A 51315-nucleotide genomic window follows, 5' to 3' on the forward strand; every position below is an offset into this window, starting at 1 on the left:
AGAGAGAGAGAGAGAGAGAGAGAGAGAGAGAGAGAGAGAGAGAGGAAAATGAATTATTTCTAAATTCAGCATCGTGATTGAATTTTTTTAACACAAGACACAATGGATGATTATATTTCTACAACTATTTTGCTGAAAGCAGCTTAAGTGAATCTGTGGCATTAAGTTCAAGGTTATATTGACCCTTGAGCAGGATAATAGAGATAATGGCTAAGAGGAGCACCGAGCACCTTCAGGGATGCTCTTTCCATCCTTTTCTTGACCTCATCAGCACCAACACGGATATGTTCCCTTACTCAGAATACACAACGCTTCATCTGTAGTTTTGGACCTTTTAATATGGGGGTTAACTTTCAACAATAGTTATTTAAGACTTATATCTGAATTGGTGCCAATTACCACATACAAAAGAGACCTGAAGTTTTGTATGCAGATTACCTTAGAGAGGGTACAAGGATGCATCAACTACCCAGGGGACTTAAACTTGAGGAACTTACCAAAAGTGAGTGCCCGGAACCAATAGCAGATGGGAGCTAGAAAAGACAGCCAAACCTAAGAGCAAGGAGAGACAGATGATGTCAGATCTCTGCACAGTAATTCTATAGCTGAGCTACATTTTGAAGGGAGATGTGGACCACAGGTGCTCAGACCAAGAGTATTGCAGAGCGATGTTCCGAAATCGTGGCTTTATATGATCATCTCCCCCCATCACCATAACAAGGCCATTGCAGAGCAATGAGATTCCCCTAAGTCATGGATTTATCTTTCCATCTATTTCCCATCACTTCTCTTGCATGCAGTGTTTCTCGATTCCCAGCTGCATGGGTCACCTTGCCATCTTAGCTGCAAAACCAAAAGTCTAGCTAATAATTCCCAGAGGACCTTAGTGGAGGAGATGGAAAGGGGAGTGTCACTATATTACTAAATATTCTAGACCTCCTTCTCTTTTCTTTTTTTAATAATTTGGTTTTTTTCAGGGCTTGTTGGTGTTTTGCCTGCGTGTATGACTGTGTGAGGGAATCTGAAGCCCTGGAACTGGAGGTACAGGCAGCTGTGAGCTGCTATGTAGGTGCTGGGAATTGAACCCAGGTCCTCTAGAAGCTCTTAACTGCTGAGCCATCTCTCCAGGGCCAGACCTCCTTTTGTTTATCACCCTCTCTCCTTGGTCTCTAAAAAAACAAAATGCAGGGATGTTTATCATACAATAATGAAATAAAAATAAAGTCATTCATCAAGAACCCTGTATTTATTTTCTTTATGTCTGAAGGTTGTTAAATCCTAATTATCCCGAACTATTTTCATACTGCTGAGCAGCCTCCACTTATGAAGTCAGTAATTAATATTCAATTTGCCTACAGCTTTCAGATTTGCATGTTAATTATTGATTTCTTAATCACCAGTATGGGTGTTTGAGGGCTTTGGAGAACACTGACATTTCAGTAAATGTTACAGAGTGATCGTCTCTGCAGATTGGGCTTTTAAAGAAAACATTGTGCAAGTTTTTGTTTTCAGCTCTACTCCACCCTTAGCAGTTCATCTTTTCCTGAGGCATCTGCTTGGGCTTTTAATTCTGAACTCACACCTAGACAGGAGCAGTGTCACTCCTTACGGTGTCTGCCTGGACATCTTTCCCAGTATCCTCCCACGGAAGAATATGAGAGACTGTGAGGAATGTGGACCACAAAGGAAGTCTGTATTCTGCTGGGCATTGACTTGGGGGCCTGCTGCAGTGGCTGTTCTAAGTGAGCTGTCTAGATTAACCAAAGCACAGAGCTCTAAGGGACTTTAGTTGGGAAACTGAGAAAATTGATAGAAGAAATTTCAAGTAGTGGATGATACCTGAAGTCCAGGCAGGCAATAACATCAAAGTTGTCAGTGATAAAATGTTTCACACGATTCCAGCCAACCATGAGAAGATTCAATGAGAGGGATCTAAAGAATTCCCAGAGAAAAGGAAACAATATGTACTAAATATTTCCCTCTTCTTCCTCTTCCTCCTCCTCTTCCTCCTTTTCTTCCTTCTCCTCTTCTTCCTCCTCCTCTCTCCCCACCATTGTGTATGTGCTGTTTGTTTATACAAACAGAGATGTGTGATTCTGTTTGGAGGCCAGAGGTTCTGCTTGGGAAATGTTCCTCAAGATGTTGTTGACTTTTTTGGGGTATTTTAAAATTAGTTTTATTCATTTTATTTTATGTGTGCTTTGACTACACATATAACTGTGCACACTTATGCTAGGTGCCCTTGGGGGTCAAAAGAGATCGGGTTCCCTGAATCTGGAGTTACAAATGGTTGTGAGTCACCATGGGGATGCTGGGAATGGCACCTGGGCTGTGCTCTTAACTCTTCACCGCTGAGTCACATTTCCAGCCCCCAACATAGTTGTTTGGGACAGGGTCTCTCACTGGCCTAGGACTCACCAATTCCATAAAGCTGGCTGGTAAGTGAGCCCCAGAGATCTACCTGTTTCTGCCTCCCCAGCACTGAGATTATAAGCTCTTACCCAGCATTTTTATGTGGGTTCTGAGAATTGAACTCAGGTCCTCATGTTTGAGTAGCAATAACTTTACTAACTGATATATCTTATCTCTCCAACATGTGCCAAGTATCTTATGAAGTTGACTGTCTGGAATGATGCTCAGAGAGGAACCCAAACTAAGTCAGGATCTATCATCAGAAACTAACACATACATCTAGCTTCTTTCCTGACTCATAGACACCATCAAGGACTTAGCCTTGGGGCATTTCACAGAGTACTGCTCAACTGAGAGTCCTGGAAGAAAGGCTTGAGATGCTAAGTCCACCCAAATAATGATCAAGTCAGGGGACCAGCTGAGAGCCAGGAGTGGTATGCATGACCAGACATTGTAATGTACAGAGTTAGAGGATAAGATATTGCCATGGTGTCAAAGGATGAAGAACAGGCAAAGAAAGACCAGCTATGGAGTGGGACAGCTTAAGTGTTAAGACTGGATTTTAAAAATGGGATAGCTACGTCCTTTGCCTTATTATTTGCCCTTTGAAGCTGCTCAGACTGCCAAAAAGGTCTTCAAAGGAATGGCATGGCTAGAGCACTATCACCCTAAAATAGCACAACTGCAGCAATTTGTTAGTGACATCTGGAGTAGGGTCAGTACAGCCACTCTATATATAGAGTATAGCCAAGCATTCTCTGTTTTCATTGTTGGCTGAGGTAGAGAGAGCCTGACCCACTGTCAGGAGGAGCTTGAAGACACAGAGTAATAGCAAAGGGCTTTCTTGGGACTGCTGTGAAATCTCAGGCTCTAGATTTATGATGACCACCACACTGTTACTACTCAGTGAATTGATCCAGAGAGGCCATTTCCCAGCAAGAAACCTAGCCAACAGAGTGCATCTTAATGTCACTAGACTGTGTATCTTTAAGTACCCCCAACGAATCTTATTGTGGCTTTTAATAAACCAGCTAACCATTTTCTGTCATACAAGAGAAATGGAAGTGGGAGACAGTTGCGGCTGGCTGAAGTTACCCACGTGGTAAAAATGGCCCACTGTTGGGGAAACTATAAGTAGCATGTTTAGACTGGGGCCTCATGCCTATACAGCTCTCTCAAGTTCATTAGTGATCCTAGAGGAAGCCAACACTGGCGCCAGATACAGATGCCCTTTCCTTTGAATTCTGCTCATTCTATTTCTGAAACATCTTCATCCACATCTGGTATCAAAGTGGTCTGAAATAGCTTTACTGTGCAGTCCAGTCTAACCTCATCTACAGACTCATTGTGGTCGATGGCGTGCCGTCCAAATCTTCTCCCCTTCGCCACTTTCCCTGACTCTGTAGGCCTTGCAATTCTTCCTTCTAAAATAGAATAAAATACTCCTGCATCAAAGCTCATTCTTACCTAACAGTGTCATCCATATCACGTGCCCAGCAACATGGGTGAGAGCACGAGCAGATGAAGAAGGATACCTTTATTCACTTGTCTGCGAGGCGCCTTCCGGAGCTCTGACGCTCTCAGCTCCATCTTAGGAGCCTACGAAAACTCACGCACTCTTTATGCTTCTTGAGCTAGCGGACAATGGCTGTCTAAAGTCCTCTCTGCTCTGATACCCATGCTGCTGTTTCATTTCCCTGCTGTGTGGTGGTTTACTTGGACTGTCAATTTGGTTAAGAGATGCCTGAGACATTAGTGACAAATATCTCTGGGTGTTTTTGTGAGGATGTTTCCAGAGAGAATTGCCTGAAATGGGCAGATCTATACTAAATGTAGGCGGAAGCATCCTATGGGCTATGGTATCAAGTTGAGTAAAAAGGGAGGGGAGCGAAAAGGCCTGAGTGGCAGCAGATTCCTTACTTCCTGCTTCCTGATCTGTCTCACACATGTGCCATCTCAGCCATGAGCTGTTCCTGCCATGATGAACTGTACCCTTAAACCACAATTGAAAGCCTTCCTCCATTAGGTTGCTTTGTTGGATGAGAAAGGTAACTAACACACACCATAGCAGTATGAAAACTGCAGTAACCATAGACCCCCTATTGTTTATGGAAGAGGCAGGTCCCTAGGAATCATGAATTTGGCTCTATCACTCAGGATGCATCCTCACATTCTTTTTTTTAATTCCTAACTCTTTTGCTTCCTTAAATCCACAGATTTTTTCTTTTTTCCTTCATTGGTTCAGATGAGAAGGATCTGACTAGCCAAACATTCTTCCAAATCAATTTGTTTAATCAAGATAACTTTACTTGTTTGTTTTTCTTTCTAGGTCTGCTATGCCTTCTATTCCCTAGGCCAGGGTCTGGTCTGAATGGTGAGAAGGCACTGGAACAAACAGGAGCACTGAGGCAGCAAGAACAACAGTGGCCAACAGCCATGATGGCCCACCATACACCAAATGCCTGAGTGCCAAGGCACAGACAAGCCAGGGTGGATAAACAGGTTACCCGAAGTATCAAGCCAAGGGCAAGCCATGGAGTTGCAGAGGCTCAGGTCACAAGGATGGCCACTCCAGGCTGGGTCTCACTGCACATGAGACCATAGCTTACTACTTCAACATGCCTATGCCTTGATTATGCTGTGACCAACGCCTGTCATAATGCAGCTACATGCGTGACGATCCTGAGTAGGATGGATGGAGCCTGCTCCCCTCTCTCACTTCCTTTATGAGGCAGCACCAGTGCTTGCCGCTTTGAGGATTCACCACCTTTTTGTAACCCCAAGATGCTTTGGTCATTTAACTAGAGGGAAGCATCCTTTGTCCCACCCACTATCTTCATTGTTCATAACTCCCCTTCTTACAGTGACTCAGTCCTTTACCATGGCCACCCTGATTTTTTGAGGATTCAAGTGATTGAACCTCACCATTTCAGATTACTTCTCAGTTTTAAATCAATGTGCTATAACATGAAAGCATAACCACATCTGATAGAAAGAATAAAATATCATTCTCTCTCCTTGCAAGTCACACGTGCATGTGGTTGTGGCTCTTCCTCTTTACCTATTTCTAAATTTGTGCCTGTGTCCTTGTACTGGATTCCCGGCTTGGTCCTAACCGCCACCTATTCCCATCCCTGGGCTCTAGGATGTACCATGCATTTTTATGTACCATACTGTGCTCCCAACTGTTTTTCAACTTTATTTCTATAAGCCTCCCTGGATGGGGAACTCTGGTAAGGAGGAACTAGATCTTTTAGTCACTTTCTGTCTTGTTTGAATTTGGGCACAGAGCCCAACACAGTTCAGACCTCCAGTAAAGACAGAGCAATGGCCAGAAGACAGGAAAAGTAATTAAAACATCTTTGATCTGGGTTAAAAAATAGAGATCATTCACGTAGGATCTCCCTGCTATAGTGACTGGCATTCTGGTGTTTTCCTACTGTTGACCTTCACCTAAGACTTTAACCAATGGCCAAAGCCCCTGTGTGCCTATGTGAAAGTGTTAATTGTCAACTTTACAGAATGTACAAAAACCTGGGAGATGGTCCTCTGAGCATAGCTGTGGGGGATGGGGAGACCTGTCCACTGTGGGTGGCACCACTCCCTAGCTGTGAGCCTGTACTGCATAAGTGGAGACAGAGCTGAGCAGCAGCAGCATCCATTGCTCTCTACCTCTTGACTGTGGAGCAGTCAAGATGACAGATGAGCAACAGCTCCAAGCCTCTGCTGCCCTGACTTCCCTGCCATAGTGGACTGTGCACTTGAACTGTAATCTGAAATAAATGTTTTCTCCTTTGTGCTGATTTTGTCAGAGTAGTTCATCATAACAACAGAAGAATCTAATACTGATTAATTGGCTCTAACATTAGCCTGGACTTGCCTCTGCTCAACCTGGAGTCTCTGAACCCTAAGTAAATCTCTAGAGAAGAGAAACAGAGATTTTTATTTGAGAAACACCAGTCAGAGGAAGGCTTTGAAGAATAAACTCCCTTCGTCTAACACAGTGGTCTCAACCTTTCTGGTGCCGTGACCCTTTAATACTATTCCCCATGTTGTGGTGACCCCAATCATAAGATTATTTTCAGTGCACTTCACAACTGTAATTTTGCTACTGTTAAGAATCATAATGTAAACATGTGTTTTCCAGTGGTCTTAGGACACCCCTGTGAAAGGGTTCTTCAATCCTCCAACTGGGTCTCAACCCACAGGTTGAGAACCGCTGATCTAAAGGATGAAGTGTAAGCATTCTGTGGCCCCTCAGCAGGTAACGGGTACAGGTATTGCTGGGCCAAGGGAGAACACTGCTTCCACTGTCTGGACTGCTTGAGACAAGACCCTTGACCCCAATACTCCTTCCCCTTCTTTGACATCTACTATGTCATGAATTTTTGATGGCTCACTTTGGGGAAAGGGTAGTATTACAGAAAACTACTTGCATTGTCTCCTGGCCTGTGATAAATGGCCGTTTCTGAGCATGTCTGCAGAAGGAAGAAGCTAGACGGTATTAAAGGAGTGGTGAGCAATTCCTACACACAGCGCTTCTGAAAGGCAGACTAAATCCTTTCAAGATGGAAAGCAGTGGGTTTACCTCCTTCCCACTTTGGCAATTATCCTTCGGCTGTTCCGTTTTGTACAGTGATGGAGTGGTTATTTGGGATTAAAACAGCAATTGAATCTGTATCAAAAGTAAGTTTGAGATCCTTGCCTCCCTGACAAACGTGTTATTACTGCTTTCACAAAAGGGCATTTACCTGTCTGTCAGAAATATACTCTGTTTTCATTTTGTGTGAAATCCTCTTTTACTTCTGAAGACACATCTGTGGGAGGGAATGAATACCTCTGACAGACATTCCCAAGGGGAAGCGTGAGCCCTCACCCCGCCATGACAGGGCTTGGCCTTCAGCGGCAACATTTTGTTGATGAGCTGCAGTCAGGGACCCACATGCCTTGCAAAGGGAACCCTGTAGATTTCCTCCTCCCCAGCTCCCTGCCACTGCTCCCACCCCAACTCCTTCCCTGTTATTTAAGGGATTTGCTTTCCTGAACATTCTCTCCAGGGTTTTTTTTTTCCTGAAAAAAAAATGAAAGCACTTTGCATTTAAAGCAAAGAAAAAGTACTGTGGATCTAACTGAGTTCCCTGTCTAATTAAGTACCTGGGACTCAGGCTCCCTCTGGCTTCTTAAATGTGCCCAGAGATGGCAGTCCATCACCCTGAGGTGACTCAGCTGGTTCTCAGGCTGTGGGAGACATTGTTTGCTTCTGTGTGTGTTTGTGTGTGTATATACGTCTGTTCATATATGTTTGTGTACATATGTGTGTACATGTGGAGGCCGGAGGTCAACCTTGGGTATCATTTCTCAGGAGTCATCTTCTTGTTTTTCTGAGACAGGATCTCTTACTGTCCTGGATCTCAGAGAGGCTGGCCAGCCTACTCCAGAGACCATCCCTGTCTGCCTCCCTAGTTTTGGACTCACCAGCCTGTACCAACACACATGCCTTGGGAAGTGCAGGTTCTAGTGATTGAGTTCAGACCCCCAGCTCCCAGGCTGTCGTTTTCTAACACACCTGAGAAACTGGAAAAATGTGCTGCCAAGAGACGCCTCTGACTGAGTGCTAACGGCTGCCCAGAGCTTTAGATGTGTAGAACTTACGTACTCTGCTCCTCTTTTGAACCGTTTTTAACATCTTAGGAAATGTATTTTTCTTACTTTACAAATAAAAAATGAAGGCTCAGTGAAGGCAAGGATTCTGCCAGGGTCAGAACTTCATGGAAAACCTCAGCTTATTCTCCTGAATAGCTATACTAGGATTCTACTGCCAAGAAAGTCACTACCAATTAAATCAAGTACTCTGGACCTAGGGTTTGGACTGGGGTGTGCTAGACAGACTCTGTCTCCTGGAGGACTCAACTATGCACACACATGGGAGGCAGCTCTTCTTGCCTACCCCCACCATGCATAATCCTCTAGGCTCCAGCCCTAAGCTCAGAAGAAAGTAATGGCTTTCCATATAAGGAGAGCCTCTGAGGTCTTATGTGTAGGTATAAGGGGAGAAGGTATCTAACATTCATATGTATTCCAGGGTCCCACCGTCACTTCCTTAAAGGTCTTGGGCTCACTAGGAGAAAGGGTTTAAGAGTCGTGCAGAAATATGGTCAAGCTATAGTCAAAAATTTTAAACCATATTTTTACAAACTACATTGACTTTCTTCAGAACTTCCAGCCTCTTTGTCACCACCATTTGGGCCTAGATAACTCTTTCTTATGAGCCTAGCCTTTGCACAATAGCATGTTCAACAGGACTTTAGCCTCAACCTTCTGCTTGCCAGTGCAACCCCACACATGTCCTAAGTTGTGACAGCTTGAAATGTCTCCAGACTTTTCCACATGTCTCTGGGGAACAACATTGTCCTTCCCCAGATAAGACGTGCTGTTTGGTTTCATTGTGATGATATGCAGGCTGCCCCTTCTCCACCTCTTAAAGTGAGGCCATAGGGTATTCACCTCTGCAGTTCCAAACCCAGCACCATACTGGAGAGAACTTGACTTTCCCAATGTCCATTTCAACTGATCTGTCCACCCTCCAGTGAAACACTGAAAGTTTAGACTCGGTCCTGGTCTCGTGGCCATAGTGTACAAGACAAAGTGTGGATAACTAATTCAAACTCAGCCAGTTGATTCTCTCTGCTTTTGAAAGAGTGGCTGCTAGACTGTGCAACAGCTGGGGCTGCTCTTCTGAAGAGATGAACTGGGAGCTGGCAGCAGCCTCTTAAACCCATCACTTGAACTGAAAGCAGAAAAAGCCAGTCTTCCAAGAAATGAGAATGAGACAGATGTTCAGCTGAGATGGGGGGCTAGCTGAGCATCTTTGAGATCAGGAGAGTGTGCTAGACACTGCCTGGCCATTTTCCTTCCTGAGGCCTGGCTGCTTCCCTGCCTTGGGGTTCTGTGAAACAATCTCGTGTCCTTATGACAAACGAACTTCTTTATGAAAACCAGCTCAAGTTGGATTTTGATTCTTATGTCTATGCATGTGTATATATCCACCAGAGCGTGTTTGTATGTACGTGTGCAAGGAGGCCAGAGGCCAACCTTGGATGTCGTTTCTCACACTTAATCCATATCCAGCAAGTACCTTATTGACCGAGCCATTTCCCCAGCTCCTGGATTTTGATTTTTTTTTCAATTTTTTAAGATAAGATTATTCTGTGTAACTAAAGTTGTCCTGCATCATTTCTCGGCCTTTTGGCTAAGATCAAGTGTAAAGTTGTCCTGCAACTCACTCTGTAGACCAAGCTGGCCTGGAACTCACAGAGGTCTGCCTGCCTCTACTTCCCCAGGGCTAGGATTAAAGGGATGTGCCACAACCACCTAGCTCCTGGATCTTGATTCTTACAATCAAAGAAATCTTCCTAGAACATGGGCCTGGCACTGGGTAGATATTTGATTCATTTTAATTAATTGATTGGTTAATTAATGTACTGATGACCAAAACAAACAAAAAAAAAAGCATTAAGACTTTCCAAAAGCAGCAGCTACCATAATAGCAACCCTGGCTGCCTGGGACCAACTGGAGATGGAACAGCCCCAGCCCCAGACAGTACCTAGGCTTGCTTAGACGTAGAGAAGAAATGGGTAGCAGAGCAGAATGCACAGTAATAAAATCCTTGGAGCGTGGGGCTGACAAGAGGCCAGTCTTTTGGGATTCTAATTTATACACCTGACTTTTTCTGAGTCAGCTCCACCTGGCCTGTAGATTAGTCACCCAACCACCGCTACTGTTGCTACAGTGTCTCCAGGAAACTCCGGTTTCACAGTCAGCCACTGCACAGTGCCCTCCTTTGGGAAGTGGGAGCTCAGAGGTTGTGAAGCAAATCAGCAGTGGTGACTCTGCAGCTGCAGCTGAGTTGGGGCAGGGGCTGGCACAGCAAGTCCATTTACTTCCTGGCACCACTGTTAAGGGTCCTAGAGCATCCCCAAGGAGAACTGAGAGTGCCTGCAGGACCTGTGTCTGCAGCACAGAGGCTTCATCAAAGCCCTCCTGGCTCCGTGGCCACACCAAGCTGGGATTGGATTCTCAAGGCACCGGGGCATGTGGTAAGAAGACTCTGGGTGCACCGGGGTCGAGCAAGCGCCATCTGCACTTAGCCAGATATGCAGAATATTCATGGAGGGTGGCTGACTGGAAGGAGAGAAGAAGGCAAGTCTGAATGAGTGAACTGACTCTAGCAACGTGCAGAAAAGCTCTGGAATGTAAAGCAACCGAGGTGCCAGTGTGGTGTAAGGCAAGCAATGACAAATCCACTGTGACTAGGAATGGTGTTAACACTGAGGCAGGAGAAGATGGCAGCAGGTGGTTGTTTATAGATATGACTCTTTGTGAGTGACTCTGAACTCAGAGCTTCAGGCAAGGGGCTTCTCTCCAACTGGGTAGCTTTTCTCTCAGATGCTTCCCTGAAGGCCTACAAGGTGTTTGCACAACATATACTCCTGCGACTCTGTGTCACTCTGTTGAGCCATGTGGGCTATCTGAGAAGGCAGAATGCAGAAAGCTCAGCGAAGGACGTGAAACCCTCACTATAGAGCTTTAGGTGGGGGCTCTCTCTGTCACCTGAGGTTGTCATGGTTGGGCCACATGCAGGGAACAGGTGGATGACAGATCCTGATGACACTAGAAATCACTAGGATATAGTAAGTGTTAAGCAACCGTTAATGACTTGAAAGCGGACCGTGTAGGAAAGTGAGAAGGAAAGAGCTCGGCACTGAGGAACATCAGTCAGACCTAGACAATACAAATCACCACCCAGAGCCCCTTCAGATACGAAGCTAGAGGATCCCCTCCATGTTGGCTAATTGCTTCTCTTCTCGGCCTTGGTAAAACACTACCACCAAAGCAACTCCTTCCTATGGACCCCAGTACTTTCAAGTGTGTCCCTGGCTCCACTGTGCCTGGCTTGATCCTCAGTGGCCCTGCAGGCAAGCAAGAAAAACACACCCTTGGCCCAACCATCACAAAGGGGAATACTCCAGCTGACCCAAGAGAAAGCCCAAGGTTCGATAATACAACTGTGAGATAAATTCTAGTGTATCAGGTGAGCTCTGAGACACGCCATCTCCAGTCCCCATATAGAAGTTCAGAGGACCAGCTAGTAATTTACCCAGCTTACAAAAGGCCAATGCCACAAAGCTCCCCTTTTGTTCAATAATACAGTCTACAGTGTTAAATGAATGAAGTTGTGGCAGATATGCTACAAGGGCCTATAGAACTAAGCACAGGCAGAGAATGGGCTTAATGTCTTGAAACTTACATTCTAAATGACAACTTTTGTGCCTCCATGTGTGACTGAATGTTGTACAAGAATGTTCAGTATCTACACAGACAGGTCACAATCCTCTCCAGGACATTGACTCATAAAACTGAGCTCTTTGGTAAAGGTGATTTGTGTAACACTTTCGTCTTGCAGGATTAAAACATTCCATGCTGCAGGAAGCCTCAAGGTAAACGACTCAAAACTAGTTAATCAAAAACTTTTGGAAATTTCTGAAACTAAGGCCCCTCCCTGCCACAGTAAGCAATGAAAGCTCAGAGTTCCCTCAGGCTGAAGGAGGGAGCGCTGTGAAGAAGACTCCGAGACCAGACCAGCTGCCTGGAAGAGATTTAGACCAACCAAGGGACCTGGAAAGGACACGCCAACCTGTTGAGCTGCCTGCAGGCTGAGCAGTGTGCTCTAAGTTCCCAGCCTTGTGAGCTGTCACCCATGCTGGATTGAGCTTTAGTGATGGTCTTGCAGTGAGTTTTGCTCCTGGAAGTAACCCAAATAAAACTCATTGGTTCACCAAGATGGACTATGGTAGTATCCATACTTTGATCTGTCGAGGATTTCCTATCTGAGGAGACATGGGTATTGCATCTTCCCAGGAAAAATTTTGTCACACAAGATGACAGCAGACAAATGCTTTAAGCATGAAGGATTCCAGCTAGTGACATCACACCCACTCAAAGATCTAACTTTCCAACAGAGCCCACCCTGGAGAAAAAAGCAGGGTGTCCCACCCAAGAAGCACCTCCCCTGGAAGACAACGCCAGTAAGGCCATACGCACACAGTCTGGGGACGATGGCTGTTACAATAAGGAAGGAAGTTGCTTCCAGCTCTTCCTGATGGAATGAATCTGACTCCCCCTGTGACGATGAAACCTAAAATAGAAGCTGAGGGTAACGATTCCAACCCCAAATACCTTGAAATAAATGGGGTTGAAAGATCTTATACCATGGGTCTGAAGAGCTGACTCAGTGACTAAGGGCACTTAACACTCTTTCAGACGGTCAAAGTTCAGTTCCCAGCACTCACACAGCAGCGCTCACAAGCACCTGTAACTCCATCCAGTTCTGGGGATCCTACACTCTCTTCTGGCCTCCACAGGTTTCTGTATGCACATGGTATACATAAGTTCACTCAGGCATTCACACATATAAAATAAATGAATAAAATAAAGATATTACAGTAGGACGAGTACATGAGACTCCGCTAACTTCAGTGTCCTTTGCTTCTTCTGGAGAACTGGCCACCTACCAGTGTTAATCCAGCCCCTGTGTGCTCTTCTAGAGCACCCTAACCAGACCAGACTACCTTCCTCTACCAGGAGACCTAGCTGATCCAAAGACGAGTCGTCAGGACCAGAAGTTCTCTGCAGAAACAGAATCTGCCAGTGCCCGTCGTTCACCTGGGAAGTCCATTTATATGGGGCAATCACTCAGGTATCAAACGGTGCAGGACTCTGAGGGGAGGATATCTGAGGCAGAGACACACAAGGACTCCCCAGACCTTTCACACCCTCTTCTTAACAGAATCACCTCTCCTCCAGCCACACCAGGATGACCCTTCACCAACGAAGAAGAAACGACTAAAAATTCTTCCGCTTTCAGAACAAAACAATAAATTCTCCCTGAACTGCATCATTCTTCCAAGACAGCACTGAGGCTGGGTGAACTGCCTGTATGTGGAGTAGTGCCTCCCGGTTTATTGCAAATTAAGCATGCATGCATGCATTATAAACAAACAATAGATGTCTCTAGAGCAAATATAGAGCTCTCAGACCCTCGTAAATTCGTCAAGAGGAGCTCTCTGCAGTTTACAGCCTCAGTACAGTCTTGAGTGAGTTACAGCCTTGGGTAGAAGTGCTGTAAAGTCTTCTCACTTCTGAGACTTCGCAGCAAGACTTTCCTCTCTCCTGGTTTTCTGCAGACACATTCAGGTTGGGATGTAGTGGGTTTCTGACCTCACAGTGGCTCATTCTCTCCTTTCCTCCATGGTTTTTCATTACTTATGATAATATCTATCTATCTATCTATCTATCTATCTATCTATCTATTATTTGCATATATTATATGCCAACCACAGTCTCCCCTCTCTCCATTACTCCTAGCTCCTCTCTCCCCAAGACCCCCTTCAAAAAAGACCAGACCTCCCTGGGGTATCAACCAAACACAGCATAACAAGATAAAATAAGGTCAGGCACAAACCCTTATATCAAGGCCGGATGAGGCAACCCAGTAGAAGGAAAGAGTTCCAAGAGCAGGTGAAAAGAGTCAGAGACAGTGCCTGATCCCACTGTTAGGCGTTCCACAAGAATACGAAGTTATGTAACCATAGCATATATGCAGAGGTCCTAACTCAGACCCTTTCAGTTTTTGTGATTGTCACCTAAGTCTCTGTGAGCCCCTATGAGCCCTGATTAATTGATTCTGTGGGCTGTGTCCTTATGATGTCCTCAACCCCTCTGGCTCCTACATTCTTTCTGTCCCCTCTTCCTTGGGATTTCCCAATCTCCACCTAATGTTTGGCTGTGGGTCTCTGCAACTACTCCCACCAGTTGCTAGATGAAGCCTCTCTGATGAGACAGTCTTTATTTTTTTTTAAGATTTATTTATTTATTTTATGTATATGAGTGCTCTATCAACTGGAGAGTGACTTAGTGGCTAAGAGCACTGTCTGCTCTTCCAGAGGCCCTGAGTTCAATTCCCCAGCAACCACATAGTGGCTCACAACCACCTATAGTGTGACCTGATATTCTTTATTTTTAAACTCACCAAACCACTGAATTCTGGAAGAAGGACAATTATACCCACCACTCACACTTTGTTTGGTTGGAATTTTATGTGAAGAGACCAAGATCAAGTCATAGATTCAACATCCAATAAAATATTTTTATGACCAGGTATAAAAACTTAAAACACACACACACACACACACACACACACACACACCCCTAGCAGAGATCCTTCAGCAGCATGATTTGGGTTCTAATTCAACTTAATTCTGACATCATCTACCTAGAGACAACATTGGGTTCCAAAGTTAAGGACTGGGTCTCACAAGACCATTTCAGATGCCAGCCACAGTTGTAAATTCACTTCGAACCAGCTGGTTATTAATGCAGAATTCTTTTTATGACTGTCTCTCCTCTGGATTGATTAATTTACTGTGACAGCCCCCAGAGCTCAGACAGAAGTGGTTATTTTTTTTGTTGTTGTTACTGGTTTGCGATGTTAATCCCGAACAGGATAAATCTGAGTAACTGAGTAGCCACATGAAGAACTTCGTGAACTCCATTGCTGTGGTGGAAGGAGCTGAGAAATACTACGCCATCTCTTTGAAAGAGACTCTTCAGAAACCCCCTTAAGTTCAGCTACTTGGAAGCTCTCCAAACTGTGTCATGTAGGTGCAATGTAATTTTAAACTCAGTCTCCAGTCCCTCCTTACTGGCCTGAGGAAGGGGTGGAAAATAGGAAGCTCCAGCTTCTAATTATAGCTTGGTCTTTCTGGTGAACAGGATGGTTCAGTGGCCATCAAGACTCACCTTGTAACAGAAGACACTCCTGTCTCAGAGGAATTTCCAAAGGGATTAGGAATGCTCTGTCAGTCTCTGACATCAGAAACCAAGCATTGGGCAAAAGATAGATTTAGCATTCCTACCCCTCAGGAAGTTTCCAAGGGTTTTAGGAGCTCTGCACCAGACATCAGACCAGAGACTAAAAGATAGAACCTGGCATTGCATCCCAGGTTCACATAGAGAAACGGACTCAGCAGCAGCACAGCCCAGGTAAAACCACAGATACTCTGACACTCATCTCAGGCTGCTTCCTAAAATGTTATGGGCCCTGAGACCTTGACTTCAATTAAAGGGCTTTTAAAGTTCTTAAAGCTTCAAAACTCAAAAAGAGAGGGAGGGGGAGGGGGAGGGAGGGGAGAGGGAGAGGTCAAGAGACATCTTTTTTTTTTTTAATTATTAGGTAATTTCCTCAATTACATTTCCAATGCTATCCAAAAAGTCCCCAATACACCCCCCAGCCCCCCCACCCCCCCCTTGGCCCTGGCATTCCCCTGTACTGGGGCATATAAAGTTGGCAAGTCCACTGGGCCTCTCTTTCNAGTGATGGCCTACTAGGCCATCTTTTGATACAAATGCAGCTAGAGACAAGAGCTCTGGGGTACTGGTTAGTTCATAATAATGATCCACCTATGGGGTTGCAGTTCCCTTTAGCTCCTTGGGGACTTTCTCTAGCTCCTCCATTGGGGGCCCTGTGATCCATCCAATAGCTGACTGTGAGCATCCACTTCTGTGTTTGCTAGGCCCCGGCATTGTCTCACAAGAGATAGCTATATCTGGGTCCTTTCAGCAAAATCTTGCTAGTGTATGCAATGGTGTCAGCGTTTGGAAGCTGATTATGGGATGGATCCCTGGATATGGCAGTCTTTAGATGGTCCATCCTTTCTTCACAGCTCCAAACTTTATCTCTGTAACTCTTTCCATGGGTGTTTTGTTCCCAATTCCAAGAAGGGGCACAGTGTCCACACTTTGGTCTTCGTTCTTCTTGAGTTTCATGCGTTTAACAAATTGTATCTTATATCTTGGGTATCCTAAGTTTTTGGGCTAATATCCACTTATCAGTGAGTACATATTGTGTGAGTTCCTTTGTGAATATGTTACCTCACTCAGAATGATGCCCTCCAGATCCATCCATTTGCCTAGGAATTTCATAAATTCATTCCTTTTAATAGCTGAGTAGTACTCCATTGTGTAAATGTACCACATTTTCTGTATCCATTCCTCTGTTGAGGGGCATCTGGGTTCTTTCCAGCTTCTGGCTATTATAAATAAGGCTGCTATGAACATAGTGGAGCATGTGTCCTTCTTACTGGTTGGAACATCTTCTGGATATATGCCCAGGAGAGGTATTGCTGGATCATCTGGTAGTATTATATCCAATTTTCTGAGGAACTGCCAAACTGATTTCCAGAGTGGTTGTACCAGCTTGCAATCCCACCAACAATGAAGGAGTGTTCCTCTTTCTCCACATCCTTGCCAGCATCTGCTGTCACCTGAATTTTTGATTCAAGAGACATCTTAATGGGAGACAAGCAGAATGGACCAGGAGCCAAGTGAGAAGATGAGAATGGAACTCTGTGCAGCCAACTATTAGTGCAGAAGGAGGAAAGAGGAGACATGGGCTTGAAGGGCAGAAACAAGCAAGGCAAAGACAGAAGCATGGGTCCTTTTGGAACTAGATCTGGGAACAAAATGGCATCTAACTAGTTTAGCGCCTTTGTAATAATCCACCTTACAGCAACATCCTAGGACAGGCCAGTGAGCCTAGGTTGAGCTGGGTAATGTCAGTCTCAGAAGACACTGGGAAAACATCCTGTTGTCTAACTTTCCCTGTTTCTTTACCTCAGAAAGAGCACCCACAATAAACCAAATAAACGACTCAAGTCTAGCTCAGTGAGTTAATGAGTCTATGAGGGGATACTTCCTGAAGCATGGATGACCCTCAGACACCTGCATAATCAGAGAGTCCACCCCAGCATGGATGACAAGTGACAAAAGCTGCATCCCTGGTGCTTCCTGCACAACTTTCATACAGCTCACTGAGACGACCCTCTTCCCCACAATAGTCTGCTGCTTTATAATGGTAAGGTGAGGCCTGTGGGTCTTGCAAGTTTCATCAGCTTCCTAAACCTAGTAAATTGTGAGAGCCTTCTGAGTCCAGGAGGGAATGTTTCAATTGATGTCACATGTCCCATCTTCAACAATGAAAACAAGAGAAATCTTCAACAAGGTAGGCACTTGAAGTTCAGTTCTCTCCCCATCACGTTCAGATGAGGAAACAGTTGAGAGGATACCATAGTTGCTAAGCAGAAGACAGCCTCTCCTTCCGCTGCTCGTGACACTCCAGACTTGACCCTAAAATGCCTGTTTGTTTGATTGTTTGTTTATTTGTTTGTTTGTTTGTTTGTATAAGTGCTCTATTTGCATGTATGTCTGCATGCAGAACAGGACATACAGGATATCAGATTCCATTATAGATGGTTGTGAGCCACTATGTGATTACTAGGAATTGAACTCAGGACTTCCAAAGAGCAGTCATCTGAGCCATCTCTCCAGCCCCCCTAAAATGCCTTTCGAAGCAGTGATGCTATAGATGGCATTTTTTAAGTTAATTAAAACTGTGCTCGTTAAAACTGTTGCATGCCATGATATCTGTTAAGATCCTGTCAGAATTCGAAGATCTCAAATCTAGGGTTGAGGATTAGTTAACTCTGGTGGTTTAGCTGATAATGCTTCACTAACTCATCTTTAGAAGAAAATAATAAAAAGACAGAACAGAAAGCCACTGGCAGAATAAAAAACTAAAACCCTGGTTCTCACCTGGTTTTTTTTTTTAAGCTCAAAATAGACTATAGATTCAAATGTGAGACCTCACTCAAACACTCAACCCATGGGAAGAGAAAAATGGCAACAATGACATTGTTCTGGGCAAAGATTTTGGGCTCTCTTTTGGTGTGTGTGTGTGTGTGTACAGACAATAAAAGAAAACAGGTATATGTGATTATATCACACTAAAAAAAGCTTATATACATCAAGAGAACAATCAAGATAATAAAGAGACAGCCTACAGAACGGGAGAAAATATTTATAAATAATAAATCTGTCAAAAAGTCAATATCCAGGATATACAAGAAATTCAATCACGCATAGACAAATAACTTGGACTGAGGACTCAATTGGGAACTTAGCAAATGAAGACCTACACAAGTCCAGCAGGTATGTGAAAAGGAACTCAACATCACTAATCACTAGGGAAATGCAAACTGGTTTCACAATGAAATATCATGCCAGTCCAAACAGCTTATTATTGAAAAGTAGAAGACATTAAACTGATAAGAACAGATACTACACTTGATCTTAGCCAAAAGGCCAAAAAGCAATCTTTGACAGTGATAGCAACTACACAGATGCACAGTTGGTAAAGAGAGACAGGGAAGGCTTCTGTGACAATCCTCAGAGTGGACATGGAAGGACTGGGAAATGAGTATGATCAGGGTGTATGATGTAAAATTCCCAAAGAATCAATTAAAAAACATGCTGAGTAATAAAACAGTGAACAATAACTAGTATTGCAGTATGTAGAAAGAAGAGAATCCTTGTACAACAATGAAAACTAGTGTAACCATTAAAGACCAATGTGTAAAGACTCTTCAAAATTCTAAAAGTGTAGAGACCATATTCTACTTGTATGTGTATGTATGTGTGTGTGTAAATATAATCAATGTATCAAAGAGATTCCTACATCCCTATGTTGACTGCAACCTCCTTCATAACAGCCACGTTGTTGAATTAACCTACATGGGCATCAACAGCTGATTGGATAAACAGACATTGTGGAAATACATAATGACAACTACTTGGCCTTATAAAAAGAAGGAAATTGTGTCACTTATAACACCACAGATCGACCTGAAGGGCACTATATCAAATAAAATAAGCTAAATGCAACAGGATCTCACTGGTATGCAGAATCTGAAAAGATTAAACTTACAGAAGCAAATTGCAGAAGGATGGTTAGGTTTTTAGTGATACCAGTTTCTATTAATCAGGAAGAATTCTAGAAATCCATTATTCAAATGGTGACCATAGTTAATAATAATGTATTGCATACCTTAAAAAGTTGCTGAGAGAGTGGATTTGAAATGTCACCATAAAAAATAAGGATGCAAGGTGATAGATATGTTAATTGGCTTGATTTAGCCAGCTTATCGCTCTCAGATATGTCAAAACAAAGCATGTATACTATGTATTTGTACAATCTTTTATTTGCTAATAGATGGTATACAAATTTTATATAGGAGAGCATGAAAGGTCAATAACAACCTAGATCCTCTCTCTAGATGGAATGGAGCCCAACGTTACCAAATGAGAATGGCAGTATTGGACATCTATGGGCTAGCCTACAGTGGAAGGAAGCTCCATCCACAGACGGTAATGAGTAGCCCAGACACCACTCTTTCTCACTGAAAGACTCTGACGATAGATCCTTCTGGCTGGGGCTGCACTTTCTGAGGGACTCACTGCACACAAATGTCCTGAGCATAGACTCCCACGTTGTTTTCTAGGCCCACATGTATCCTATCGATTGGAACTTGAGTCTTACACTACAAGGTGTGTTCAGATGCCAAAAGCACTAATTAAAAGCCCATGAGAGACTGGACAAGATGACAACCAGTTCCAAAGAGCAACGTCTCTGAAAATCATAACAATCTTATGAAGGAGTGCTGTTAGCTCCTTGATTTTGAGGATCTGGAAAGGATCCATACATTTTCCAAAGTGATAGATTTCCTTCAATCAACCGGATTTAAGGATTTTCCTTAAAGCCAAAGCAATGGATTCCCTTTTGTCAGGTTCTTACAACCCTCCCTGAGCTAACAATGCTAGCCCTTCACTACAGTGTGTAAAGTTTACTTATCAACCACCTGCCATTGCTCTACTGAAATCAGACCAGTTCCACCCACAGAGCCCCCAGCAATGCCTCTGCACATCTAGTAGACTGAAAGCTGTATTTTGCAAGATTCACTGGTGATGTGTTGGTTTAAACAGCTAGAAGCCCACCAGCTCCGGTGTTTTCTGCCACTTTTTAAAGCTTAATTATGAAAAGATCAAGGAACAAGGTTCCAAGCTGAGGTAGGAGAACCGAGGAGGGGGTGAGAGGTCCAGAGGCAGCAAGATTGACCTGAGAAAGAAACCAGACATAGAAGAAGAAAGCTGGGCAATCCTGAGGTGGAATGCTATGTGTAACAGAAGAGCATCCATGGAAAGGGGCTGGCACCTCTGAGCAATCTCCAAATGCTGGGAAGGTAGGCGCTATACAAATGTTCACACTCTGGTGGCCCAGGGCTTGCAGGCCTCAAGCTTTTCCCAGCTGTCTGGCCCATTTGAATTTCTAGGAGTGCCTTTCTCTTTCTTACTAAACTGTCCCTATTTCTATCACTATCTATATGTCCCTGATTCAATTTTTGTTTGCTTCAAGTCATAAGAACCTGGAAATGTCTGGAAATGGGTTCTGGACTCTGAGCCATACCTGAAAAAGTCAGCACACCTCTCACAGACACCCAGGAGACATGGCAATCGTGGCCAGGAATGGCATCCCTAACCCATCCTCATAAGGACAGCCAAAAAAGCTGGAGGTGCCTGGGACCAGAAAGCAATGTCTGTATATGCCAGGTCCTTGTTTTGTGTCTATATGGTAACCCCTGGAGATATGTATGAAACTACGCACACACACACACACACACACACTCACTCACACAAACACACACACACACACACACACACACACCCCTTTCATCCATTTGCAGTTCTGGTAAGATGAATGTTTAAATGGTGAATCCAGTCTGTGGAGGAAGAATTTTAATAATACAGGGGTATATTTATCCCTAATTTATCCCCTGTCTTTCAGCAATAACATCTGACTGCATCTGAAGAAGGGCTTCATAGTTCTATAAAGAAAAGCAGCTTATAGTGTGAGAAGCTTATAGTTTTTCAGAGTAAAAAGGGAAATTTATACCAGAGGTGGTTTTAAAAGACAAAACTTTCTCATATACCTTCAAAGAACAAAGTATTCACTCTGAGCCCACGGTTTGAAATTTGTGGCAGGAAATCCTAGTATTTGATAATTCCATTTCTACCGAGACTGGCACATTTCAGAAGCACAATAAATGCTCTTCTCCCTCTGGATTTTCTTCCAGCTTTGTCATTATCCTTGTCATCATTGTTAGTTAGGCATTGGTTTTGCCTAAAGCTATGAAGCATCAGAGACATAGACTTCAAGGCAGTCCCTGAGTAAGCACCAAATCCCAATGGGTCTTACATTAGCATGGCTATATTTTTATTTCCATCAGATTATGAGTCATCCAAGATCCAAAAACCCCTCCACCACTGTGAGTGGAAAAACATCCTAAGGCTCCACAGATCTCCCCCAGACAAATGGAAATGTTGTTACCTGGAGAGCTGCAGCCCCGGTGCCACGGCTGCCTGAGCTAATAAGATTTCAGCCTGTATTGCTTTTGGTCTCACTCCTAGCGATGAGATGTTCTGCTTTGCTGATGGGGCTGTGATGAGCAGTGTAGTGGCATCTGAGCAATGAGAGACAGCCATCAGAGGAAGAAGTGCTCAGACCCTGGAGTCCCGACTGAGACTTGCCTGGCTCTCTTACTGCATAGTATACAGTGGGGAATCTTTGAATATCTGTTGGATTTCAGCCAGATTCAAGCAAGGGTATCCAGATAGGTGGCCCAAGGGTCAGGTTCTGGCAAGTACAGCTTTCTGCCTGTGACTTCGACAAAGTGTGGCCACTGGTCATGTTAGGGAAAGACACAGGTGGTTAACAGACTACTGAAGGGATTTGGTATAGGGAGAGATGTACAGAGATAGTTCCTATGATCCACACATTCCTGGGAAGCAGTGTGAATAGGAGCTACTACGCTTTAGCACCACCTCCAACTAGGAGGGAAGACACTGAATAGTGTAAGTCTCAACCGCACAGATAGGAGAGTTTGAGGCCTAGTCATGGAGAGGGATTGAATTTCAAGGAACTGTAGTTAGGCAGGAACAAGGTAGGCATTAGACAGACAACCTGGCAACTTGTAATGCAGAGGCAGGAAGTATCAGAACTTTTCAGCCTGTCTCAAATATGAAGAGCTCATTTTTACCATTAGACTCAAGGGTAATGTAACTCCAGGCTCCTGGGTGATGGGCATCAGGATACAGTATAACCTATATCCTGTCCAGGAAAAACTGAGTTTGGGGATCTACAGGTGTGACCAAGTCTTTCAAGAACGCAGAGTCTACCTGACCTACAGAGTTTCCTATTGCAGGCTCAAAAATACTATCATCTGGGTATAATTGAATCAACAGTCCCGTGAAGCAGGAGGGTTACTAAGTGATTGTCTTGACCTAATAGCTTGTTTCTTATCGGAAAGAAAGGAACAGGGGTCTTTTTCTAGGCAGCAAATCTAAGCGCTTGACTCTTCATGTGTGTGACACAAATTGGGAAGGTTGGTGAATGACTAAAGGCATCTAGCTCTGGAAAGCCTTCAGTGTTGGCTGTGCAATTGGTGGAACCAGGTGAACAGGCAATTCTATCAAGACTATAAAAGCAGCAAGGCAGAATAAAATCAGTAACTCTGTGATTTGGAAAAAGATACAATCTAGCAGCTGGTGAAAAGGGTGGGGGAAAGACCATTTTCAGTGGCCATGGCATGAATAGATGACAGGGGACATCATGAGAAGAAAAAAGAGACTCTCCCACAAGATCTCTGGCATCCATGAAGTAATTAGGGATGTCCCCTTCAGGCCAACTAATGCTTAAACAAGAAACAGAACCTCTGCCTTCTCTTCCTGTCTCATCTCTGTCATCCAACTCGGATCCTTTTTAAATGTGCTTTGTACCCATTTCCCATTGTGTGAGGCCAAGTGTGGTACAGTCAGAGAAAGAGAGGCTTGGGGACTTTGCAGATAGGAAAGGAGTGGAGAGGGAGACATTTATGGCAACGTGAGAATGAAAGCCTGGGGGCAGAGAGGCCTTTTATCTAGGGATCTGCTTTGCCTTTCCTAACGGCAGAATCAGAGAACCTCCCACACCACTGACAAAGCCCAAACTGCCTACAGAGGCCATGAGCATTTTTTTTTCTAAAGGTACCTCAAATAGAGACATCAAAAGAGAATAAACAAGCTGTGTTCACTTAGGGCCAAAATTATCTAGAGCTGAGATTTTAGCATTCTGCTCTCATTCCTAAATCTAAACACCACCCTTCATAAACCCACGTAACAATTTTGTTTACAAAAACAAATTCCTTAACCTCTAAACCTTGTCAATTACATTGATCAATATAAATTAGAAAGCCAAGAAATATAACAGACAGACAGACAGATCTATTTCAAAGGCACAACTTTTTTATAAGTTACACATGCACATACGTGTATGCACTTGCACACTTGCACATGCACGTGTGCACACACACATACACACACACACACACACACACACACACACGTCTGCTTTATTCTTTCCCTACACACCTTTACGGTTTTCATAAATTTCCACTCTGCTTCATATTGACTTGTCCCAAACTTCCTTTCTGCCCTGCGTTTGCCAAAGCTGAGATCTCTGCAAAGAACTAACTCCCTAAGCATGGGGCGATAGTAAGCACTCTACCTCAGTCCCCACGACCCCTGATAGAAGGAATTAGCTCCTTACATGACAGGAGAGCAAAGGTCAAAGAATCAGCTGGCCTTTGTGATAACAAGCATGGAACTGAGCAGGGAAGAACTGGCAGCAAGCTCTACCCACCACAGCTTCAAGCAAGAAGCTCCCTGGAGACTGCCCCTCAGTCCAGCCGTCTTCGGGATTACACGAGAACTATTCTGTTAGCTCCCTGCAGCAGGAAAGATGGGGTTTGTAAGGCCTTTCCTGAAAGCTCAGCGACCTCCTCCAGCCCCATCTGCCCACAAGCCATTGTGACATGTGTCCTGTCACATTCCAGACTTCCTGGAAGTCTGCAGAAGCTAACCCCAACTCTCCTAGGAGGGAATCTTAGGGAAGTAGTTGAAGATGTCTTTGTAATGACTATGTGTGGAAGAGGAGGAAGAATTGGAAGGAGGAGGAGAAGAAGCTAAGTTAAGAGCACACAAAACCAAAAAGACAATGAGAGGAAGCCCTCGTGAGTTAATATTATAGTTTGGATATAAAGTGATCCAGTCAACTGTCTATGATGGAATCACAAGGACTCTGACTTGATCAATGGATTAATCCAAGGATAGATTTATAATTGATCGACTTACTGGAGGTGATAGAGTTTTAGAGGCAGAATCTAATGTGTGGTCCACGACAATTCTCCATTGTCCAATATGGCCTACAGAAACCAAAAGGTTGGCCACTCTTGATATGGAGGAGAAATTGGGCATCAGGGACATGCCTTTTAGGCTCTATCTTAGCCTGGGCCCCTCCCTGACCACCTCTGATTCCTGGCTACCCTGAGGTAGGTGAGCAGCTCTGCTCCACTATGCCTTTAGTCATGCCTAGTGACCAAGAAGTCATGGACTGAAGCCTCTGACACGCTAGTCAAAATAAACCCCTTTTTGTTGATTTTGTGAGGTACTATCATGGCAGTTAAAAAGCAGTGCAGGAACTTGAGGTTTATTATTGATGCTGAACTGAGTGGATCCCCATAACGGGGTGACTAAGAGTCCCACGGGGTGGTAAGAAACCCCCATCTTACCTGAAGCCCCCCCACCCCGTGTGTGTGTGTGTGTGTATCCAGAATATAGATTTGTGTGTGTGTGTGCGTGTGTGTGTGTGTGTGTGTAGCTAAAGACACTGATGAGTAAGGGAACAAGAACATAGTCCGTAGACTCCACCGACAGGAAACACAGTGCCTACTACAATGGCTAGACAGAAAAGAAAGCCAAAGACAAGCATTTGCTTCAATACCCTCCCACATCACCCATCAGCTACCAGGGCACATCAGACTGGCACCCCTCAGAGCAGTATGGGGGTAAAGAGTGGGGCTTATCAGATGGTTTTCCAAACCTTGCTGAGTGAATCCAGTTGCTGTTTCTACCTGAAGAATGGGAGTCAAAGCTCCAGCCTTGTAGGTCTGTTCTGAGGGTTGTATGTGATGGCCTCCAGAAACAGGGGTCTGAGCTCAGAACCTTTTAGGTCTTGATACACGGCACTATCTCCTTCTCAGAAGGAGCTGCAGGCTCACAAAGCAGAGAAGTAACAGAGAGCACAAAATTCTGCAGGACTTGGTGGACCAATCCTGGAGGGTTTGACTAGACCAACTCCCACGTTTGTGTAAAAAGGAGAATGGTAGGTATGGAAGGGATAGAAGGGATGGGAGGGGTAGGAGGGATGGGAGGGAGGGAGGGATGGCAGAGATGGGAGGGGTGGGAGGGGTGGGAGGGATGCTAGCTGGCTGATTTAAGCAAAATGTCTTCTTTCTCAGAAACAGGCAAGGGCAGGAGAAAATGAACCAATTATGCAAACACAGGAGCTTCAAGTGCAAGGTGACAATGAGATCGACAAACTCCACTCTGAAGTGTGTTAAAATCTTAGAGACTCCAGTAGTTATCTGCTAAGATGACTCCATCCAAGCAGAAAGTCATAGAATCACCTTCCAAGAGCAAAGGATTTTCAGGGGCAAGATGCCTAGCAGACACCAGGGACTATCCCCATCCATGTTGAATGTGACAATGAAGAAACCACCCAATAAGAATTGGGAGGCAAGGAAGCTGAGGTTTAAGAAGCAGGGCAGGGAAGGCTGGTGAGATGGCTTCCGTTCATAAAATGCTGTCGCACAAGCATAGGACCTGAGTTTGGTCCCAAAAACCCAAGTAAATCAGCTGAGTGTGGTCATATAAAGAAGCTGAGCAAGGAAGGTGGCACCTGCTTGTGATCCCAGTGCTGAAGAGATAGGGACAGTCAGCGTAGCTGAATTGACAAATACCAGATCAACTAATGAGGTACCCTGCCTCAAAACTACATGAGGAAACAATGAGGAAAGACACCTGAAATCTACCTCTGGCTTCTACACATACACACACACACACACACACACACACACACACGCAAACATACAATTACACATAGACACACACAGGCATACACACACAAACATATACACAACATACAGTTATACACAGACATGGGGGGGGATCCTAGAAATCTATAAACACAAAGTACAAAATGTGGGGTATTGTGTGTCTTAGGGAATCCTGTGCCTTGAGGAAAACTCACTGCCATCTCTTGAAATGCCCAGAAGGACTTTTTCTATAACCCTTACAAGGATGGTCCATAGCCAGAACCACCCACAAGAAAGAGAAGAAATACCACATCTGTGGAGTATCTGCGTAGGTCTTCATTGCATAGTTTTCTCAAGACTGGGATGCTCTGTACACAATTCAAATGAAATACAAGGAATTACCCATTGCTTATCTCCAGAGGCTTTCAGTGGGTGACATCAATTGGTACTGACTAAGGAAAGGCTAGTGGCCTGCTATCTGTCTCTACCATCCTCTAGGCTGCTGTTCGAACGTTTTCTCAAAACCTAGATGACAAACATCTGAGGATGTTCACCATGTAAAATGCACCCACCTGAGCCCGGCTCTAAATGAAGCCTGGCCTGCTGTGAGAAGGGGATGCCAGAAGATGCTGTGGGCTGACTTGGTACTGACAATACTGTACCACCTTCTGAGAGACAAAGCCTTGGCATCCGCACAATGAAGAGTTTTTAAACCATGTGCAGGGGTGGGGATAGATATATGTATACTTATGTATGTGTTCACATGTGTACACATGCACATGAGTGCCAGAGGTTGGCTGTGGCTATCTTTTGCTACCATTCTCCAGCTTATCTCTGAGCAGGGTCTTGTCAATTTACCTAACTTGACTGGCCAATGAGTCCCAGAGGTCCTCCTCTTGTCTCTGCATAGTGTAGAGGTACAGGCAGGGCTGCAGGAACTGGATTTATGTAGCTGTTGGTGATCCAAACTCAGGTTCTCATGTTGACAGAGCAGGAACCTCCCCTACTGAGCCATCTCACAAACCCCCAAAATTTGGTTCAAATTCAGGTTCTGCCACTTATATGAATGACCTCAATGCCTCTACACATCCATTTGCTGCTCTAAAAAGTGAGACAGGTAACAGCTCTTCCATCATTGGGTTGTTATAAAAATTAAACCACATAACTCCTGCCGAGTACATTGTTAATTACCTGCCACCTTGTAAGTGCAGCAGAAATTGGTATTTCCCATCAATATTTATGGATGCAAACATAAATGTTTGCTTCTAGTCCCAGGATTCTGGGACTAACTCACCCTCTAACTCACCAGGTGGCTATCCACACTGCACATATCTCTCTGTGCCCCCCCCCAGACATTCTTCCTTTCAAAATGGCAGCTCAGTCTTTTGCAGAAGCAAGTACCAATGTCCTGTAAATGGTGCTGTGTTAAGTACCTAGTGCATGCAAGAACATGCTCTTCCAAGACCCATGAATAAGTAAGCACAGAACATACTAAATTAGTTCATTTGTTCTTGCTGGGACAAAATAGCTGTCAAAAAGCATCTTGAGGAAGGAAAGGATACAGTCTGTATCCTTGGCAGAAGGTCATGGCAGCAGGATGCTAGGCAGCAGTTAGGAAGCAGAGAGTAATGAACACTGGTGATCATCTTACCTTCCTTTTGTATCCATTCCAGAAGCCTAGACCACGGAATGGTACCACCTACATCTAGGGTATGTCTTTCAACTCAATAAACCTAATCCAGAAACCTCCTCACATATGTGCCTGTGATTCTAGACCCTGTCAGAATGACAACAAATGTCACCCATTACACCTACAGTCCCTGTTTCTCAAAACATCCATGCCAAGAGACCAGGACCCTGATGGCACAGTGCCCAAAGCTATGAGAGCCAGCATTGCTGTTGGACAGCCAGAGAAGGCCACCTTCAAGCTAGCCTTGGAGGACAGGCAAGAGTTTGGCCAACAGTCAAAAAGATTCTGAACAAAGGGAACCCTGTGTGCAAGGCACGACAGCCAGGAATGCTGAGGAGTGTGGAATGGCAGGAGCACAGTGGGGTGTGAAAGAAGGATGGACAGAGTTTAGAGAGCCAGTTCAGGAAAAGATGATCTGAGATGGGAAGCTGAGAGTGAGGGGCAGCCCAGCCTAGCAAAGACAATGCCATGGTTTTATTGCCAAATCTATGCAAAGATGGATGAGAAAGAAGATGGCCCACAATGTGTAACTAGAACATCAGTGGGTGGCAGCCCCACAGGCTGAGGTAGAATCTCAGGGCAGGAAGAACAGATGAGTCTATGAATTGTGAGCTCTCTCTGGCATATGTTAAATTTGACACGCATGTGATCAGCAACCAAGATTCATGGACTAAAGCATTATCCAATGTGGAGCTCAATTAGGGTCCTTAGATTGTGTGGGTCTGTGTGTGCATTCCTTTCCCTCCTGAGTGAACACGACTACATGGCAAGTCCCATTTTTGAAGTCGTGATTATTAGTGCAGTTGTTAAAGTCATGGGATAGGAAAGGTACTTCTTGAGCTAGGGGGATGGCTCAGTTGGTGAAATGCTTGCCTTGCAAGAATGAGGGCACGAGTTTGATGGCCAGAGTCCATTTGCCAGTTGTAATAGTACATTCTTATAGTATTAGCAATAGGGAAGAAGAGACAAATGGATGCATGCTGCTCACTCACTAGCTAGCTTCATTCAGTCAGTGAGTTCCAGGCCAGTAAGGGACCTTGTCTCAGAAAAGCCAAGGTAAATGGCTCCTGGGGAACAATACAGGAAGTTGACTGCCTCCACATACATCCCTGTACACACATATACATAAGTACATCCATGTGCACACACACAAAAGTACATCCATGTGCTCACACACACACACAAGTTCATCCATGCACATATACACAGACATCCATGCACATACACACAGCATAGCCAAGTACACACAGAGACACACCCACATAAGCATATCCATGTGCACACACAAACACGCAAGTACATCAATGTACACATACACAGAAACACTTCCAAATATACACACACAAACAAATCCATATGTACACACACACACAAGTACATCTATACACACACACATTCATGTGAATACACACAAGCATATGCATATACACACACACATAAGCACAACCATGCGTGCACACACAAACATACGCACAAGAATATCCATGTTCACATACACAGACATACACACAGCACAACCAGGTGCACATACACACAAAGGGAACAGGGGTGCTCTCCTTGAGACAGATGCAGTGGAACATGCCAATAATCCTAGCTAAGAAGGTTGAAGTAGGAGAATTGCAAGTTCAAGACCAGCTTGAACAGTATAGTGTGACTTCATCTCAAAAAAGGCAGGATTATGTGATGGCTCAGTCGGTAATGTAATTGCTACACAATCACCAGTTCAGATCTCCAGTCAAAAGCCAGCTGTAGTAGAGAAAGCCTGTAGTCCTAGTGCTGGTAGGTAAAGACAGGTGGATCACTGGGGCTTGCTGGTCAGTTAATCTACTTGAATTGGTGAACTCCAGATTCAGTGGAGATATAATTGGGATGAAAACACCACATTAATCTCTGGTTCTCATGTACACATATTTATGTGAATTGCACACACACATACACATCACACACGTGGACATATGCTTCTCTTTGTAGGTCTTATAATTTATATGTTTGTATGCTATATGTGATGGTTTGTATATATGCTCAGCCCAGGGAGTGGCACAATTCAAAGGTGTGACCCTGTTGGAGTAGGTGTGTCACTGTGGGTGTGGACTTTAAGACCCTGGAAACCAGTATTCTGATGGCAGCCTTAAGATGAACATGTAGAACTCAGCTCCTCCTGCACCATGCCTGCCTAGACCTTGATGACAATGAACTGAACCTCTAACCTTTAAGCCAGCCCCAATTAAATGCTATCCTTATAAGACTTGCCTTGGTCATCATGTCTGTTCACAGCAGAAAAACCCTAACTAAGACACTGTATGTGTATGTTTGCATATTATTGTATCTGTTGCATTTTGTCTATCTTTGTGCATTGTATTTTTCGAAAGAGGGAGGAGTTTGATCAGTTATTGCTCTTGGTTAATTGTCCTGACATGGCTCCCACCCCTCCCTACATCATTTCTTCCAATGTTCACAAAATCTTTCTTCCTTTCATCTCCTCCTGCTTCTCTGCAGCTCCTGGTGAATTCTCGATGAGTCCCAGCTTAGCGAGCATGCTCAAACCTGCTCTTAAGAGGCAGCCCTGGCTTTTATCTTCCTCTGTGGGTTTTGGTTTGAAAGAATCAAAGCAACATTAGCACAATTTGTTTGGATTAACATGAAGACTTCTAATCCGCTCCTTTGCAATATTCCATATTTTAATAACTTTAATAATTACTGCTTCTTTTTTCTAATTAAGAGCTCAGAGACGGAGACCTTGGAGAGGGACCAGAAAGAGTGGTGTTTGGTATCGTGAAGAAAGGAAGCAGTGTTTGTACAGTAGAATCAATATTCAGAGAGGGCTACAAATCAGTCAGATTTCAATTCTGTAGTGTTTATTATGACCATGCTATGACTGAGACCCTGAAAGCTGGAGATGACAGAGAAAGTGGAAGATTTCTCCATCGTGTTTGAGATCCAGCCTGAATGCCCAGTTGCATTCCAATAAGAGCATAAATCCTATAGCAATATTGCCCTAGGGGTGTGGCGAACCATCTATGGAGCTTCAGGCAATGTCTCAGCCCACCTAAACTTTGCTCCAGCTTTAGGGAGAGGCACTGATGGCTGAGTAGAAGTCCTCTCTGGGAGGTTCCATCAAACCACCAAGGCAAGGTGAAGTGGATGGCCCCCAGAGCAGCTATGCTTCCGCTAAAGCCTGTCCTCTGCACTGGATACTGACCTAAAGGTCCACCCCACCCCCAGAGCTGTTGATTTAACTCTCCTATTATCCTGTACTGTGTGGGTATGGAGGCCACAATGAAGAATTGTAGCACCCTTTGAGCATGGAATGAACCTGAGATATTTTCAGGACTGGTGAGTTATCCATGCCTGCAAGTCTGTCAGGCTTGAGTTTGGTATTAAAAAAAAAAAAAAAAAAAAAAAAAAAGGAGCCTCTGGCCCACATTGAACTGAATCCAAACCCAAGTTTTACACAGAGCACTTGGCCTGAACACCTACACCCTCCACGCCCACAGATTCAACCAGTCTCACATAGAGCACTTGGCCTCCACACCAACACATCCACACCCACAGATTCAAGCAGCCTCTTGCAAAACACTAATGTTCCACACCTACGTCCTCCATCCACAAATTCAGCCAGCCATGGATTAAAAATATTCAGGGAACATTTTTGTTTCTGTACAAAACATGTACAGACTTCTTTTTTTCTTGTCATTATCCCTAACAATACAGTGGAACAGCTATTTACAACAGCTTTTTATGCTGTTTACATTGCAGTGAGTATTGCAGGAAATCTAGAGGAGACTTAAACCCTTACACAGGAGGACTGCATGGCTTCATGCAGGTTCTCTACTGGTTCACATTAGTGACTGGAGCTACTGTGGGTTCTGGTACCCAAGAAGAGGTCTTGGAATTGGTCCTACATGAACACCAACAGACGTCTTTCTCTGTAGAGTCTAGCACAGGAACAGACTGGTCTGGGTGGATTCTAGGGTCCTGCACTCCTAGAGGAGGGCCTTTGCCTTGTTAAGGGAGGCCCTCCAAAGGCTTCAGCCTTTCTGAATGTCAGGCTCAGCAAACAGAGGTAGCTTTCTGAATCTTGTCACTGAAGTATAGAGGAAAATGCAGAAACTCCATCTCAAGTGGGCCACTGTCTGGTAGGGACTTGGAATCCCAAAGATACTTTGATTCTATCTCTGCCTCAAAGGACTCCAACATGGCTGATAACACTGTCAGGAGGCAGAGCAGGCTCCAAAATCCCTCATTACTTCTGACAATCTGGGTAGAGTTTTCATAGAGGATGTATTCAATGGGGACTCTGAGGATAAGGAAGATTTAATAGATGGATATGAGGGAAAATGTCAATCTGGCAGAGAAGCAGATCAAGCCAGCCAGGGGAGCTCGAAAACGCAAGTTCTATTTAGGAAACAGAGATTCAGTACTGATAAGTGCAGGGTGCACACGAGGTCACACAGTGCATGGTCTGACAGGGTGTATAATGATGCCCAACCACAGAGCCTTGAGTAAGCTGGTGAGAAGGTGGGTCTTTATTCTACAAAGGATAGGAGACCAGCTCTGCAGGTCTCTGAAGAGAGGAGTGGTCCGGGCCTCCCTCCCACACGTGTGCCCACATGAAGGATGAAGAAAGTAACAACAGGCCACCAGCTTGCAGGCTAATGCTGCTGAAAGGAGAGAAAACGGGGGTAAAAGCAGGAGGGAGCTCAGACAGAGAGAAATGGCACAGAGAGAACCAGGAAGTCCCTGCAACTGCCTGGCTGATGGAACACTGCCTGGATATGTTTGTTCCCACTTGCCTGTGCCCAATCTCTCAAAAGCAGGAACCATGTCATAGTCATCTCTGTCCTTTTGATGCTTTACAGAACACCTGTCACACCAGTAGCTCTCCACACATAGAAATAGAAATTGTGTGTGTGTGTGTGTGTGTGTGTGTGTGTGTGTGTGTGTGTGCGTGTGCACACACACATGCAAGCTCACATGTACAATGTTTGCTTTTAATGGCTTACTGGGATTGAACTCAGATCCTCACACTTCCAAGACAAGCATCTTACCAACTAAGCCATCTCCTCAGAACCAAGAGTAGACATTCTTAGAGAGTGAGGGCTGGGAAGGAGAGGGAGAGGAAGAGGGAGAGAGAGAATGCCAGGTGTGTTGGGGGTACACATGGAGGCCAGAAGAGGGAATCAGAGCCACTGAGACTTGAGTTATAGGCAGCTGAGAGCCTTATGATCCGTGCTGGGTCTTCAGGAAGAGCACAAAGCATTCTTAGCTGCTGGAACATCTCTCCCATACCTACCTCCAAGAGTAGAAATCTTAACATGGTGTACTTAAATGGGCTTCAGGGGGCTCTGAAGACTTTCCCAAAACTGTATCTAGTGATGCACATGAGATTATGAACTGTGAAACTTCCCAGCTCAGAGGGTCTTTACTTTTTATCAAGTCCTGCAAGGGCTCTATGACCTTAAAAAATGGTTAAGAACATCTTTTTTAGAAATGTGTTGTCTTTATGAATGTTTCTAACTTCTGGTTTCTGTTTTTATTCCTTCTCTAAGTACCAATTTCCCATGTAAAAAAAGGACAAGGTCAACACCATTAAACAGACACTTTGAGTGTTATTGCATTTTATTTGTAGTAAAAATCCAACATATAAATTCAGCTCCATCCGAGTTATGCTGAAACACTGAGAAATATTTTTCCCTGCCCATCCCTGACCTCGCTGTCTGGAAGCACAGCCCATTTCCAACCCTGCTCTCTAATAGCCCATGCTTCTGTGAGGCTGTGAATCAATTTTAATTTGGACTTTAGCTTCTGTAGTGAGTGCCTTTGAAGAAGCACCTTTCTGAGAATGCCAACTTGCACCTTTCAATTACGAGCAGATAATTAGGATGGAGGCTTGCTAGCCACCCTTTCCATCTCCATGGGGGGGGGGAGCTATATAGATAGAGCATTTCCAAGCAACTGACATGGAAAGGGATCCTAGTACCCAAAACCAGAAGGAACATCTAATGCTCATTTTGCATGCCAGAACTGCCCAGAGGTATAACTTGGAGGCTACACTACTATCCCAGGGTTCTGATATCAGAGCTGTGACATGTCAAGGTAGTTAAAAATGGGACCACCCTCAAAAAGCTGGAGTTTTTAGAAGAGCAAAATAACATCTGCCCTTTTAAAGGCATGCAGTTCAGTGAGGGTATGAACACAGCTGGGGAAATGTGTGTGCTTAGCAGGGTGAGGCTGTGGGTACTCACTGTAAGAGAAACTGTTTAAGAGATTAAGGAGAGGGATTCAGGGAGAAGACCAGCACTGTGCAGCTCAGTGTTTCAGAAGATGCATGATGAGGGCCAGAGGTCAGATTCAGCTCACGATGCACCTCATGCTCTCAAACGAACTCCCTTTCCCTCTGGTGTTGAGGAATTGTCTACTGTGTGCCAGGCACCAGACCATGCAATTTTGCCTGTTATCTCTCAGTCCTATCAGCTGTGAGGTAGGGACTGATCCTCTCATTTCATGAATGAGAACTAAAGCTCAGAAGAGGGGAAATAACTTTCTCAGGACTCACAACCGGCAAGTAGTCAAGCCAGAGCTCAAGTCCAGTTCTGAGTCCAAAGCCTACATTCTCTCCATGCTGCACCGTGGCACTGAGAAGCTCCGAGATGGAGCTGAGTAAAGAATCCAGGCACAAAGGATGCTTTGTATGAGTCTATTTATATGAACATCCAGAATAGGTAAATCCATAGAGACAGAAAGTAGAGGAGTGGTTGCTAAGGACCAGGGAAGGGAGAAATAAAGAGTGGATGCTTAGATGGTGCCGTTTCCTTTCAGGATGATGAAAATGTCATGGAACAAGATAGAGATGGTGGTTTCACAACTAGTAAATGTGCTAAATGTCACTGGATTAGACATTTATCTTAGTCATTTGATTTATGTTATGTGAATTTTACCTTGGCTTTTTTTTTTTAATAAAAGCTATTAGATAAGAGGTTTCAAGGAGATGAAGCCAGGAAATGTAAATATCTATGGCATGCTTGGGGAACAAGGAGGAGCTAGACAAGCAGGATCTCATGATGAGTCAATGCTCTCCTCTTGATGCAAGAGAGAAAATTGCATGAAGGTGTTAGTGGTAGCCTTTAGTTCAGAAAAAAACTGCCTTTCCTAAGCTAAGCAGGAAGTGAATGCCTCTGGCCCCAGAATGCCTCTGGTTGAACATTGGTGTTAAAGGGGTGAGCACGGGCTGGCATGATAAAGTGCTTGCCAATGAAGCGTGAGGACCTAAGTTTGACTACCAGAACCCACATAATAAAGTAGCATGTGGTAGTAGGCTCTTGGTTTTTGCTGTTGCTGCTACTGTTGTTTTGTTTGTTCGTTTGTTTGTTTGGTTTTGTTTGGTTTTTATTTTGATTTCTTTTGAGACAGAGTTTCTCTGTGTCCTTGGCTCTGTAGACAAAGCGAGCCTTAAACTCAGAGATCTGCCTACCTCTGCCTCCTAAGTGCTGAGATTAAAGAAGTATGCCGCCACCACCTGGCTAAAAACTTAGTTGTCTGTTTTTGGCAATTTCCAATTTTTCTTTGCCATTAATATTTATTTATTTATTTATTCTTTTTGTTTTGTTTTGTTTTGTTTTGTTTTTCAAGATAGGGTCTATCTGTATAATTCTGGCTATCCTGGAATTTACTCTATAGACCAGGCTAGCCTTGAATTCAGAGATCCCCCTGGTAGCAGGCATTTGTAATTCTAGGATTTAATTGGTGTGTGTGTGTGTGTGTGTGTGTGTGTGTGTGTGTGTGTGTGTGTGTGTGTATGAATGCCACCCTTACTGTGGGTCTCCTAAATTCAGAAGACACTATATTCTGCTTGAATATTTGAAAGTATTCTTATAGGGCCATGCAATGTGGTCATTATTTTTTTTCCTGCTTGGAGACAATTCTGCATCTCTGTGGAACTTAACTAGTAAGAACGCCCTAAAAGCTACCTTGCATCTCATCCCAGCTAGGCTTTGTCTGGACATCAAGGGACAGTAATTTCCTTGAAAGGTCTCAGGAGTCATGTAAGATATTTGTTTTTGATTCACAGCCATAATGCTATAGCATACCTCACTGTACCCCACCCCCCAAAATGGTTATTCTCCTAATATCAGTGAGTCTGGCCACAGACCTAGAGATTCATCTTCTTTCAGGTCCAGTCAAAAATGTTTGCCTTTACTTGGAAGTAGTCTCAGAAGTGTGTGTATTAATGCCAGTTGCAGAATTCATACTGTAGATAGGCCCTTTCAAGGCCTGGTCACTTTTCTGGAAGAGAAGGAGGAAGAAGAAGAGGAAGGGAAAGAGGGTGACAGTTGGGAGTGGACGCTACTGTTCTCCCCTTCCCAGCCTCTGGTACATGGATCTCCTGCGGATCTGTTGTAGGCCTTGATTTTTCAAAACCTATTCTAATAGGGTTCACAAATGCTTCGACACTCCCCCCTTCTAGGCCTCCATCCAAAAGTAGGGGAGAAAAATGGTAAATAGGACAAGGTGATGTGGACCTGTTTAGAAGTAGTTCTTTGGGGCCAATCTCCATTTGTCAGGATACCAGTAGTCCAGTTCAAAAGTGCCACCAAATATGAATCATCAATGGCAGCACAATCCAGCAGAAACCACAAGGCTTCTGTTGAATGATCAGGAGTCAGCACCGAGGCAGTGGGAGCAACCAGGACCAGCAAGAATTCCAGGAGTTCTCTGTCGTGCCTCTCTCAATGAAGTAAGATCAGAAAAGATGAGAGACCAATGAAGAGCTGCACAGCTAGCTATTCAAGAGCCCCGTCACTGTCCACTGAGTGCTAGTGACATTCTTTTCAACCATCGCATGTTCTCCTAGGGGTCTTGCCTTAGCATAACACCAGGTGAGTCTGTATCACCTAACATACCCAGAAACTTCCACTTCATAGAAATCCTGAGAATCTGATAAAAGTCATGAGCCAACTTCTCTGCGTCCAGACTTAAACATCCTATGACAGTTGCACACTCACTTTTATGTCCCAATGTCACCTAACACACTAACCCTTCCCTTAATATATTCTTCCGCATGAGTCTGCATCACATGACACAACCAGAAACTTCCTCTTCAGCCTCCTTCAGCTTCCTTAGTAGCACAGGCTGTTTCTGGATGGTGTCTGCTGAGTAGGTTTTGGACACAGGACTCAAAGGCCGGAGCTACTCACTTGTATCCATTCTTTAGGTTGAGATAGGGCTCAAAGAATGTGTTCAACTGAATCTAGAATGATGTCAACTATGCCGCTAAACCATATTCTGGGTATGAGCAAATATAAGCTCTATAAGGTTTCTAATGCAGTAGTCCCTATAGTGTTTCACCCATGCCTAATAATGCGTTGTCAAGTCCTGTGTCTGGTACAATAGCTGCCTGAGCATTACATTATAACATACCCCAGCCTGGATAGAAGCCAGTGAGATAGACTTAGCCATCCCAAATGCAACATCTTGTCAAGAATGCTATGCCATATGGAGCACAATTTCCCCACAAAGTGGAAAATTTCCCCACCATCAGTTAGAGGTCTAATTCAGTACTAAGTATGATACTTGTCGACAGACACGTGTGAACATGCTAGCCTACATAGTGCATGACAAATGACCTTCAACTCCCCTAAAGTGGCACAACTAGAAGGATCCTTTTCCTCCACAGCACAGGTAGGGACTACTAGGACTGCCTCTGAGGAAGCTCAGACCTCCTGTCAGCCCCTGCATGGGCTCCTGCAGACTTTATGAAACATCTCGACATGACTTTATCCAAACAACTGCTCCAAACTGATCCAAACCTGGAGATGGCCAAAGAAACAGAAAACACAAAGAATAATGTAATAAAGTTGAAGTTCAGTTCTTTTTACGTATGTCCATGCATTAGTCAAACATGCTGCTACATGCCAAAAGGTCTGTTTTCCATAGACAAGATAAGACTGATGTTCAAAGTTTCCTTCCTTTGACACTCCTACAGCCTCACTTGCTTCAGTATCTCCAATTAATGAGCACTACTCCTTAAAAAGAGGCACTATCACATTCATAGGCAGCCCTCTGTTGCTGGATTTCCATCATTCCCACTTTTTCACTGCCACGAGCAACATTGCAATTAACATCCTTCCCATTTTTATAATATTGCAAAATTACTCTCTAAACAGATTGTAACAATTTACATTTCCTCATGACAAACAGTAGAAATCTTCCCCCTTGCTGCTGAAAAAGCTATCAATTGACTCCACTTGAAAAGATCCAGGGGGAAGGTTGCCAAGGCAGGCTGCACTGCCTCAGCTCTCTGTTCAGGAGAGCGCCCTCACTGCGAATAGGACTCACTGGCAAAGTGGAGCATGCATGAAGCCATGGGTTTGATTCCCAGACCTGTGTAAAGTAGATGCTGTGGAGTATGCCTGAAATCCCAGCAGTTGTGAGGGGTAGGCAAGGAGGGTCAGATCTTCAAGGCTATCCCCAGTACACAGCAAGTTTGAGGCCAACCTGGGCAAAAGAAGGGAGAGACGGGAGGAAGGTGGAAATAAGAAAGTGGAGGGGGAGGACAAAAGGATGGTGGAAGGGATGGAGGGAAATTAGAAGGAAAGGGAGGAAAGAGGGGAAAGGAAGAGGGACTAAAAAAGATGAAAGGAAGGTGGAAGGAGGAAGAGAGGAGAGAAGAGTGGGGGGAGTGAGGGAGAAAAAGAAGGACCCATTCTCCCTGGACTTAACTGTAGTTCTCACAACTGCAATGTGTAAACTGAGGTCCAGTTTCCACATGCTATCAGCCCAGGTGCTACTGGCCACTCCCCTATACAGGTGCACAGGAGACCAGCTTGGCTCACTAGCACTTTCAGAGCTGTCTCCTGAGAGCCTGTGAGTGACAGAGCTCTCTAAGTGAGCATGGTGAGCAGGCATCCCTAAATCCTACAGAATGAACTTTCTGACCACCTGAAAATTCTCTATTCTGGTGCCTGGCTTTGCCTTTGTTCCTTCCCTACTTGGAATGAAGTCCAGCTGGCCAGCCCCTTTGGTCCCTACAGCTCAATGGCAGTGCAGCTGTAGCCCTATAGCAATTGTGGGGGCAAGTAACTTGAGCATTCCCCTGGTGAGTGCCTTGAGCATCCTGCTGGTGAGGATCTTGCATCCCACTGGTGAGGGCTTTGAGCATCCCGCTGCTCTCACACCTCCTCCTTCTGTTCTAGAATCTCAGAATCCCCTCATCCTTTAAAGCTGGTCTGGACTTTGACTACTCTAACTTATTATAGCTGCCTGGGCAACTCTTGCTCTGCAGAGGAAGGAGCAGGCCCTACAGCACTAACTGAAAGCTTATGGTCCCCCAGAAAGGGGGAGGAGTCAACCTGAATCCCCTCTCTACCTAACGCTGCTTCTCCAGGAAGAAATGCTGACCATTTCTGACTAAACAATTTACTTGGCAAATTGTTTGTGAGATTTATTAAGAAAATGAAAGTTTCTCATCCAAACCAGGTAAATGTGTGGCCAGGGGGCAGGTCCTTGGTTGCTGAGTGCTGGGGTGATAGTTAATCCCTCACATTGATCACAGAAGCATTAAACGTCTTAGGCCACTCATTTTTAGGCTAACATTGTGAACTGTAGGCACTCGGGAGAGCTCATCTGTTCTTGTCACAGAAACTGTCCTAGTAACAAGGAAATGCACGTCCCACTTCCATGTGTGCTCTCCAGATGGCCAATAAGGTGTTCCTCTGTAATAGCATCCATCGTCTCTCAATCACTAGCTCCAGGGCACAAGCGCCTTGTAACCTAGGGGACAAATGTCTCCTTGTCATGCTGCTTTCTGTGTCCCACAATACAGATAGCCCAGGCTTGAAGGGCATCGTCAAACCAACTGTTTAACAGAACAGAGACAACAGGACAAGACTTAGAGCAACAGGTACAGCACCATGCAAGAACCCAGTAAGTAACTAGGTCCAGACTTGGCTCTGCCTCTCAGAAACTGTGCATGACAGCTCATCTTCGTTGCTGACTGGACTAGATTCAAAAGGACTTTGCGTCTATAGGCTGCGTGTGTCTGGAAGGTGTTTCCAGGAAGGTTTAGCTGAGGAGGAAGACTGACCTTGAATGTGGACAATACTATCCCACAAGCTCAGAGCTCAGAGGAAATAAGTGGGGTGTGCTCTGAGTGTCAGTGTCCTGCCTAGACTATGGACACTGGCTGAAATGTGACTCCCCCACCCCTACACACACACACACACACACACACACAAGTCTGCCTTTCTACCAAGATAGCCTGTGTCCCTTCTTAATCATGGAGCCGAGATAAACCTTTCTTTCCTTAGGTCACTTTTGCCAGATACTTGGTCAGAGCAATGAGAAAACTGTGTGGTACAACTGCAAATGCACGTTTTTTTAGCCTTCTAAAACACAATTTCTTCATCTCTAAAATGGCTTAGTGGGAGTTAAAATGGCTTAGTGAGATTGCTGTTCAAGCATGAGACCCTAAAACTGAGCTCCAGGAGCCAGGCGTGGCCGTGCGTGCCTGCAATATCAACTCGAGGGATGGGGGATGGGGGGGCTGACTGTCAGCTTAGCTCCAGGTTCAGTGAGAACCCCTGTCTCAAGTGAATGGGCTGGAGTGTGGTGGGGCATTAATTAATTTAATGAGAAAAAAAAAAGGATTTTCTGCAATTACAAGTATAAGAGTTTTTTAAAGCGTGGTTGAGAGTACACAGTTTAATAACTTGTACATAGTAGGAGATTGCTGCTTACTTTTAAACAAAAATGTGTGTGTTTTTTTTTCTTCTCTCCAAAGCTAGAATGTTGCAATCTGTTCTTTTCCTTGTTCTTGCAAAACTGAGGAAACCTGTGGCTATTATTGGTCCAGAGTGGCCCATCTCTGTTCTTGTGCTGCCACCTGCTGGATGGATGTTTTAAGAACCCTGCACTAAAATGCCTGGAGCACTTCCTTGTCGGTCCTTACCTGACATTCCTCTCTACCTGTACCGTTCAGAAATTAACCCAAGGCGCCCCCAGTCCTACATTTAGCACTGGGGACATGAAAATGCATCCTGAAGATGGGTTGAAACTACATAATGTTGGCTCCTGCATGTTGGATAAAATTCTAGTTGTTCACCAGTGCTAAATATCGCATTCCACATAAAAATATGTTGAAAAACACCCTGCAGGCATGTTAACACATGACCCACAGTCCTTTGTGACAGAAATTGGCCAGAGCCAAGTGTCCAGTGCCCTTTAATGTGAGCAAGCTCCTCTGTTTTATACACACTCACAAGCACTGTCTAGAAATCTGTTCAAGAAATGTGCCACCGGCTTTACTCACAGCCCCCTCCTCCAAATACTGTAGAAAACCCACATCAGTGCCAAGTAAGTCTGTGTACAGTTAGGACAGCCAAATATAGCAAGCCACATGAACTAAGGAGTAGTTATACACATTTGGGGGTGGGGGTCTTCCATGCCTTTAAAGCATTTATATTTATTTTACAGTATATGGATTATTTCTGCAGCTAATGTTCATTATGAATTGGATGTGTTAGTCGTATCTTGAGGACAAGGTAAATGATTAACTGAAAATGTGGGGGATGCATGCAAAGGGAACAAAAAATATCTTTGAGGTCAAAAATTATGGTCAAAATAGTTTGCTTTGTGCCTGGTACAAGCTAAGTACTAAATAATTACTCATTATTGCTATTATTACAGGAAGAGCTGTTATCCCAAAAAATGACCTTTAAAATCCTGTCTTTTAGACAATATTGAAAATAGTAAAATTGGAATTTAAAAATGTTTATGTTAAAGAACATAACTCACAAACGCTTGGTCTAATGACTTGACCCGGGAGAATCCAGGCCTGAAAATAAGAGTCAGCATGAAAACCCACCATAGCAAAGGAGAAGCTAAAAATGCAAAAATTCCTACTGGTTGAATCTGTCAAAAATATTCACAGAAAAATTATCTCACAAAAATATATATACTTCAGTAAGATAAATTTTTAAACTGGAAAAAATAAAATTATTTAAGTACATTTGTTCAAGACATTATACATTTTTACTAATCAGCCCTCTCCTCCAACACCTCAGGGAATCTGCACCAGCCCTCTGGCCTGTGCCCTAGCAGACGCTTCTCCTACTTAGGATCCCAGCTCATGCTCTCATGCACATTGAGGCAGGCTTCTCATTGTTTATCTTGTAAATTTTTCACTAGGGGTGGAGGAGGTGGCTTAGTCCACAAAGTGCTTGTCTCGAATGCCTGAAGACCCAAATTCAACCCCCAGGAGCCTACATAAAAAGCCAGGCATGGTAGCATGCTTGAGACAGGCACGGGCAGATCTCCGGAAACTCATTGGCCTGCTGGCCTCTTAGCTAAAGCTCCACGCCAAGGAGGGGAGGTGCTGGACCAAAAGGCTGAAAGCACCTGAAGAATGACACCTGAGGTTGTCCTCTGACCCCTGTCCATATGTGTGCACACTCACAGACACGCATGCGAAATCTAAATGAACTGTGTACAGTTCCTGGCATCTTAGATTTCTCACTGAACATCTTATAGAATCTCTGAACACGAAGGGTTGATTTGTATATCAGAAAGCCCATGAGAGGGATTGCTGGGTTGACACAATCTTTGCAGACCATCATGCAATTTTATAAGATCTGGGGACACAGGCTCCTAGATTATCTTGGAGTTTTCTATTTCGTTTTATATCTATGTTTAATTTGTTTTTGAATGCATCCTTTTCCTACTGAACTAAGCTACCAATTTTCTAATCTCCAATCTGACACTTAGTTATAGCAATTCTGTTATCTTGTAACATTAGTCTTTTTATAATATTTTTCTAGACTATCATTTTGGTGCTTATTAAGTTCATTTTACCAAATCCCAGAGCCAGTGAAACTCTTGTAAGAATTATATGAAATTCATATGCTAATTTTCAAAGCAACCATAGATTTTTAGTATTGTACTCCTACCTTTTCTCATTACTGCAACCAAATACCTAACAGAAACAACCCAAGGAAAAAGGGGTGGACTTTGAGTCATGTTGAGCCATTGGGGTACAGTCCCTCAATGGCAGGGAAGTCATGGCAGAGTTCCTGGTAGGTAACATATCTAGCTAGGACTTGTTCCATGGTGTGAACCAGAAGACACAAAGCAGGGTTGGAATGAGGGCTAGCTATAGCCTAGAAGGCCTACTGTCCTAAGACCTGAGACCACTTCCTCCAGTTATAACCCACTTGCTGAAGGTCCCACAAGCTTGGTTGGGGGCCAAATGTTCAAACACATGAGTAAAGAAACATCTCACATTCGAGCCATAAAACTACCCCAGAAACGTGACACTGCAAACTTGTCATATCTTGTTTTTATGTTCCTTTAAAAGGCATATAGGACTAGAGAGGTGGCTCAGTGTTTAAGAGCTCAGTGTTCTTGCAGAGGAGCCAGGTTCTGTTCCCAGAGCCCACATGGCAGCTCACAACCATCCCTAACTCCAGTTCACCTGTTCCAGACACTTATGCGGTATGTAGTCATACATGAAGACAGAAACTCATACAGATAAAATAAATGTTTATAAAAGAGTGACTTTGTTTTTTAAGATCTGTAACCTTTAGTGCATTGTTCGTTATTATTTACTTTGTTGAAGCCCTTACCTCGGCTGTCTAGTTTCTTCTGATTTTGTTTGTTGTCACTAAGTGAGTCCTCACTGAAATTCCATGTGCAGCCACTCGCTTTTCTGATAGATTTTTAAACTGCCATTTATCCTCCATCTAGACACCTAACAAAATTCTCTTAGGACTCTAAACATTTCAAACACTCTCCCTCCCTCCATCTTCTTTCCCTTATTTCCTCCCCTCCTCCCGCCTTGAATGAATGATCCTCCTGACATCCGCCCCCCATTGTGGGAACTGTAGCTGTACACCACCATACCCAGCTAAAAGGTGGTGGGCATATGAGTTGTCTGTATATGAGATGAGGGAGGGAGGGAGGGAGGGAGGGGAGAAGGGGGGAGGGAGGGAGAGAGAGAGAGAGAGAGAGAGAGAGAGAGAGAGAGAGAGAGAGAGAGAGAGGCTTGGTTTACACTGAGATGGCTCACGGTATCACCGTTTGACCTGACATGTGCTGATCACTTTGTTTTCTTGTTTCATTAGGAATAGTTGCTAGGTTGAAGCAAATGTCTTTTTGATTGATAGGGTTTCTCTTTCAGTGTGTTGATAATGGGTTTGTTGATAGATTCCCTACTATTAACCTACATGAGCATCCATAGGGAGCCTACTCTCGCTTGCCTACTCCCACCCCGCCTTCCTGGGATCATCTGTGCGCCTCGTGTTTAGAGAGTTTGCCTCTATGCGCACATCTACTGTCGTCTGCGACTAGACTGTTTTATGGGCATTGGAATTGCTATTCTTAAACACGAGTCTGCCTGGCCCTATCGTCTCTTTAATCACAGCTTTGTAATCACATTTTAACACCCCAAAGTGCAACTGGCCCTTTCACAGTTTCCACTGCAGCTTATCCTTTGGTGAGGGTTATAGTTTGCTAGGAAGCCAACTGTTTTCCAGTGTTTTTCCATAGAGGTGTACGTAGAGTTCTTTAAAATTGCTTTAAGCTCTATCATTTCTAGTGTCGTGGACTTTATTCTCCCTCATTCTTTAAACACAGAATTTGAACTTTAGTCTTTCCATTCCCAGTCCAACCCTCACACTCCCATACCATGACCCCAGAGTGATTAAAGCTGAATTTTTAAATTATATAGCTTGTAAATTTGGCTTGGTTTCAAAGATGGGTCAACTGAGGAAAATTAATTTTCATGTAATTAAAATTATTCTAACTTTTATTTTAAAATAGCTGTCTTGGCATAAGTAGGATCGACAATAATATATTCGTGCTGAGCAAACCTTGGGGGAATTTGGACTGCCCTCATTTAACAGACAGATTCAGCTCTCCCCTCAGCCGAAGACTGGTTTTTTACCAACACCAATAACTTCTTAGAGGAAAAAAGGAAAATCCTCTTTATCTGAGACTCTGGGCGTTATTTAACTCTTGAAAATGGTACTCAAACTAGCATGAGATTTCACCGAGTTTAATAAAATACTACCTAATTAGGAAGAAGCACTCCTACTATCTCTAGAGATGTATTAATATCATTAAAAAGAACATATGCTTGAAAGTTACGCATGCATATATAATTTTGCTCCCTTCTGAATGTGAAAGACTGTTTAATTAAGATTATTGCTATCTTTAAAAGCGTTTTCTCACAGGAAATGTTCTTCATTCTAAGCTACACATCTTCTCTGGGAAAGAAATACTTTAAAAGAAACCTTGAGACTGTTCAAGAATGTAGGTTCCAATTGTGTACCAGGAAAGACTTCCTTCATGTCTTATTATACTTCTATGTTATGATATAACCTCAGCAACATGCACATATTCCCTTTTACTTTGTGACAATTCTGTGACAATAGTTTTTCCACAAGTGAATTGGGTAAATAAACTAATTTCTCATATAATTCAGACAAAATAAAAAAACAAGAGATTCTGGAGAGATGGCCTATCTGGTAAAGTGCTTTTGATATAGGCATGAAGCCCCCTAGGACCCACATAAAAACATGGTAGGTAACATGTGCCTGTGGTCCCAGCTCTGAGGTAAGATAGGTGAGGGAAAGGGCAGAGACAGGAAGATCACTGGAACTCACTGGCATGGAAGCCTGGCCCAACCAGTGAGTGCCAGATTCAAGGAGAAACTCTGTCTCAAAACAAGGTGGAAAGTAAGTGAGGAAGATACTCAGCATTGACCTGTGTCCTTCAGCATGCAACCTCATTCAGAAATAGAACAGTTTCAGTTATAATTACTAAAGATGAAGTCATAGTGGAAAGGGTGGCCCAGGCACTAATAGGACTGGTGACCTTACAGAAAGAAGAATGTGAACAGGCATGCACATTGGGGGAAATGCCAAATGACTGGAGTCAGATACTAAGATAATACAGCTAGAAGCCAAAGATTGCCCAGGATTAACAGTAGAGCCTCTTAAGCAAGGAGAATGGTATGGAGTAAATACTGCCCCCTCGGACTTGAGGGGCACCTTAAACCTGGGCTTCCAGAACTTCAGGAAAATCAACTTTCCTTAAAGTCATCCAGCTTGTGGTAGTGTTGTCAGCCTAGCCAGCTACAGATCCCCATTCCAAAGTTAAAGATGTCTGTCTCCTCTAACCTTGGCCACATCAGCTTCTTAGGGCAGAAGATAACAGAAGCTACCTGGGCTCCAACGGCTGTGCCACCACAACCCAGAAGCCTCTTCTGAGGCTTCCTCCTGTCACCCCTCCTCACTCCTCTTCCTCCACTTCCTGACAGGTCAATGCCAACTTTTATGCCCAATACTTCTCCATTACTAGGGGTAACATTTTGAACAACTAGTTTTTATGAATCATTTATAGACCAAGCATCCTTCAAATAGCATCTAATTCAACATTTACAACCCCCTTGGAACAAAGTGTTTTCCCCCATCTTACAGATGAGAAAACGGGTTTTTTTTTTCAAAGTTAAGTAACTTGTTCAAGGCCACACATAAAAGGTAAATGGCAGAACCAGAAATTAAACTGGTCTATTGGGTCCCAATCACTAAGTCACTGTTGCCTCTTACTAATTCTCTGCAACCAACTCACTTGCCTTCCCCCTCTGAAGTCTTACCAAAGTGCACCACTTTTTCTCAACCCAGTCAAAGGAGCCTGTGGACTCTCCCTCACAGCCATTTCCTCCTACAGGCCAACTCTGAACTTCTACCCAAACATTATGTTCTTCAAACGTCTGTCCAGAATGGAACTTCTCCTTCCAAATATGATTCGCCTCTGTTCTTCCCAAGTGTGTCCTCAGTCTATCTAGCACCCAGGCTTGGAAACTTCATGCACTTCATTGAGTTCTGCCTTTTGATCCTTTTAACAATCAGCTTATTAATTTTACTCCAAGACATTTCTCTAGGTTTCCCTCTCACTGATCATCCTGATTCAACAGTACTAATGGATGCTGAACATCCTGCCCTTCCCTCACCCATCCTATAACTAACCCTCTCTAGGACATCCATCCACTCAGGTTGCTGATCTCAAGTCCAGGACTTGGAAACAGCTCTCTGGGAGACTTGAGTTTGGTCTCCAGAACCTATGTGGAAAAGCATGGCTTGTGGGCTATGCTTGTACTCCTAATGCTGCGGGGAAGAGACAGGCAGGTCCCTGGGGCTTGTTGGCCAACTAGCTTAGCTTATTTAGTGAGCTCCAGACTAGTGAGAGATGCTTGCTTTCTCAAACTTATAGTTTCTCTCTCTCTCTCTCTCTCTCTCTCTCTCTCTCTCTCTCTCTCTCTCTCTCTCTCACACACACACACACACACACACACACACACACACGAAAGCACCCACACAAACATTTACATGCACACACAAACCCACACATGCACATACATGCACACACATGCACATGCACACATACACAAACCCACATGCACAAGCATGCACACACACATGCATAACACATTCACCACAGACACAAAGAATCCAGTTTAAACTCCTTACACAGGTAAAGATCTACCCTAGTCCACCTTCCTGATGTCTATGAAACAAAACTTCCAGAAGTTCTGCATACACCTTGGCGTTCCTCCTAACAGCCCCCAGGCTGTCCCTCCTGCACCTCTAATCCTATCAAGCTTCGTTCAGATGTTCTCTCCAAAACTTTACCTCAGGTGCTGAGTCAGTCATGAGTGTGTCTCCCTCCTCCAAACTTCCTGCACATGATGTCATGTGTGTGAGTCAACGTGGCTTTCTGCAGTGATTCAGCTGTTTGTCTGTGCATCTTATAATCCACACTAGATGTGAGTTTCTGCTGGACCATGATTCACCTTGGTATTTGCCAAAGCACTTAACACAGACCCTAGTGTGGGGCAGCTACTTCTTAGCTTGATTTTTCTGTTTTGTTTTGGTTTTTTGTTTTGTTTTTGTTTGTTTGCTTGGTTGATTTTTCTTGTTTTGTTTTGGTTTGGTTTTTTTGAGACAGGGTTTCTCCTGCTGTGGTGGAACTCGCTCTCCCAAATGCTACGATTAAAGGCATGTGCCTCCTGCCTGGTTCTTAGCTTAATTGTTAAGGACTCTTTTGATATATGACTGCCAAACTACTTAACAGAGGTCAGAGCAACAAAATCTTTAAAGTACATTCAAATAACCACCCACAGCAGGCGACCTGGATCACCCAGGTCCCTGGATGGTCTAGCCAGAGGCTGTTATGATACAGTCCTGTGGGGCACGCTCTAGGATAAGCCACCCCACTGGTACCAAACTCGTTTTCTAGTATTTCCCACCACACCCTGGAAGGTAAGAACATGCCATTACCCATCGTCACAGGCCAGGCTACAGGATGTTAGGTGAAGGCTGAACCTCTCTACCATGATGAAAACGATAACTGGTGCCAAATTACTCGCTTGTCAGACTCCATTTGTCTCTGTTTCTCAAGCTATTTCTTTGCCCAGAGGCCTCCATCAGGAGGCTCCAACTTGTCCCTGGAACCTGAGTTCAGGGAAAGTTCAAGATTGTACAAAGACAGAGGGAACCTCCAAAGTCTAAACTTATGAGAACGCTAGGCAATCCCCACTAGTCCTTCATCCAGAGCATAGCCAGGGTGGGGCCTTCATCCAGAGCATAGCCAGGGTGGGGCCTTCATCCAGAGCAGAGCCAGGGTGGGGCCTTCATCCAGAGCAGAGCCAGGGTGGGGCCTTCATCCAGAGCAGAGCCAGGGNGGGTGGGGCCTTCATCCAGAGCAGAGCCAGGGTGGGGCCTTCATCCAGAGCAGAGCCAGGGTGGGGCCTTCATCCAGAGCAGAGCCAGGGTGGGGTCTGGAAACAAGTTGCTATCTTATCTCTGTATACTTGAAAGTCCTGGGATAGGAATAGTGCCATTCTCAAGGCTTCTGGATAGCACAGAGAATAAACTAAAACAGAAGATCAAACGATCAAAAACTGGAAGTTGGAATTTTTTAATCAGATCTGGTTACTTCCCATTAAAGCAAGCAAGTCTAAAAATGAGCAGAAATCCATTATTCCCATCACCTGTACTACCCAACAATATTGTTGTACGCATCAAAAATGCTGATAAAGTAGACAGAGTTTATATAGATATAGATTAGATATAGCTATATGTCACTCACATGACAATTGTATGTAGGAGTCTAAGGCATAGGAGAGGAGACTGAAGATGTGGTCAGCAGGCTTTATATACAAAATATTAAACCTTTACCCTGCCCCGTGATAAATTATGATTATTAGGAAACAAAGTTTCAGAAGAAATAGTAATATCCCAAGATCACATAGCTTCTAAATGCCAGTCATTCTAAGGCAACAGGGAAAGTAAGAGAACAGTTAGTTTTAAGAGAAATGAGATATTCATAGAGGCCCGTGGTCAGCTGTACATTCCTGGATAATGAGACAAGAAGCGAATGTAGACGCAAGCTGGCCTGGGAGCCATAGTAAGTGACTGACTTTATCTTGCAAACAACTAAGAACTTTTCAAACATTCTTAAGCAGGAAGTGTCACAACACACTTGTGTTTTAAAGATGAGAATATGATCTAAGGGGAACAAAAATCAAAGGTAATGAGAGGAGTTGGGAAACTGTAGACATTACCTTGGAAGTCCTGATGACGACCCTGTGCCACCCACATCTCTCTGATGAAAGAGAGAAAGCCTTGGACTACAGAGATCCTCTGGAAACACTCAGCAGATAATATCAACAGATCTGACATCACATAAGGCCTTCACTGACCACATCTCCAGCCTCTTCTCCCAAGCCTTTGGTTCCCACATACAATTGCCATGTGAGAGATACAATGGTGTTATATCAAACTGTGCAGAAAATACAAGAGCAAATGAAGGTCTTTTAGTCTGGAGAGAGATACCAAACAAATAAGAAAATGGAAAGGTTTGTTTACGGACCATGAAAAGGTGATGTAGCCAGGGCTTGGGTTCCTGTAGAATTGAGTGGTCTGGAAAGCTCTGTAAGGCGATGCCATTTGGATTTGCTGAAGCCACATGAAAGGCAGAGACGAGTGGCACGTTAGGTTAAAAGAATCCAAAGCTTGCCAGGGCAGCCAGGACAAAAAGGAGCAAAGGAGAGAAGTGAGGTCAGAAAGAAGCAGTGGACAGATCATTTGTAGTTTGTAAAGAAGGTCAGGAAGCTAGATTCTATAGGAAGCTGCTGGGAGAAAGAAGTGACTGCATCTAATTTAAATTGCTAGGCAATCACTGTAGCTGCTTCATGGGAAATATAGACATGGTATGGGTGAAAGCCAGGACTCTTTTGTAGGTATTCCATCAAGAAAAGGTAGTAGGAGCTGGAGAGATGGCTCAGAGGCTAAACACTTACTGCTCTCTCAGAGGACCCAAATTCAGTTCCCAACACCCACATCAGGTAGCTCACAACTGCCTGAAACTCTGCACACACACACACACACACACACACACACACACAAATAGAAAATATTACATTAAATTTTGTATTTAGTAGCTTTGAGAAGGGGAACAGACTGGGGACCATTTTGTTAGAGTAAATGAAGAGGGTATGCCAGAAAAGAATCCAGCATGACTGTGCTTGGAACTGGGGTAATGAGGGTGGGGAAGACAAAGAAATCAAGAACTTTATTACAATGTCTCTTGTCATGCAAACCTATGACCTCAAAAGCTTCATGGCATTGTGTCCAGATACTAAAGAGAGAACTGAGTGGGCCCTACAGTGGTTTGGATACTATATTACTCATGCAGTCCTTGGCAACAGTCAACCAGGAGATGTGGTACCAGCTAGTGTATAGAAGCTGCATCAGCAATGTATGCATATGCAGAACAAAGAGAAACAAGCCCAGGGCTCAAGGCTGCTAGATGACATCTCAGGGGCACATGCCACTTGTCATCTGTTGTCTCACTGTCTTCAAATGAGGGCACACACACACACACACACACACACACAATCATTTACTCTTCCAACCTGCAGACCCTGCAAGGACAAGGATGCTGTGACCACCTCAGGCACTGGAATATTTCCCTTGCTCCATTTCTGGTGCATGTCCCTTGAGATGAGACATCAAACACATGTCTGTAACTTTAATTTTTTCAAACCTTATTTTTTTTTCTTTTTTTTTTATTACATATTTTCCTCAATTACATTTCCAATGCTATCCCAAAAGTCCCCCATACCGCCCCCCACTTCCCTACCCTCCCATTCCCATTCTTTTGGCCCTGGCATTCCCCTATATTGGGGCATATAAAGTTTGCAAGTCCAATGGGCCTCTCTTTCCAGTGATGGCCGA

At 44.1% G+C, this 51315-nt stretch overlaps 1 pseudogene; it reads right to left on the minus strand.

Moving 5' to 3' along the window:
• Positions 1–18575: 18575 nt before the first annotated feature.
• On the minus strand, positions 18576–18682 carry LOC115031679 (annotated as a pseudogene).
• Positions 18683–51315: the final 32633 nt, after the last annotated feature.

The sequence above is a fragment of the Mus caroli genome, chromosome 7, assembly GCF_900094665.2.
Source record: "Mus caroli chromosome 7, CAROLI_EIJ_v1.1, whole genome shotgun sequence".
In the NCBI taxonomy this organism is placed as follows: domain Eukaryota; kingdom Metazoa; phylum Chordata; class Mammalia; order Rodentia; family Muridae; genus Mus; species Mus caroli.